General features: G+C 45.9%; 1 long non-coding RNA gene across 1 annotated transcript; it reads right to left on the bottom strand.

Annotated features, from left to right (window-relative positions):
• Positions 1-26095: 26095 nt before the first annotated feature.
• LOC147673424 (uncharacterized) lies at positions 26096-64743 on the bottom strand. The gene is made up of 3 exons (XR_015302614.1): positions 64609-64743; positions 64359-64429; positions 26096-28988 (listed from the first exon to the last, which is right to left on the bottom strand). It is a non-coding gene; the product is annotated as an uncharacterized LOC147673424 (long non-coding RNA).
• Between the last annotated feature and the right edge of the window lie 7346 nt (positions 64744-72089).

Raw genomic sequence — 72089 nt, 5'->3', positions numbered from 1 at the left:
TTGCTAAATTTAACCCTTTTCCAGCGTCGAACGTTCAGCGCCCAGTGCTGAACGTTCGGAGAACGAATGCTGACCCGACGGCCAACGGTCGTGCGCAGCACTGGGGAGGTAGCGTTCGTGACAACCGTTGGCCATCTGCAGCAATTAAAGGGTTAATGTTTGAGCCTGTTGTATAATAACAAAAATGATTTTCTCTTTTATTACGATTTTATGCATTTTACGGTTTATAATGACACTTTTAGTCTACCAAACTATATATTTAGGTAAGTTTGAAAAAAGCAGATGCACTTACTGAGACATGGGACATGAGACATGGGATAAAACAAATCTAATATTGAAAGTGGGCGTTTACATCTTTATTAACAGCATGCGTTATGTACAGTGCTTTGAAGCTGCAGCCGTCTAACCGCTATATAACTTCAAAAAATTTTCGAGTAATTTTCTGTGCATTTGAACCATTAGTAAAGCGTCCATGAGGTGCACCAAAGATTGGCACCTCGATTTAAGGCGTAAGCTGCAGAGCATTTAGGCAAAAGTTAACATCCCTCATTTTTTAAAAACTTTATCTTAAAACATTTATTGTTCCTTTTGAGGCAAGTCACTGGGCAAATGCAATATCCTCTTTCTGCTGCCGGGTCTCCTTGGGTGCCCACATATTGGCCTGTGCGGGGATGCAGTTTGTTTTCCCCCTGCCTTTTTCGCCTATTCGTGGTCTCCCCTCTCCCTCCACATTTGCCTTCTCTTCCATTTCCCTCCCCCACCCACCACCCAAGAAAACTTGGTAAACAAAAGGCGGCATTTTCACAGTAATTGGGACTAAATGCAATTATTAGGAAGGAGGTCGTGGGTCAGAGGGGATGGGGAAGGTGAGAAGGGAGTAAGGAAGGCATGGAAGAGGTGATGGGAGAGGAGAGGGGAAACCGGTTACTGCCTGCAAAAAAGTTCACAATGCGAGGCACTCTCTTCTGTGTTACTTTATTTACAGTAGCAGTAATCCAAGCATTTACATTGGCATTTCTGATTATGATAAAACATATGGGACTTTTTAATTCTGATTACAATGCGCGCTACCCAATGGATTATTATATATGTGATCAAAGAGCAGGCAGGAGCCATAACAAATGCTGTTTTAGGGGTTTTAGTCCATTAATGCTTTATGGACTCTAATGAAATTAGCAGACAGTGTAATATGTGAAAAGTGGTTGTTTTTTTCCTGAGGCCAGGAACTGTATCATGGTGGTTTAGAACATTTATATAAAAAGGAGGGGTCCGTTTTGATCGTGTTTTTTCATTTTTGGCTTAGTTTTTACCTCTCATGGGCGCTAACGAGGTTAGATGGGAAATATGTGAGTCATAATGCTGGGCTTGTCTGTTGGATGATCAGAGAATACAACCGCCACCACTCTCCCTTAATCCCGTTCACTATTTCCTACCTGTTATAAAAACAAGCATTGTAAATGCAATAGGTCTTGCCTTTAACTAAGTTAAAGCCATTTGATTTGCTAATTGTATTGTATAGCAAAGCAAATGGGTTTAACTTAATAAAAGGCGAGACCTATTGCATTTTTAATGCTTGTTCAATATGTGCTGAATCATCCTTTATTAGGAAGAACTTTGCCAACCTTTTGATGAAGATAACCGTTCTCGTCAGCGGATGGGATGGAGGATATTTCAGACAGCACAAGTGGTGGTGTCTTTACTGTTGAAAACACAAAGATTACTCATCCTCTAAGGGAACTGAGATTAGGGCCGAATGAACTTCTAATATGTTTGGCTGATTATCCTGTTACCACCCTCATCTGATTCCCTTTGTTTTCACAAAATATATTTAGTAGGCTCTGTTTTTATTCTTTTTAAACACCCACTAATCTCTCTCCATTAGGTGGTTCTCACATTTCCTAAAAGTATTTTGTAGTTCACCATTAAACGATAAGCTGAATCTTAGGACAGTGGACTGACAACATACTTTGTGAATTCTAATAGATCACAGATATCCGAATATAGAAATATCTCCCAGATTTATATCTCCATTACCTGCCATGGAAGACATTTTAGGTTTGGGCAGAGTACAACACATATAGGTCTCCTGTTATGGATTAAAATAACTCAGAGAGAGTGGGCTGGTTTTAATTTCTTCTCTCCATATGCTCTGATTGAGCTAATTGTTCTAGTAATAATTGTTCTATTCCTATGTAACCAATGTATGTATACATTTATTTCCTTTAAAGAAAGTGGTCTTGCACTCTAAAATCAACAAATGGGTGAATAGTAGCGGGTATTAGTGTCCAAAGTTCAAACACAAGCGTGGAATTAAATCTTCCCAAATGAAAGAAGAATTGTCGATGTGATTTAATTATAAACAATTCCTTTTATTCTTTTATTTCTTGACAAAGTTCCTAAAAGACTGAGAAAAATGGGGCGAAGCGACATCCCACTCCAGACGCACATCTTTCCACCGTGCATAACAAATATGCCACCATTGTTCCAGTTAAACCAAAGTTTTTATTTCAATATATCAACGCTTTGTTCAATGTTTTCCATAATCATCCTGTCACTTGAAAGACACTCTACGTTTCCATTAATTCCTTAATGCTGTAGACATGCCATTACGGCCTTATTCTATTTTATTCTTATTCTGTGCTGGTAAGGTCCTGGCAACTCTCTGCTGCCCTTACGTTATACATATAATGAGGAGATAAATGCAGAATATTTGCTTGCATGTTATGAATAAAACAGGAGTGAGGCATGCACAATTGGACTCTTAAAGCCATATCAGGTACCTTATGTCTCAAATCTCATGGGGCAAATCCGTTCAAAAACAGGACTTTTTTGTGTACATAAAAGAAGAAATTCCTGAGCATGTTTGAAAAAGTGCTATAGGGTTAACTTGTGTTTCTTATATTTAGGCATGTGATGTACATGTATGTTAATTTGTAGAGTCAGGCGCAGCAAAGGAATAGAGCTAATATAACCGGTGTAAACATACGGTCACCCATTGGTGATGGTGGTGAATCGTAAGAATCTCGTTTCATGGTGATGGAAACACATATGTAATTTAAAGCTTATCTTCAAGAGTAGAGACTCATGAACATGCTCTGTAGAATACAGGTTAATGATACAATGTTATGCATGTGAGTATTTACTTGTGGACCCAAGAGCAAAAGTCGTTGTTGTCAGCATATGGTCATACTTTACCGGTAGTTGACGCTGTAGGGATGAGATCTCCAAACTCACAGATTGTCACTAGTCTTGATGACTCGTACTTGCATTAGTAATATTATTATTTCTGACCAAACGCTAACTAGGGGACATTGTCAATTAAACCTATATCAAAGGTTCTAAGACTGTAGACCCATCTTCATTCTTTTTGAAAGAGAATGCTTTCGGCCTCTCCGCCGGTCTCATCCAGTGTTTCCAAAATCACCCTTTCAGGTTAGTTGGCTGTATGCTGAGAACTAAGAAAGTGGATACTTATCCGCGTATTGGCCTTCTTGCATCTGATATTGCTACAGTGTTCTAATTTATGCAGAGTAGATTTTTTTATTCTATAGTTGATTTTATTTGGCTGCTATAGCCTGAACATATTTACAACAAGGGGTGGTGAGGGACAGAGTCTCTGAATTAAACAGAATACTCTCACCCAGTCAAGAGATCAGGGCTAGATCCAACACCGTTTTTTAGCTCACTGCACCATCCCAGTTTCAGAACCTGGCTGTATGCAAATTAGTCTGTTCCTGTCCCAGTGCATGATGGGAACAGGGCAAACCAAACTACAAAAGCCAATTCTTACACTGGGAAGGAAACAAGCTCCCGGGGACCGGTTTCTGGCATTACAGCCGTCTTCGGCCCGGTTTGCTTGAATCCTGATGGTGCAATGAGCAAGGGACTCACATCTGAGTATACCCTTCCACGCTTAGGGTGGAAAAAAATATTTACAACAAGGGGTGGTGAGGGACAGAGTCTCTGAATTAAACAGAATACTCTCACCCAGTCAAGAGATCAGGGCTAGATCCAACACTGTTTTTAGCTCACTGCACCATCCCAGTTTCAGAACCTGGCTGTATGCAAATTAGTCTGTTCCTGTCCCAGTGCATGATGGGAACAGGGCAAACCAAACTACAAAAGCCAATTCTTACACTGGGAAGGAAACAAGCTACCGGGGACCGGTTTCTGGCATTTCAGCCGTCTTCGGCCCGGCTTGCTTGAATCCTGATGGTGCAATGAGCAAGGGACTCACATCTGAGTATACCCTTCCACGCTTAGGGTGGACAAAAATATTTACAACAAGGGGTGGTGAGGGACAGAGTCTCTGAATTAAACAGAATACTCTCACCCAGTCAAGAGATCAGGGCTAGATCCAACACCGTTTTTTAGCTCACTGCACCATCCCAGTTTCAGAACCTGGCTGTATGCAAATTAGTCTGTTCCTGTCCCAGTGCATGATGGGAACAGGGCAAACCAAACTACAAAAGCCAATTCTTACACTGGGAAGGAAACAAGCTACCGGGGACCGGTTTCTGGCATTTCAGCCGTCTTCGGCCCGGCTTGCTTGAATCCTGATGGTGCAATGAGCAAGGGACTCACATCTGAGTATACCCTTCCACGCTTAGGGTGGACAGAAATATTTACAACAAGGGGTGGTGAGGGACAGAGTCTCTGAATTAAACAGAATACTCTCACCCAGTCAAGAGATCAGGGCTAGATCCAATACCGTTTTTTAGCTCACTGCACCATCCCAGTTTCAGAACCTGGCTGTATGCAAATTAGTCTGTTCCTGTCCCAGAAACCGGTCCCCGGTAGCTTGTTTCCTTTCTGGTGAAGAATTGGCTTGGTAGTTTAGTCTGCCCTGTTCCAATGATGCACTGGGCCAGGGACAGACTGATTTGCATATAGCCAGGTTCTGAGCTGGGATGGGGCAGTGAGATAAATAACGGTGATGGATCAAGCCCTGATCTTTGGACTGGGTAAGAGTGGTCTGCTTAACTCAGACACTCTGTTCATCACCACCCCCTTTTCTAAATCGTTTTTGGCCACTATAGGTGTGGCAGGGTATACTCAGACATGAGTCCCTTTCTCACTGCTCCATCAGGATTCAAGCAAGCCGGGCCGAAGACGGCTGAAATGCCAGAAACCGGTCCCCGGTAGCTTGTTTCCTTTCTGGTGAAGAATTGGCTTGGTAGTTTAGTCTGCCCTGTTCCCATGATGCACTGGGCCAGGGACAGACTGATTTGCATATAGCCAGGTTCTGAGCTGGGATGGGGCAGTGAGTTAATAACGGTGATGGATCAAGCCCTGATCTTTGGACTGGGTAAGAGTGGTCTGCTTAACTCAGACACTCTGTTCATCACCACCCCCTTTTCTAAATCGTTTTTGGCCACTATAGGTGTGGCAGGGTATACTCAGACATGAGTCCCTTTCTCACTGCTCCATCAGGATTCAAGCAAGCCGGGCCGAAGAAGGCTGAAATGCCAGAAACCGGTCCCCGGTAGCTTGTTTCCTTTCTGGTGAAGAATTGGCTTGGTAGTTTAGTCTGCCCTGTTCCCATGATGCACTGGGCCAGGGACAGACTGATTTGCATATAGCCAGGTTCTGAGCTGGGATGGGGCAGTGAGATAAATAACGGTGATGGATCAAGCCCTGATCTTTGGACTGGGTAAGAGTGGTCTGCTTAACTCAGACACTCTGTTCATCACCACCCCCTTTTCTAAATCATAGCCTGAACATAAGCATGGACCTGATTTTGTATGGATTCAAAGTATCATTTGGCAATTTAATTTCTAGCTACCTACAATTTGTTTTGAAATACCCCACGGTGTGCTGCTTATGCATACTGTCTGTTTATTTGAAGGTGCTAAGAATTATAAAGCATCAGAGAGAGTGGATAGAAAGAACAAACTGTACTATCTAAACTTCGTCTACCCAGATGATGTTTAGCGTGGGACAATAATACTCTTCCCACACCTTTTTCTGTTATTAGTTTGGCATTACATGGACGACAATGGGCGTTGAGATGGTAAAGGTGGACAACTTCTCACACAGTGTGTATCCTTTGAAATAACAAGCGGAGTTTATAATCTTGATTTTGAATAGCTATTAATAAGCTGATGATAGCCTTGAAGATTTTTGACTGAAGAGAGTCGGCTGCTAGACAAAACTCATGGATTAATGCATAGTAAAATTCCAGGAAGCCATGGCATACTGAACAAAGAGATTAGGGGCCGTTATCTAGCGGTCCAATCAAATAAAGCTAGGGGATCTGAAAGGTACCACCTTAGTAATGGCAACCAAGGGACGATTTATCAACAAAGCAGTTCCAGTGTTGGCATGAAATACATAGAGATAATGTTTCTCACGTTATCCTTATCCATACTCTTAATGGCATAGTGTTCCAAGATAAATATATGCAATAACTAATTACAATCATGATTCAACAATGAATAATTAATTAAGTTTTAGTTGAACATTGAAATCATGAATCTGCTGGCATCTGAACTGACAGCCAATATAGTTATGCGCCAGTCGGAACTAAATAAATGTTTTACATTTAGGGGTAATCGCAGTTCAGTTCCTATATTGATAGTATTTAATCAATAATAGAGTATGCTTTATTCAAGTTTAGGGTTATTTTTCTGGTATAATCAACCCTTTAGATAAAGTCAGTTTGAGGCAGATCCATACTCCCAGATGTACTTTACAAAAAGCTGACAGTCAAGTAATAAACAAATAGCCAAAAGTGAGTTGAGCGCCAGTTCCGATGGTAGTCACATTCTAAGGAAGACAAGGTCAGAGGAACACATTTCTACTTTCATGCTACTTTCAGTGTGAGATTTGCATGCAAGGAGAGTAGTGGAGATGTGGTCTGGAGGAATATATCAAATACAATGGAATAAAACATCATGAACACTGTAAAGTATAACATCACCACATTCTTTTCTGGAAAGTTATGGTGTGAGAAATTCAAGTGATCTCTGCAACTATTCTAGTTTCAGTAATTATTGGCACACACATAGCTACCTCCATCATACAATTAGGTGTGTGAAGTTGTAAGCATGTTTCCATGAAGTATTCTAATACAAACACATCAAAACTCAAAGATAGAGTACACAAACGTTTGCTAATGATAATGCTTTAACATCTTAGACATGCATTTACAACCTAATCGGCACGTGCATCTTTAGCCTTTACCATCCCCCCCAGCACACTTATCGAGCATTCTTTTGGAACAAGCAACTTTAAGTGCTTGTAACGAAGTAGCATAGCCTGTAAATCACGTATTTCAGAGTGGCAGATACTCCCCTGGCACCTTCTTAGTTTATTAAAAATAATGTGCGATATCAATGTATTAGCCTGGAGAGTTAACAAGTAAAACAGAAAATCTCTTAGTGCTTATCCACCTGATTATTTTGAGAGGAGAGCTGTATTACGAATTGCTAAATCCAGGAAGTGTTGGCTGGTACCGCTATGTAAAAATTTAGGTTTTAAAAATTGTCTGTATGCTTTTAGAATTTTAAAAACCGACACATCAAGCATAATTGTATTTGCACTTTCTAAGTATTTGTTAGCTATGTGGTCCAAGCGGCGCCAATTAACTGATATTGAATGCTAAAGTTTTAAATACTTGGATGTTCATTTTTATTTGCAAATTACGCTTATTTTGTGCATAATGAATTCTATGGTGTCCTTTTATGATTATACAATGTATCTCCTTTTTACTATGCATTATTCTGTACTCTTTTATGGCCTGAAATGGCCGAAATAAAGAATTTTTGATTGATTGAATTCCTAAATCTCCTAAAATATATTTACATGTATTGTGTTATAAAACACCATTCATTACTGAGTACTTAACGTTTTCTGAACTGACTCGAGACACTTTCATTGAGCAACATTACTACACATTTTTATTGCAACACTTACTATTTTAATCATATTAGTCGTGATCACTCTTTAAGTAGACAAAGGAAATGTATCTTAAAGAAGATAAACATTGTAATCCTTACAAAAACCTCGAGCTGCAAGGCTCCACTGTGCATGTGCATTTAGAAAAATAAATCACCTTCTGTTGATTTTCCATTTTTTTCTCATACTTTCCTATTTATACAGACATTACATTTCTTAATTGATGTGTAGCCACATTTTGACAATTTCACCAAATGTTAATGGAGGGAGTTTTAGTAAGGTATTGCTTCTAGTTAAAGAGGCAGCTTCTTGGTAAACAAAAACTTCTTACTTCAACGGTTATATGTAAAATATGATTTTTGTTATTGTGGTTGGCGATATTTGTAAATCATAGAGAAGTTTACTACATCTCTGTCCTCCATATGTAACATCAAATCCTTTATCTCAGCCCAGTAAATCACCTGTTGTTTCCATTTTGCTATGTTGGGCTAAACCAATAAAAAGTCAAATAAATTACTGTCCACTCCCTTGTTTTAGGTCTGTTTACAAGGCACTAAGGACATCCTTCAGGTCCTTGGCTGTCATATCTACACTCATGTCCACCATCCTTTGCATCAGCCAGTGGTTGTTTCAGGTTGTTAAGGGGATTCCTGTATGTGTGTGCCCCATGTTCTTACTTGTACTCAGCAGCAAAGTATAAAACAGCATTATTATGCATCCCGCTAGGGAAAGCATAGAAAATATTCCGTACATGTCCCTGTCCCCAGTATGGCATGTCTAAGTAGTTGCCCCCATGAACTATTCCTGCGAGACAGTACCCTCCCCTGAGTTGCCAGCATCTGCAAACTCACCCCTTGTTTCAGCCCATAACTCAAAATATTCCATTACCTTTCCAGATAATTCTATGTCTATTTATTGTCCACTCTGGCAAATCTTTGACCCATAGTGATTTACTAAGGCCTCTTGGTCCAGTCCATCCTATTTCTATGCATCTCTGTGCAACACCAACTTCAACCGCAGGATTTATGTTGCATTAATTTCCCCTGGCTTACGCAATCATACACAGCCGGTATAGTTTTGGAGTAAGTTCCAAAGGCATCCACATGACCACAGGCGGTTTTTCAATTATCTCCACCCAAAAGACAGCTATCAGGGACCATTTCCGGAGCATGTCCATGTCAAGTGCAGAAAATAGGTCCTGTCTATTCCACACTGTGGGCACGGGGCTGACATACCAGGATATATTTTTCGCAGTGTGACAAGTATCAGGTAAGTAACGTACAGAAAGCTAAATTGGAACAATCTGAATTTTTAATTCCAGAGAACTTCTTCACCTGAGCCCATGCTACCTCTGATTCCCTGTTAACAATCTGCTCCCCCCAACGTCAGTGCCCAGGCTAGTTTTACCTTGGCTTCTGGAATGAACTTTTTTTTTTTTTTGAGGAACAGTGCATCATTACGATGCTGGTCGGACTCTCGTCCGACTGGCACCTTGGTGGAAAAGGAGCTGCCCGACAAGGAGACGGCGGTCCCCTTGCCCTTATTACAATGCGACCGTCTTCACAGCAGTCGCAAAGTGTATATTTTCTGTTGTGGCTTGTGCTGCAGGCACATACACTTTAAAAACATGCCTGCACCGTGTGGTGCAGGGATGTTTAGAAGGGCACCACAGGTGCCACCCCCCACCACCCTCCAGGCCCCATAGCAGAGGGGAAGGGGGCCCGCTAGGTGCCCTCAAAGTCCCTTTCTGCCTTTTCATGGGGGACAAATTGCCATGACAGGTAAGAGACATTGTAATCCCTACGTTGGTGCCTGAGAAGGCACCACCCCTTTTGTAGGGATTACTGACTCTCCGACCGTCCCAAGGAGCGTATTGGAAAGTGTCGGGCTCTCCAACCAAACGCATTGTCATGCGTCGGTCCGACTGCAGCAGCAATATGGTGGTCGGACCTCATCCAATGAGCCATCGGATGTGGTCCGACCACCATCGGAATAAGCCCCTGTATTCTTTGGAATGCAGTGTTATATATTTGGTGTCCACTGATGGGACCTCTATTATCCTTCTGATCACCAACTAACTTCAGCTACACATTGTAACTCAAAATCTGGAACATCCGTTCTTCCCCACTGGGGAAAAGAGGTTTATGCAGGGTCCCCCCTGTGACGCCTCCAGTTCAGTCCAGTTCTATTTCAGATCAATAAGGAACAAGTTCATGTTTAAAAAAAAAATAAAGATGGTAAAGGATATGGAGATATTAGTAAAGTAATTTAGTATGCAAGTTATGATTATCATTTTACTAAGAGCGATCCTTCCCAGAATTCAAGAGGCAGGGACTTCCAGAAAGGCATACATCGATTCAGCTTTACAATACCCTGCATTATATGCCTTTAATCATGTCAGGCTTTGCAGAATAAATCTGTTCTCTAAGATAGTAGGACTTTAAAGGGTTCCCTTCAAATATTCCTAGCATTTTCACTCTAATGCACTGCTTCGATTTTAATGGAGTGGATGCATGACTTTAGCGAATTGGTGCACTACCTAGAGATTTTCCCCAATTCTTCCAGTCAGTCAGTGGTCTGCTTTAAACCCTGGTGTACATCACTAATAATCAAAATATAGTAGGTAAACAAAGATATTACATGGTTCACGCTGACTAACTGCAAACCATCTTGTCCACAACGAGCCATTGCATAGTAGCCGCATGGGGCACCATCAAATTAATCAGGGAATTGTAATCGTGCTACTCACCCGTGAGGGTCTCAGGGTGCAGGGGGGGAGGTCCGTAGATCTGTCTAGCCGAAGAGCCAGGACTGGAGGGTCTTCAGGGAGGGGGCTTGTCTGATGGTAACTAGTTCCAGGTTTTGGCTGCAATGTGGGAGAAGGATCTTCCGCCTGCTCTGGCTCTGTGGATGCGTGGGGTTTTCTCCAGTGCAAGGTTGTAAGATCAGAGGTTTCTTTCAAGTTGATTCTGTCATTAACCCCTACCCTGCTGGTGACGGAACCGCTCCGTCATCAGCCGCGGTCGCGCTGTGCTGATGACGGAGCGGTTCCGTCACGGCCCGCTCGGCACGCCTGCGCGGATTCCGCGCCTGCGCTGAGCGTTCCATTGAGCGAGCGGGCCGTGACGGAACCGCTCCGTTATGAACACAGCAAGACCGCGGCTGGTGACGGAGCGGTTTTGTCACCAGCATGGGCGCGCCGCGCGCCCCCCGCCCCCTTAGCGCTGCGGCGGAATAGACGCCGCAGCGAAGGGGTTAAGGTATTTGGGTCCGTTGTTGTGCAGGCACTTGTAGGTGTGGATGAGGAATTTGAAGGTGACTCTTTTTCTACACAGGGAGCAAGTGGAGTCTTCATAGGTGATGGGTGATGTGTTCTTGCCGGGGGATGTCGAGGACGAGTCTGGCGGCATTGTTAATTATCTGGAGTTTGCTGAGTAGGGACTGGTTGATGCTGGCGTAGAGTGCGTTTCCGTAGTCCAGTCTGCTGGTGATGAGTGCGTGGGTGACTGTCTTCCTTGATTCAGCAGGGATCCACTTGAAGGTCTTGCGGAGGGTGTTGAAGCAGCTGGAGGTGACGGCCTTGACCTGGCGGTTCAAGGTGAGTGATGATTCGAGTACGATGCCGAGGTTCTTGGCGTGGTCTGAGGGGTTTGGCGGGCTTAAGAGGGCAGTCGGCCACCATGTGCTGTCCCATGCTGAGGGAGTGATGCAGAGGACGAGGACTTCGGTTTTCTTGGCGTCGAGCTTTAGGTAGCTGTTGGTCATCCAGACTGCGACGTCTTTCATTTCTTTCTGGAAGTTGAGTTTGGTGGTGGTGGTTTCTTTGGTGAGGTAGAGGATGAGTTGGGTGTCGTCAGCGTAGGACATGATGTTGAGGCCTTGTTGTCGGACGATGGCTGCGAGGCGTGGCCATGTAGATGTTGAAGAGAGTCGGGCTCAGTGATGACCCCTGTGGGACTCAGCAGGTGATGTTTGCCAGGTCGGAGAGGAAGGGCAGCAGTCTGATCCTTTGGCTTCTTTCGGTGAAGAAAGATCACGATCTAGTCCAGGACAGTTCCTTGTATGTCTGCTTTGTGTAGTCTGGTGGTTAGTGTGCGGTGGGAGACTGTCGAAAGCGGCTGATAGGTAGGATGAGGGCTGTGGAGTGGCCTTGGTCCAGGAGGGTGCGGATGTCGTCTGTGGGGCCCAGTAGGGCGGTCTCTGTGCTATTGTTGGTTCGGGATCCGGATTGAGACAGGTCGATGACGACGTTCTCTTCAATGAATCGTGTCAGTTCCTTATTGACTGTTTTCTGTGCGACTTTGGCGGCGATGGGGAGGTGCGAGATGGGCCGATAGTTCTTGAGGTCAGTGGGGGTCAGCTGTGGGCTTCTTGAGTAGGGGTCTAACTCCTGCACGCTTCCAGTCGTCTGGGAAAGTGCCTGTTTTGAAGGTGGTGTTGATGGTGCGCTGTAGTTCAGGTGCGATGGCGGCCGTTGTTCTGTGGTAGATGTGAGGGGGCAGGGGTCAGTGCGGGTCTCCCTGAGTGGATGCATTTCATGATAGAGGCAGTGTCTTCGGCCGAGATCGGTATCCAGTTGGATATGGTGGGCTGGCTGGTGTCTCTGGGGGGCGGGGCCATCTGTGGCGCCAGGTGGAGGGTAGACAAAGTTGTCGTAGAGGTTTTTGAGGTGGAAGTAGGTTCAGAGCTTGTCGCAGAGGTCTGGGGATGGGGTGATGTCTGTGGCTTCGCTGCATGGGTTGGTGAATTCTTCAATGAAAAAAGTTATTTGATGAAGATGGACATGGCGAGGATTTTGTTGTGGATGAAGTTCCTTTTGGTGGCTCTGATTTGGTTGTGGTAGTCAGTCATGGCGACTTTGTGGATGGTGTGGTTTTCGGTTGTCTTGGTGTTTCTCCAGTTCTTCTCCAGGCGTCTGGCTTCTTGGAGAACGGTGGTGAACCAGGTGGCTTTCCTGGGGTGTTGTATGTCGGGGTTGCGTAGTGGGGCGAGCTTGTCTGCGCAGTTGGCTGTCCAGGTGTGGAGTTCTTTGGCTGCCTTGTTTGCGTCGGATGCCCAGGTGAAGTTGTCTTAAGTGAGGGTGGAGTTGAGTTGCTCGTTGGTAACCTTGCTACAGTTCCTTCGTGGTGGGTGTGGGGCTGGTTTGGGTGCCTTGGGTTTGTTGACGGTGAAGTGTACGCATTGGTGGTAACCGTCCGGGATGGCGGGATTGGAGGATGCGCTGATCCAGGTGTCTGTGAAGAAGGCGATGTCAGGCGAGAGGGAATCAAGTAGGTTCCAGATTTCCATGGTGTGCTTGCGAACGGAGCATACGTTGATAAGGATGCATTTCCGGGTGTTGCCTGTGTTGGTGGGTCTCTTGGCAGTGGAGGCAGAAGAACTGGTTGTGGGTCGTGTTCGGTGAGGTCTGTTGCCATTCCCTAAGTCAGAGTTCTTCAATCTGTGGGGCGCGCCCCCCTGGGGGGGCCCGACACCATCCCAGGGGGGGCGCGCACTCCACTCCAATCTTACCTTTGTTTGTAGAACTCTGGTATGGCTGGAGGGGGGTGCGAGGGGAGATCGATGGGGCAGGAGGTGCCCGTTCTTTTGTCCTGTTAACTCTCCCAGGAGGGGGTTAATTCGCGGAGCTGATAGCTTCAGCTGCAGTGCAGGCAAGGAGTCTCCTCTGCTAAAAACGAAAGCAAACAAACAGACACGCTTTCTGTTTTAGCAGAGACCCCTTGCCTCCCACTGCCATAGCTGCCAAGGTTACAGATTGCTATGTGTGACATTTTTATAATTTCAAAGTAATAATGAGTGACATTTTAAAAACGATGAGTAACACTTTTTACATATCAGAAATCACACCCATTTAGCATCGAGAGACTTTAAGAAGACCTTAAAACAGCTGTAATGCACCAAAAATGTAAGGGTACACACATAGCCCAGGGGTCACAACCCGGCCACAGACTAATATATTTAAAAAACAGCAGTTTAATAAAAAATTAATTAGCTGATTACAGAAGGGCGCGCAGCGCCGCCGATAATTTATTATTAACCTGAGGCAGAGAATAAGTTACGTGGGTATTCTAGGCCATTAACATACGACAGAATGAGGCATCTGGGGACAGGGGGCCAGGGGTAGTTCACAGTCTGGCAGTATTATCTCAAAAAGATTGTGAGCCGTAATAATTCATAAGTAGCTGAGCGGCCTCCCTGTCTGGGGTCCGGTACTTGCAGTACTTGCACCAGTGTGTGTCATGTGCAGGCTGTAAAAGTAGTCTAAAATCACATATAGCATAGAAGTGTTTACTAATACCTTTAAAACATACCGTTAGTGTTTCAGGTGTTTACTTAATAATGATGACTAATTACTTCTTGTGGCAGCTGAGCGCGGTGCTGTGAAGTCAGATGCCAGTACTGCAGCTCTGCTCCTATAGTGCTGCACAGGTTCGCCGCGGTGACTCAGAAGGCCTGAGGTCATGAGGCCTGAGGTCATGGGACGAGTACCGTCCCGCTGGCGGCGGTAATGTATATTGATAAACTATTGCCTCCTGTGCAGGCAGCAGGCAGCGTGCACTCTGACTCTCAGACTCACTGAGAGGGACCTACTGTTAAGCACAATACTCCTCGATGCAATGATAGAAACAGCAAAATGCCAGTCGCTGCACATTATGCTCAGTACATATTTTTAGCTTCAGTGTTTTAAGATACTCCCTTAATGACATCAGACAGGCCCCTTGGAGAGACCCCCAGTTTTTTCATCCCACTTAAAGCCTTGGAAACAACACCTTGTCACGGTCACCTGAGGTCCTGGCTCTGTGCATCATGCATGTCTCATGATTTCCAAGTTTTCAGATTCCCTATGTACAGGGGCATAGTGAACCCTCCCCACCCCTTGCTTTAGGAACTACAGTGCGGTGAAGGTCTTGATGGGCCTCTTCTCTCTGCAACTCTGCAGACAAAGGCTCAGCTCATAATTAATGTGAAAAGGGGGTGAGTGAATAAGTGAAGGAATGGGTGAATGGCTGGATGGATTAGTGAAAGTATGAATGGATGAGTGAAGGGGTGAATGGAAGGTTGAGAGAAAGGATAAATAGATGAGTGAATGAGTGGAAGGATGGATGAGAGAAAGGGTAAATAAATAGATGTATGGGTGGATGGATGAGTGAAAGGATGGATAGATGAGTGAAAGGGTGGGTGGATAATGAGAGAATGGATGGATGCACAAGTGGAAGGATGAGTGACTGGGTGGATAAATGAGTAAGTGAAAGGATGGCTGGATGGGTGAAAGGGTAAATGGTTGGATGGATGAGTGAATGGATGGATGAGTGGATGGGTGGAAGAGTGGATGGATGAGTTAAAGGATAGCTTGGTTGAAAGGGTAAATGGTTGGATGGATGAGTGAATGGATGGATGGACGAGTGGATGGATTAGTGAAAGGATGGATTGGGTGAAAGGATGGATGGATGATGGATGGATGAGTAAAAGGGTGGATAGAGGGATGGATGAGTGAAATGATGGATGGAAGGATAGATGATGGATCCACCCACAGATTGATAGTCTAAATGTGGCTAAACACCGGCACACCCGTCACATTCATGTTGGTGGTGTTATTATTAATCTTTGTCCTGTGTAAAACAAAGCATCCTAGTAAAAAGAATTTGCGCACATTTTATCTTGGAAAATTATGTTTTGAGCTGTGTAATACGCCTCACACACCCGCTCACAAACCTGCAGTTTACTAAACACTCTTATTGTGTTGAACATTATTTGCCGGATATGGCCCGTAATATGCGCGTGGCAGTCGATCATGTAGTGTACCAGATTCCAGAAATTTCTGTCAGGTGGTGGGGGGGCCCAACATCTAAAAAAATTCAGCAGGGGGGGCTCAACCTAAAAAAGTTTGAAGACCTCTGCCCTAAGTCTTTTGGGGTTGAATGCGAGGAAGGTGGTAGTGTTGTAGCTGTGGATGGTCTGATGTCCAGGGTCCCTGGCACTGGTCGCAGCCGTGCACAAATGGGCTTGACTTTGGCGCCCCTTCGGTGCTCCAGCGGCGCGTCCGCACATCGGCCGGCATTTAAATAGGGGAGGTGGGAGGGAGGCACAGCTGGAAGGTGGGAAAACAGCAGAGGGGAAGGGCTGCAGAGAAGGGTGGGGGAGCGGGAAAAATGGGCAGGGTGGCACAAAACAAATTACAATAACAAGCAGGGCACAATAAGGCAAAAACAGTGCAAGAAGGCAGAAAACAAGGCAAAAACAGGGCACAACAAGGTACAATAATGGGGAGAGAGAAGCACAACAGGAGAGGCAACAGAGCGTGCAACCTGGGAAAGAGCCAAGGCTCAAACCCCTACCTGCACTGGGTCCTGCCTGGGCAGAGGCGAAGCACGGCAGCCGGAGGTACGGGGGAGAGAGCAGGTCCCTGACGGAGGTCAGAGGTCATGCTCACCACGCAGCTGCCGGTATTTAAATAGGGGAGGTGGGAGGGAGGCACAGCTGAGAGGCAGGTGCGGGCAAACGGCGGAGGTGAGGGGCTGCAGGGGCAGCCGCGGTAGCGGCGGGTTGGGGTGCGGCAACCGGGAAAAACAGGCGTACCGGCATAAAACCAATCACAATAACAAGCAGGGCACAATAAGGCAAAAACAGGGCAAGAAGGCAGAACACAAGGCAAAATCAGGGCACAATAATGGGAGAGAGAGAAGCAGAACAGGAGAGGCAATGGGGCAACAGAGTGCGCAACCTGGGAAGAAGCAGAGGCTCGAACCCCTACGTCAACTGGGTCCTGCCTGGGCAGAGGCGCAGCACTGCAGTCGGAGCTACGAGGGAGAGAGCAGGTCCCTGGCCGAGGTCAAATTGAGTCTCCTTTGCATCCTATGGCTCAAACACTGCCTCTCAATCAAAGCTGGATGTCCAGCGCATACCTGAAGCTTAACCCAAACAAGATAGAATTCCTGTTTGCTGAGGACAACAAAAAAAGTAACAGTACATACCTGGTTCAATGAAATAAAGCTGGACAGCTTTGAACCCAAATATTTTCACTTAGTGTCAAGTCACTTGGATTCACCATAGACACCAACCCTCTCCCTCAAGTAACACCTCCCCAAAAAACAAAGACAACCGGGTACCAGCTCCCTCCCCTTTCTAAAGAAAATGAAACGTTCTTCCAGAAAGCAACTTAACTGCTGGTCAAACCTTTTGACTAGTGTTGTGCTATAGAAATACTGCGTACCTATGGACATGGTAAAAATCAGCCGGTATGAGGAGCACCCTTCTCATACCCCTACTGTATGACACATCTCTGAGATCAGTCTGCTTGTATGCACCCTAACGCACAAGTTACTACTTGTGTAAGGATATATCTGTAAGAGACATTAGTTAGTGATAGATTCCTTACCTTAGAATATCCCCAGGCGTCAGACTGGATCCGGAAACTTTTACGTAGCAGTACCCTTGCGCGTCGGTAGGCGTCGTCTGCGGCTCCGCGTCCGTCGTCGGCGTCGCGGGCACCGTGATGACGTCGGAGTACTTAGACGCCGCCTCCGCGTGCTGACGTCAGTTCTTAGCCACAGCTTTTCCGCGCCAGAAGCGCAGAGCCATGACAAAAACCAACACTGGTGCCATGAAACTAGGGCCTTGAAAGGGGATGACCTTAACCCTAGATATCGGTTCGCAGAAAGGGGAGGATGGATGGGTCGGTAAGGAATCTATCACTAACTAATGTCTCTTACAGATATATCATTACACAAGTAGTAACTTGTGCATCTGAAAGAGACACGTTGGTGATAGATTCCTTACCTTAGAATAGATACCCCAGCAATACCATCCCCGTGGTGGTGGGTCTGCGAACCAATATTCACACCAGAAAGTCCTGGAGGACAGAACGGCCAAAGTAGCCGTCCCTCCGGACTTGACGGTCCAGGCAATAGTGTCTTGCAAATGTGTGCAGCGAGGCCCACGTAGCTGCCTGGCAAATGTCCTGCAAGGGCACACCTCGGCCCAAGGCAGTTGTAGTGGCCGTGGCTCGAGTGGAATGAGCCCTCAGCCCAACAGGGGGTTCCTTCTTAGCCAAGGAGTAACACGCCTGGATGCACAAGATAATCCACCGGGAGATGGTCCGCTTGTGCACCGCTTTCCCTTTCTTAGCGCCCGCGTATCCCACAAAGAGTTGATCATCCACCCGGAACTGTTGTGTGCGATTCAGATAAAATGAGAGCGCACGTTTTGGGTCCAGGCGGTGGAGCCTCTCCTCCTCTCTCGAGGGGTGCGGAGGCGGAAAGAAGGTGGGCAAAGTGATGGATTGCCCAATGTGGAAGGCCGTGACTACCTTGGGCAGGAAGGAGGGCCTTGTCCGTAACACAACCTTGTCCGGATGGACTGAAAGGAAAGGAGGCTTACAAGATAGAGCCTGGAGCTCACTCACTCTCCTGGCAGAGGTGATGGCTACCAGGAAGGCAGTCTTCAAAGGAAGAGGACAGTTGTGAAGTGGCTCAAAGGGAGCGCATATCAGAAACGTAAGAACCAGGTTCAAGTCCCACTGAGGCATCACGAAGGGAACAGGAGGAAAGGTATGAGTGATGCCCTTCAGGAATTGATTAACGATAGGGGACTTGAACAAAGAAGGTTGGTCAGGCAGCCTCAGAAAGGCTGAAAGAGCTGAAAGATAGCCCTTGACAGTGCCCAGAGCAGAGCCCTGCTGGGCAAGAGAGAAGAAAGAGGAGAACCTCAGAAAGAGGGGCATTGATGTGATCCACAGCCTTTGCTGTGCACCATGCCACAAATTTGTTCCACCTGCAGGCGTATACCGACTTTGTGGAGGGACGCCTGGCTGCCAGAATGATGTTACAGACTTCAGGAGGCAAGTCAAATGGCCTCAACTGTCGCCGCTCAATCTCCAAGCATGGAGGCGGAGACTGGACAGGTTCGGGTGGAGGACCGTCCCCTGCTGCTGCGACAGAAGGTCCTCCTGAAGAGGCAGACGAACCGGGGGATCGACTGACATACTGAGTAGCTCGGGATACCAGTACCTTTGTGCCCAGTCCGGTGCCACAAGGATGACTTGTGCCCGGTCGCGCTTGATCTTCTTCAGCACTCTGGGCAGAAGTGGTATAGGCGGAAAGGCGTACAACAGACCGCAGCTCCACTCGCGACCAAAAGAGTCTCCGAGCGAGTGCCGCTGAGGTAATAGAAATTTTCAGGTAGCTAATGTGTCCCCCACTCGCACCCTATCCATGCACTCATGTTCCTTGTATGTCGTGTAACTTCCTTCCCGTACATGCTAGAAAGACGCATATGCATTTGCGTCCAACCTCAACATGTCAGCTTTCCAGTCCTACATGAAAACCACGTTAATTAGGCTTCTAAGCCTATGGTGCCAACGTCCTTACATGGTACACTTTTGAATCTCGCACACGTTTTCTCCATGTTTCCTGGCTCTGTCGAGCTAGGCCCTTAATTGAGGCTCCGAGTCTCTTCTCTATCTGAAAGCTGTGTGCATCCCTGACCTCTGCCCTACTTCCTGCCCAGCGAAGCAGTGCCCGGCCTGGCCTGCCTGCCTGCCAAAGACAGTATTTTGCCTATAAGTTATCTGCTCAGCCTCCTCGAAAACACATTCCAGTCTAGTGAAATAGGTAAACATATTTCCGGCTGCAGAGCAAAGGGCCCGGCCTTCCTGTCCTCCTTGCAGTGATTTACAGAACCCGTTACCATGGTAGGCCCATGGCCCCGCGCATTGCACCAAGACACGTATGCACGCACTAGCATCCAGTATTGAACGGCCTCTGCCCGAGAGACCTTTTACTTCAGACACTACATCCTCCAAACATGAGATACTAGATATGCTATAGGTACAGGTCGTTCTGACATCTCAGACACCAGTCTCCTCTACTAGTGCTAAAGTCAAAGCCCCCAGCTCTCCCCAGTTACACGTCATGCTCAGTTGCGCACGCACTCGTGCCAAAGGTTTCTGCTGATCCTGCAAACTTTCTCTAAGCATCCTCCCACTTGTGACGTTTCTTGTGACGTTCCTCTGACATGTCAAGTTCACGCCCACATGTACGCCTTCTTACACGCCTCCTGTTACGCACATGTGTTCTTATCTCTCTCGTTCCACTTGTTACGCCTACTGTATTCATTTCAATTATACTGTTTTACTATATATAACGTGTGATGTTAATAAAACGTTGAATATCCCTTCCTGAACCTTAGTGGTGATGGAACATGATGTCCTGTTCCTCGAGGAGCATGATTAAAGCCCGTATGACTCAGATACCACGGACTCTGCCTCTCATTTGATTGAGCTATCCTTATTGATATTTAATGTATAGAAAAATAGTCCGGTAATTTTATTTACCACACCGCCTTGGAAATGCCAACGCGCAGAACTGATGACATTGCGCGTTCTCTTCGGTGGCGAATAGATCTAACCAAGGCTCTCCCCACTGCTGAAAGAGGCCTTGCGCCACGTCCAAATTCAGACGCCATTCGTGATCCATCGAGCACCGTCGGCTGAGTTCGTCCGCCCTGGCGTTCAGAGAACCTGCCAGGTGGTTGAACCATCAGCGTCACGCCCTGATGTTCCAGCCATTGCCAGAGGCGCAGAGCCTCCTGGCAGAGGGTCCACGACCCCACTCCGTCCTGTTTGTTGCAGTACCACATGGCGGTGGTGTTGTCGGTGAACACTTGCACTACACTCCCTCGGACAGACGGGAGGAATGCCTTCAGTGCCAGACGAATCGCCCGCAGCTCCAAAAGGTTGATATGGAGCCGGGACTCCGCCGGAGACCAGAGTCCTCTGATCTCCGCCTCTCCCAAGTGGCCTTCCCAGCCCTGGAGGGACGCGTCCGTCACAACTACGTGCTCCGGTTGGGGAAGGGAGAGGGATCTGCCGTGGACCCAATCGCGGTCCGTGAGCCACCACTGCAGCTGTCTCGCAGTGCCCTCCGAGATCAGGACATGGTCGGACAGGTTGCCCTGATGCTGGGCCCACTGAAACTTCAGGTCCCACTGCAGAGCCCGCATCCGCCACCTGGCGTGATGCACCAGAAGGATGCAGGAGGCCATCAGCCCGAGAAGCCGCAGCGTTAACCTGACCGAAACTCGGGATAAAGGCTGGAAGATGGGAATCAGAGCCTGTATATCCCGAACCCGCTGTTCGGGCGGGTAAACCCGAAACTGCGCCGAGTCGAGAACCGCTCCGATGAAAAGGAGCTTCTGAGAGGGGCACAGGTGTGACTTCGGCACATTGATGGAAAATCCCAGGTGGTGCAGGACATCCGCCGTAGTCTGGAGGTGGCAGACTACTGTCTGGGGCGAGCCCGCCTTCAACAACCAGTCGTCGAGGTAGGGGAAGACTGACACCCCTAACCTGCGCAGGTGAGCTGCGACCACCGCCATCACCTTCGTGAATACCCGTGGGGCGCTGGTAAGGCCGAAGGGAAGCACGGTAAACTGAAAGTGCTCGTGGCCTACCGTGAACCGCAGGTAACGCCAGCAGGACGGGGATATGGAAATACGCGTCCTGCAAGTCCAACGCTACCATCCAGTCTCCTGGGTCTAGGGCAACTAAGACCTGAGCCAGAGTCAGCATTTTGAACTTCTCCTTCCGGAGGAAGCCGTTGACGTTCCTCAGATCCAAGATAGGGCGTAGGCCCCCTTTGCCCTTCTTGGGTACCAGAAAGTAGTGGGAGTAGCAACCACGTCCTACTTCTGACCCAGGAACGCGCTTGATGGCCCCCTTGGCCAAGAGGGCCGACACTTCCTCCTGCAGGAGCCGCAAGTGATCCCCCGATACGCGGTGGTGTTGCGGTGGCATGGCTTGAGGAATCGTCTCTAAGGGGAGGGAGTAGCCCCTCCGGACGATCTGCAGCACCCACCTGTCCGAAGTGACAGTGCGCCAGTGAGAGTGGTGATGGCGAACCCTGCCTCCCACTGGCGTCACATGGGCCGAAAAGCACGGACTAGGGGGGTTTAGAGGTGGATGCAGCGGGGGCAGGTGTGGACTGACTTCGCCTGGTTCCCCGACCGCCTCCACGGCGGTTTCCACGGCCACCGCCGCGGTGGACCACAGTTTGCGGCGAGTGGCTGGCGGCACGTGTGGGGATGCCCCTTCCTTGGCCACGAAAGGAGCGAAAGGCACCCATTTGCTGGCGCGGGCCGAGAGGCCCAAGGACTTGGCCGTAGCCCTGGAGTCCTTAAAGCACTCAAGCGCGTGGTCTGCCTTGTCGCCAAAGAGGCGACGGCCATCGAACAGCATGTCCATCAGAGTGTTTGGACATCTGCCGAGAAATTGGCGGATCTCAGTCAGGCGTGGCGCCTGACCGCCACTGTCGTTGCCATCGCTCTGCCCAGCGAGTCAGTAGTATCCAGCCCACACCTGATGGAATACTTGGCTGCGTCCCGGCCCTCCACAAGGGCTTGGCCGAGTTTGGCCCGTACCTCCAACGGGCACTCTGGCAGCACTTCCGCCACCGTCTCCCACAGAGAGTGGGTGTAGCGGCCCAAGAGGCATGCGGTGTTGGAAGACTGCAGTCCCTAACTAAGGGATGAGAATATCTTCTTCCCATAATTCTCGTACCTCTTGGATTCCCTGTCAGGCGGGGCCGTCGGTAATGCGTTCTGGGAATTAGAGGACTGGATGACCAGACTCTCGGGGGTGGGGTGGGAGGACAGGAAACATGGGTTGCCCGGAGCCGGGCGGTGGCGTCTGGCCACGTTCCTATCTACGGGCGAACCCGTAGCGGGCCTGGAACAAGTGCCCAAAAGAACGTCGGTCAAGGCCTCATTAAACGGCAGCAGAGGCTCCATTGAGCAGGACTGCGGCTTAAGGACCTCTGTGAGGAGGTTATTCCTCACGGCCGCGACGGGGAGCTCAAGGCCCAAGGCCTTGGCAGCCCTCGTCAACACCACACCATAAGTAGCTCCCTCCTCCGAAGCCACGGTAGGAGGAGAGACAAATCCAGTGTCTGGAGAGGTGTCCAGGCCACTGGCCTCCCCAAAGTCTCCTGCCCAGTCCATATTAGACTGACATTCCTTGGCCAGAGGGTCCTCAGACCCCTCCCAATTCTCCTCATCACCCATCTCCTGAGATTCAGGGTTGTAATTGTATGAGATCGGTTCATAGAAGTAAAAATCTCCAAACGGCGCCGATAGGCGCCGTCCCGACACCGGAACCGAAACAAAGGAGGTATCGGGTACGGCGACGGGGGGTCGTAAGGTCCACCGGTGACGATCCAGAGCCCAGAAAAGGCCCAGCGGCGTCCTGCGGCGCCGGGCCCGAAGGCGCCGTTACCTGCGGCGCCGGGCCCAAGGGCACCGGCAGTGCCGGGATCGTGGGGCCCTGCGGCGCCGGGCCCGAAGGCCCCGGCGGCGTCGGGTCCAAAGCACCCAACAGCATCGGGGTCGGAGCCCCCGACCCACTAGGGCCCCCAGACGGGTTCGCTGGGCCCGGAGGCGCCGCGGAACCTGTCGGAGGAGAAAGGGACCTCATGGCCATGAGGAAACGCTCAATCTCCTCCGGCGTCGCGTTCAGCCCCGGGAACGGAGGGTATGGGGCCGGACGCGACGCCCGCGACTCCCGAGGAGCCGCGTGGGCGGTGTCTCCCGAACCCCCGGCCGCATCGCGCGAGCGTCGGGGGGGGGAGTCAGAAGAGCGATTATGTCTCTTTGACTGCTTGTGTTACTTACCGGACGACTTGGACCCGGAGGAGTGGTGCGGACTCCCGGAGCTGTGACGGCTCCGTCCCCGCGACCTGTCCCTCTACCTCCCATGGGACCGGGACCTCGCGCGGCGCGGGCTGACTGCCGGACTTCGAGCCGCCTGCGGGACCGCTCCCGCCTGGCCTTCCTTGAAAGGGCCCGACAGTCAGGGCAGGCCTCGTCGTCATGGTCGACGCCCAAACACGTCAGGCACTGGCGGTGGGAATCCGTGACCGACATGGTGCGGTCGCAATCTTCACATTGCTTGAAGCCGGGCATCCCTACGGCACCGTCGGAGTCGTGAGACTTCGAAAGGATCAAAAAGATCACCAAAAGTTAGTCAAAAATTGACCAGGGTAACTGCTCTTTTCCAGATCTGCGCTGGCTGGCGCGGAAAAAGAAGAACTGACGTCAGCACGCGGAGGCGGCGTCTAAGTACTCCGACGACGACATCACGGCGCCCATGACACCGACGGACGCGGAGCCGCAGATGACGCCTACCGACGCGCAAGGGTACTGCTACGCAAAAGTTTCCGGATACAGTCTGACGCCTGGGGATATTCTAAGGTAAGGAATCTATCACTAACGTGTCTCTTTCAGATTATCGAGGCAGCATTTAACCATTGCCATTGTCTAATATTGTCTTCTGATGCATAAAGCACTCAGTACTGCAAAAGTGTACTACCACCTAAGGCTGCTAAAGGTCTTTTCAAATGCAGATTGCTTCAAAATTAGATTTTAGAACCACCATCACTCTCCTTTCTTACAGAATGACTTGATCTGTATAAATGATTCCTCAACGGCACATTGGTTAAAGAAAAGGACGAACAGCATTGCTCTACTAAATGTGTAACCAATTAAATTTTTAAAAAAAATGAAAACTACAAGTGTGGTTTATTTCTGCCTTCGCAACCCTAGACTTAACGTTTGCCCACATCAACGGTGTCAAACATATCAATGGTACCTGGATATTCACCTAAGATACATGTACATATAATAAAGCTAGATTAAACTAATCTGTAGTCCGTGATTAACCTATTAATGGATCTAGCCCTCCTAAACAGAGGTTGATTAACCTGACCTACATAGATAAAGGTTGAAGGAATTTCAAGAGCCTGTGAATTCCACACGGCATACAATACACTTTGACTGCACCAAACGTGCCAAGCATGCATCATTGTGCCAGATGGAGTATTGGGAATAATGCATATTAGCATGATGAACTAATGAATTTGATTATCTGGGTGTAAGACTTTACAACCTGTACACTTGTATAGCTTAAAGTGGGAGTCTCCTAAAACATAGCGCCCGCAATATTTAAATTTGGTAATCCCTCTACTATTCACCCCTTACCCTGTGCATTATAAGTATACGGGGGAAAGTAATCATTGAAGCCCTACTTGGGTCTGCACTTTAAGGTTACCACAAGACAAATTCGCTATAAAAGATTGAAAATAAATGTATCAAATGATTATTCTAGGTCCCACTGAGTCCTGCACCACTCCCCTAATGCTCAACTCTTCTGCAAGACTTCTTGATTAAATAGCCAACCTGAAACTACCCCTATATTAGGTATGAATCTAGTAGTTAATGAGCTGAGTCCTTATAGAGAACCACTGCACAATGTTATGACCAGATCAACAGCATTAAAGATAGCCTCGGTCGCCAATGTAGTCTTCCTGAACTTTGGAATAGGGTGCAAATTGGGAGGATCCAACCTCGATTTTATGTTCTTGTCCCAAACCTTTAAAAATAAGACAGTGGGAATTAGCCATATGAAAGTAGTTAGCATCCCCTTAGCCTGGCAGGGTCAGATCCCTTTATCTTTCAACAGTGACTAATTATACAAAGAATATTTGGACTACATTATTCCTCCAGAACCTGGAGCATTATTAATTGAATGTAGGGTTGGGCTTCTCCCTGTGGCTTCTTTTACCTCAAACTGTTCTCCTGCAAACACCCCATTTTTCTGGCTTGTAATCACATGGAAGAGAGCAAGGAACATTTCTTGTTCTTTTGCGGGATATACCACCAACTTAGATGTAACTGGATTGTTCTCTTATGTCAGCGTTATGACATTTTTCAGTTGAAGGTGGCTTTATGGATTTGTGAAACTTGTTTTTTTCAATCTGCATAATACACAAGAAAGAAAAGCTACTATATTGCATTGTCTGCAAATGTACATTCATTTTTATATTTTTCTTATCTGGTATTTGATGTACCTATTTTAACTTTGTTTTGTTATTTTGTACAGTCTTCCTGGGATGTAACTGATCTAGCCAAATAAATATTGCATAAAACAATTACACCGGCCACTTAAGCATAGTGAGATACATGGAGAAGGGAAAAATTATCGAAGTGTTTAACATATTGGGTACAACGAAGACAGTGTGCTACTTTACTATTTAATTTTATAACCTGTGCACCTCTGGAACAAAACCAACATCACAATGCTCACCTGGACCAGCAGTTCCATTATAATTTATACAGCAGAACATTATGCAAATCAAGGTAAAAGGGCTATGCCGTTGATAACATTTATTAGACAATTCAGAAGAGATGTAATAATCCGGACTGATAATTTTCAAATATTCACAGAATGAATCCGAGCATTTTTAATGAATAATAACTTAAACACATAAGCTTGAACGATTAATCCATCTCTCATGTAGGGAAAATAATATGAAAGTGACCATTGGGGAACATTACAAAGGAATTCATAATACACAGTTACCAATTAATGACAAACTGGTTGGCTCATAATGTAAATGATTCCGATCACATGTACATAAAAAGGAAATTTCCAAGAAAACCCGAGTGAATAGAGAGATGTGCAAGAGTTCGTAGGTAAGAGACGTTTATCTGTATATATCAAATGCGAGTACACTTCCTATATTCATGAGCCAGTAATGCAACGGTCTACTTAAATGTGTCTGGGGAGATGAGAAGGCAAAGTATAAGTTTGGATTGCTCCAATATTGCAATTCAATTATTTTGAAGCAAGTACATGATTCCATAACAGCAAGATAAAGTAGGATTAAGAATAATCTGATCTTCATTTTTTGGTACTACAGAATAAAACAAGATTTTTCCATTGCTAGCAGTTATGCTTTTCATTATTGCACTTTTGTCTGTTAGTTTGTTCTTACTGTCTCCAGCTCAGATTATTTAATGTTGCACTCTTTACATAGGTAGATGAGTGGACTTTTTTCAACGTTATCCTTGATACTGTACACATCAAGTAACATATTTTAAAGGCTGGATCTTTTCTAATAGGTGAGGAATTGCAAAAACCTTGTACTATAAGCCGTTTAAAACACCCAAATAATATCAATACATTTTTTCAACATCTGGATGACGTTGGAAACATTTCAAGTTTCTTTGCACACAGTGGTTAGGCCTATGTTTATGGGCCTGAAAAACTGTAAAAGTGGCAGTCTTATGGTGGAGATCCTCAAATTTCTCTAAAATGCATATTAACATTCCATTGCGGTCCCCATTTGCCCGAATAATTAGTATAAATCATATCCCTGTTTGCTTTGTGATGAGTGTCTCCAAGATAGAGGGCTGTATAGAGGGTGTAACAGGAAAACGACTCATTCTCCTGGCACTAGAGAGTTCTCACAAATTAATGGCAAGTCCTCATATGTCTTACTGTGATTGTGTCAAGAATAAATTAATCTCTAATTTTCACATGGCCACTACATACTGCAGTTATTAATATTATTTCTATTCAAACTTGTTAAAAATTAACCAGTATTGCCACTGCAAAGGATTTCTTGGACATCATAGTTATAGCTATCTTTTTCTGTTTTGTGAACAAACAGTTCACTGGTGATTGTATAATAATTATCAGTTGTTATCAAGATTCCAGGCATGGTCACAAGCTCACTTTTTCATGTGATACTGTTTCAATCATTTCCTCTGTGTATTTTATTGTGTGTGTATATTACAGAACTTTCAGTTCCAATGGATCAGTTGAGGTACTTTGTATTCTTCATGTGTGCATTCTACCACATCTGTATCGTCCGATCAACCTGCGTGCAATTATCATAGCTCGACAGTTTCTATCTGCATTACATACACCATGTCTAAAACAGGAATTAAACTTCTTGAGTTTGGTCAGGTTATATTAGTGCTCCCGATTAAAAGTGCAATGGAGAAGAAAGTGAATATTTTTTAACACCCAGGAAAATCAGTAATTGCTTGGATCAGACTCTGTTGGGTGTGATAAAGAGTTTGTGTTACTACTTTTGCCCGAAACATGAACACTTCATGCACATTTAGGTTCTTTCTCTACCAAAATGTGCATCTGATGGTATTTACCCTCACTGAATGTTGGTATGTTTGACCTGCAAAGTTTACCACAGAAAAATGATGGGTGTTAGGTGCTGCACACATCCAAATTAACCGAGCCACCCATAATCGGGTAAATTTTTCTGAACACTCAAAAATAAAATTGTAGATTTTGGTGGACTTCGGACACCTTTCTTGGAAAGATACTGGTAATTAATCAATAGTTATACATTCCTGAGACTGTCTCTCTTGGAGTTTAAACAATTTTTGCCTCTCCATATGTTGAATGTAGTAGTCATTGGGAATTGATACTTCTATGAGTTTCACCATTGTTTTGTGTGGCTTTTTAAGCTTCTCACTAGTGTGCATGTTCTTGTGTGTAATCAGGTTCCCAGATTGACTAAAACACTTTTCACACTCATCACATTTATACTGTTTCTCTCCGGTGTGCGTTTTCTTGTGGGTCATTAAGTGCGATGACTGACTGAAACACTTTCCACATTGATCACAAATGAATGGTTTTTCTCCTGTGTGTGTTCTTTTGTGAACTATAAGACTAGATGAGTGCCTGAAAGCCTTTTCGCATATAGTGCATGTGTATGGCTTTTCTCCAGTATGCTTTCTTTGGTGAATGATGAGGCTCGATGTTTGCCGGAATATCTTTCCACATTCAGTGCATTGGTATGGTTTTTCTCCAGTATGTGTTCTCTGATGAAGAAGCAAGCTTGATGCCCAGCAATAACTCTTTCCACATTCACTACACTTGTAAGGTGTTTCGCCTGTGTGTCTTCTCTGATGAAGCATCAAGCTTGCTGACCGACTGAAACTCTTGCTACATTTAGCACATGTCCAGGTTTTCAATTCTTTCGCTTTTTTCTTTCTTGCAATAGTTCTAGGTGAATGAACAATTGTTTTAAATTCAGGGCGGAGAGTTGTTATGAGTACTGCACAGCTCATTGACATCTTTTGTGAAAAGAGCTTTGCTTGGCTTGCTTCTTTCTCTTTTAGGCATTGTATGACCTTCTCCTTCATGTTTCTTGACAATATCTCACGTGTCTCCATTTTACAAGTTCTGCTATTCCAGTATTTATTCTTTATCTTGTCCCTAAATCCATTCACTGAAAGATAAAAAAAAAATCTACATATTAATTTCAACAGACTCATCACTTAACTTCCTCATATATTACTATCTTAACATTTGGTTTAATAAATTAACTAAAACCCCAACAAAGGATTAATCTGTGAAGGAAAAAAGATTGTGTGATTCTATCACACTGAGCAGCTCTTATTCTAAACACATTCTCAACCACTAGAATAATGAACCCCACTTATAAGACAAGCATCTAAATAACTATGGGTCTGATTTAGAGTTTGGCGGATGGTTTACTCCATCACAAACGTGATGCCCTATAACAAGTACACTGTACTCTATATCCTATGGTACTTGTAAATATGATGTCGGGATATCCATCACATTTGTGAATGAGTAACCCTTCCACCAAACTCCAAATCAGACCATTAATCTTTAAAATCAGAAGATTATTCTTCTCTCCACCACAGAGGCCTTTCTTGTACTTAACAATAAGTGAAAATGAATGGAAAAGGTAGATTCCATTGGCAGCAAGGGGGATAAAATAAGATCGTCTTTACCCACTTTTTTCTCTTCTTTGTGAAACTTCCTATCTGTAAGACTACACTGAAAGCTCTGAACGCGCATAAAAAGAGATAGCAAACATACAATAAAATACTTGAACACCAATGGTTTATGGTTGAAGCTTGGGTTAAAACATTTGGACCTAGACACAACACTAAAACATATGGGAAACAATGAAACATGTCTCTATACACAGTGACCAGCCCCATAACTGCACATACAGAATGTTAAGAAATAAAGATGAAAAGAGATGGTGTGTACAGTCACCCACTAGGGGACAGTTGTTCATTAGGAGACCAGTGCCTGCCTCTAGGGATGTTCATATCAAACTATAAAGAAGCCATGGAGCAAACTCACAGAGTCTATAAAGAAGCCATTAAGCAAACTTTGCTAAGGCTACTGGGACCCGAAAATTTCCATCTGCAACAAACTAGATCAATAGGGTAGAAATAGCTAGATGTAATTGATACCAGTCTGGCAGAAACCTGAGATCTGGGAACATGGTATGTTTCAAAAGCGAAGAAATAAGTGCCCATTGCACGCATCACAGGTAAAGGTTGAAAATTTGCATCCCCGAATCTGCGGTTCAGGCCCTAAAGACAAAAAAAAGGGGAAGAGCTAAAAACGGTTTACCCTGGCTTCCCTGCTTAGAGGTAGCCCCCTGGTATGCTTAGCTCCAGTTAAACGAAGTGCAGAGAGTACCCAGTCCATCGGTCCTGGGGGCAATTTAAATGTAACACCAGCTAAAGCCCCATTGCAACAATACCCTATTTTTTTAAATGCAACATAAATACATCTAGTATCACAGGTTTCTCGGTTAATCCCCATTTTATTGAAAAGTCCACTGTTTCTTTAGTCGCTGCACCCCTTGGGAAGGTTCCCCCCTCGAGAGAAAGCAACGGCCTACAAGTTCGGAGTGGGAAGAAGAAAAACAGGATTGGACATATCCCTAAATGGAAACAGAAAAAACTGTGGTTCCCCACTGTACTTGAAGAGTCAGATAGCACAAACCCGCCATTAAGTAGAAAAGTCCCTGGGCCCTCGGGGCCACCAGTATTGTCTGATGGCCATAACTTAGGGCCTGTTAATGAAAATCAGCTAACCCTTTTAGACCCCTCCCAGAACAAGTTAGGGAAGCAAGAAGGTCAGGGAGATAGAGGGACTATTGGTGGCACAGAGAATCTGAGCTACTCCTTCAATCAGCTTACCAAGGAACCAGTAGAGACCCTGCACCAAGAAATGTATTAACACATACTTATGCTACTGTGTTAGAACAGGGCTCGGCTAGCGGATGTGCCCCTCTTTCCCCTTCCGGGTGGGATACTCTCCCAGTACGGTTTGACCCCGGCCAGGGGAAGGTTAGGGAGGGGGGTTCTATCACACCTACTAGTAGTAATAGGTTTAGGTCGGTGAGGGGATGTGACTATAGGTCAACTGATAAAAGGTACACTGGGCCGAGTACCGGGCAAGTGACTAGTATTTTGACTTCTGTCTCCCTGTTTGATACTGATTCGGCCCTACTTAATAGAAGTGCCCTTTTGCAGTTGTTATTAGAAATAGAGGACTTGCAACTGGTAACAAGCAAAGATATGGAGTTGGTTTATCTAGACCAGGGGTCTCCAACCTTTTGTGTAGTCCGAGCTACTTCTGGCCAGTGAAAATCATCATGAGCTACTGAACCCGAAGCAACTCGCGCATTTTTCCGAGAGACCCCCCAAGCCTAGTTTCATGGACTTTAAGCCTAATTTCATCAGAGGTGGTTACTGTGGTTTGAACAAAATACCCAAGACAGGCTTGACTTAAGAGTTACCTAGAACACCAAAAGGAATGACTTAGGATTTGTGACGCTTCTAGACATTTCAATTAATAGGTCCAAAATTAAGGTCCAAAATTAAGACCTCGTTTTTTGTGCCTTTCTGCCCTCTGTTCCACTAGTTTTTCCCTCGTTTTTGTGCCTTTCTGCCCTCTGTTCCACTCGTTTTTGCTTCGTTTTATGATCCCTTTTGCCCTCTGTTCCACTCGTTTTCCCCATGTTTTTGTGCCCTTCTGCCCTCTGTTCCACTCGTTTTTTGTGCCCTTCTGCCCTCTGTTCCACTCGTTTTTTGTGTCTTTCTGCCTCTGTTCCACTCGTTTTTGCTTAGTTTTTTGTGCCTTTCTGCCCTCTGTTCCACTCGTTTTTTGTGCCTTTCTGCCCTATGTTCCACTAGTTTTTTCCTTGTTTTTGTGCCTTTTTGCCCTCTGTTCCACTTGTTTTTGCTACGTTTTTTGGCCCTTCTGCCCTCTGTTCCACCAGCGCTCTCTGATGCCTTGTCAGCCATCCCTCCCACGGGATGCCTAATTCCACCATTGAGCTTACCTGCGGTGGAAGGCACGTCTCCTGGCGTTGGAAGGCACGTCTCCTGGCTGCTTCTGGCGGTGGAAGTCACGTCTCCTACTGCTCCCAGCCGGCACCTGTCGCACAATGGCAGACAGTGCAATGCCAGCGCGTTTTCAGTACACGATGATGTCACAAGAGTCAGACTCTCACGAGAGGAGTCTGCAGCTCCAGGAGAGGAGCGTCATCCTCTTTGCCCGCCCCTACCCCAGCTTAGCTCCAATCCGAGCGGCTGGTTTGGGTGAGGGCAGGCAAATGGAGCCAGAAAGGCTAATAGCCCAAATTACCACCAAATACTACTGAAGGGCTCCGCGAGCTACTCCCGGGGTCTCCGCGAGCTACCGGTAGCTCGCGATCGACTGGTTGGAGACCCCGGATCTAGGCCTTAGGAGTGTCACCCCAAACACAAGAGTCACATTTACGTCAGGGGTAGTTGCAATGGTAGTCCTGGCCAATGTAGACTCTTTTAGGAAAAGAGGGCCTGATGCGTTTCCATTTGAGAATCCCCAGATAGTACCGTTAGAATCCCCTGGAAAAATCCATTAGGAACCAGGTAGTAGGTTCCCTATTCCCATGGGCGTCATAAATCCTAAAGAAACTAAAATATCAGTAGGGAGTAGTTTAGGAAAAAGAGATCAATAATATAGGCCCCCAGGTTCAAGGCCTAGTAGTCCCGTAGTGGAAGATGAGATGGCCCAGTGGAGTTGGGTAGCTGGCTCCCTGAACGGCTCAAAAGAAATTACAAAATTGCCCTTGCTGCAGAGGTAGCCAATTGGGAAGAATTTTATCCTGGAACCTAGTGGGGGTAGGAAAAACCAATTGTAAGCTTCACTCGTTATTAGAACACAACCCTAAAATAATTTGTCTACAGGAAAAATGGAACTGTGGGGATTTTCATTTTGAGAATTTCTTTGTATATTGTTGTGCAGCAAAGCCCTCGTTAGTTAATTTACTTACTTGTACCATAAAATGGAATCCTGCGATTTAAATTCATCCCTCTAAGTGCTGTAAGGGAGTGAAGTTGAGGATAGGTAAAGATAAACTAGGGCCGACGGTTTCCCCCTTTTCTGGTAAACGTGTGTATTCCCCCAGGGAGAGCATCCAATTCACTGGTTGATTCCATTTGTTGCTATGTGCAAAGGATAAGTAGCACTGAAGAGTGCTCCTGAATTATGATGGTGGGCGATTTCAATGCTGAATGTTTTTATGGTTCTGTCACGTCTTTCTCAAATCCTGAGTTAGAGGAACTATGGTCGATTCCAGAATCTTTCCTTCCCGACCATTTAAGATCGGAAAAACAAGGCTTGTCACTCTTGCATAATCTGAGAATGTTTGACCTTGTGATGTAGAATGGCAGATTCCCAGAGGATTCCCCTGCCCCTTATTTTTATTGGGTCCACATGGACACTCACTAATTCATTATATGGAGGTGTCATACCAATTTTTTGGTGTATGCTCGTAATTCAAGATACTGCCAACAGGTGTGAGTGATCATGCAGTTTTGGCTGTGGATGTTAATCTGAATTTGAGCAGCCCAAACTTAGAAATCAAAGGAATGAAAGCATTGTATATAATTGTAGTAATGGGCGTACTTTTTGGTCAAATAATACGCTCCCAAGCTTTAGGAGAGTTTTTAAAAATGTGGTCTCTAATCACATACAGGAATCCCCCATTGCCAGGTTCCAGAGAATTCTGGCTGTAATCAGAACGTGGAGAAGTAAAAAACAAGTTTTCAGTTCTGCATCTCCAGTGGTTAAACAATGGGAGATTAAAAAACTAAATCAGGAAATTAACGCCTTAATCAGGGAACAATTTAGGCAGTCCTCAATACCCAGACAAAGGGAAATTACTAGATTAAAACAGGTAAGGAAAAAGAAAGTGGTATCAGAACATGGAAGGCACAAACTGTCTCAAACTATGAGAGGTCGTCCAGTCCGGTGACACCAGGAAATATTGGGCGTTAATAGCCAAATTTTGTGATGGGAGAGATTAGGCAAAGCCCATTCTGGTATCAGTTGAAGAATGGTCTACATAGATTTCCGAGCTCTAGGCTCTAAATTCCTAAGTCGGATGGAATCTTGATGTTGTCTCTGATTTATCCGTGGGGAGTGAATATGGAGCCCACTTGTGCAATGAAATAGAGGGTTGTATCAAAGGGACAAGATACTCAGGTGCGAGGGGCACGGATGATGTACCAATAGCCATAATTTAACAGGATGGCGAAGCATGGGCAGAATTCTTACATCCACTATATGTGCACTGTTACACTCATGGGGACATTCCACTATCCTGGAAGGGAAGTATAGTTGTTCCATTATACAACAAGCATTTGCAATGCAATAGGTCTTGCATTTACGAGAGTTTAAGCTATTGGCACTGTAAATGACAATGCCTTTTATTTTTGTATTTTAAAACATAAAAGGCATTGTCATTTACAATGCAAATGGCTTAAACTTGCGTAAATGCGAGACCTATTGCATTGCAAATGTTTGTTTCTCCTCATCTCCTTTTCACCGCCTCATATACCATGGAATACCAAGACTGAGCCAACAGAGTCCTGTGTTCTCGGGTGGTATCGTGAGATCTCCGGCAGAGTGTCCTTTGACTAGGTCCCACCTGGAATGTTTTCATGGAAGGCCTGAGCCTCCTCCTGCCTCAATCATTCGGGGTCAGAGGGGGGGCCAAGCCCTTCACCAACTGAATGTACTCCGGATAAGATATTGCCTCCACCCCAGCTTGTACCGGGGGCTGCGTAGAGTACGGCAGGCAGAGGAAGAATGGGTGCCATTGTGTCACCCTGTGCGCCCATGTCGAAAGAGCATACACACAGCTGCTTGTCTTGTAAATGTTTGTGCAGGAGGGGTGATGGGGCTTGGAGGGGTGATGAAGTTTGCAGTAAAAACACTACCTCACATGCTCTCCTTCCGCCCCGCTCACCTGCAGCGCTGCATTCCTTTCATCCGGGAGCTTTATTCTGCTGCAGGCAAAGGACAGGCATTTGCAATGCAATAGGTCTCGCATTAGGAAAGTTTGAGCTATTGGTATTGTAAATGACATTTTTTTAATTTAAGTGTTGGTTTTGAAAATAGCGAAATTAATTGCTTTGTCAGTTACAATGCCAATATTTTTAACTTTCGCAAATGTGACCCCTATAGCATTTGTAATGCAATGTGTGTTGTATTTACGTGACTTAGATGTATTGATATTACAAATAACAATGGCTTTTAATTTTTTTAATAATTAATACTTATTGTAATTTAGAATGGCAATAGCTTAAACGTTTGTAAATAACTTTTGTGAAGATTATGTTCAGTGTATTTTATTGTGACGAAAATCCAAGAACATTGCATTTGCACCCACACACACACACACACACGCACACATAGAAAGAGACACTCACACAGAGAGAGAGACATACACACACACACACACACACACACACGCACACATATAGATGTGGTGGTGGTGGACCTGGTGGTGGTGGATGTGGTGGTGGTGGTGGTGGATGTGGTGGTGGTTGCGGTGGTGGATGTGGTGGTGAATATGGTGGATGTGGTGGTGGATGTGTCAGAACCCAATTGTCTTCGCAGGAGCAAATGGCCGCTGATCCCAACGCCTGCCCGCCTGTGACGCTGCGCTTCTGACAGAGAAACGTCACCAACAGGGGGGAAAGGGGAATTGGAAGAGAAAAGAAGAGACACTCCTCAATTGCTGGCTCCCACTGCTGCTTATGAAACTCTTTACAATGTAACGTTTTCTTCAGCCACGAAGGGGAAGCCTAATGCACACAGGGAGAAAACCTTAAACCCACAACATTGCAATGCAGCTAACTTTGAATACTCTAAATTGAATTCTTCTTATCAGACTCTTGTTGGAGTGTTGCCCCTCTTCAGAATACTGAATATCTCTCTGCAGTGTATAGTAGTATTTATCACTATCTGCAATAGAGAGAGAAAAACTTTAACAATGTATACTTTAAGTCTATTCTCTGCCACAGAAGACCTCCTCTCAATTGTACCTTTTAACACAGAAGAGATTCTTTGGGTAGTTATCCTTCAATACTGTAGTAAGTCTAGGTGAAAGGCTTTACATTAAATGTTCAGTGAAAGCTGCAGTCTTAGTCTATTAATCTTCCTTTCTTTGCTGTTGCGCAAAAGGGAACAAGGGAGGTATGAGGGGAAAGGAAAGGTAAAGTGCAAAGGAAGGACAGAGCTTGAATTAACGGACAATTCGCTGCGTAGCTTCCATGGAGGAATGTTACTTGAGAAAAGTTGTCCAGAATCCGGTTCCGCCACCTCATGAATTCTAGCTTGACCGAACTTGTGGTTTCCACTTCCAAGAATGATATTTTCAGTCTACGGCAACTATTAAAGTTCGGTTGTCTTCTCTGCCAACGTTGAACTTCTCAAAATCTTTGATTAGATACTTTGAAGAGTCAGGAGGTTTACTGACTGAAGGTTCTTACTCTGAACTAAATTAGGACGATACTCTCACTAGAGAAGCAGAATGTCACCAAACCGCTAACTGAGAATTCCAAGATAACCGTCTTCTCACACACTTCACTTTTGCAGAGAAACGGCTCGAACATGCACTCACGAACAAGGCTAAATTGAAGTGTGCAGTTGAATCTGCGCGCGATGCTCTTAAAGACTAGACCGCACAAGAAACACTAGGAAGGCTAGAGCTCTCGGCCACTGCGGCGGCCATCTTAGTACAATTGATTAACGTTAAATGTCGTACCAGGCGTTGACCAGACTTGGTTTTACAATGACTCTGGTTCTTTTCTTGTGAATCAAAGGTGGAGACTTATTCCATATTGTGGCCACGGTGCGATTCCCGACAGGATGTGGTGGTGGTGGTGGTGGAGGATGCGGTGGATGTGGTGGACATGATGGAGGATGTGGTGGTGGTGGGTGTGGTGGTTGTGGATGTGGTGGTGGATGCAGTGGTGGATGATGTGGTGGATGTGGTGGGGTAGTTTGTTGCACAAAGTTGACCGCAAGATAGTTCCATTGTATTTTGTCGAAGAATTAGCGTGGGGCTCGGAGACAGCATATCCACTCCCTAACCAGGAGCTTCTTTACACCAGTTTTATAACCAATCATGACCTCCATGCTTCATTTCCTCCAGCTGCCACACGTACATCCTTAACCAAAATGATGCCTCCCCTCCACACAAAGCCAACATAAAACTGAAGGTATGGGGCAACCAGGAGATGAGGCGGGAGAATCATCAGCGCAGAATCATACATGGCTCAGTGCAGAAAGGGAGTAAAAGCTTACTCACACCGCTGCATCAGTGTTCAGCAGTTACTATCGCAAAATGGTTATGTCCACACTGGCACTATAAATGTCCTAAAGCACGAAGAGCAAACCTGTTGGTGATTAGTGAAAGCTGACCACGAACGTACGACACGAGCCTAAAGTCACTAGACCCAATTGTCACCTGAAAATCCACTCCTCGGCCACCGCAGTGCAAAGTATGGGAAGCCCAAACAGAGTACAGACCTGGTGTGGACACTGCAACCCACGCCGAAACAACACAACTGCTTAGGTGCAGTTCAGCTGCCACAACCATACTTCAACCCCCGCTCCAGAGCCGATACATTGAGCACCGCAGTCGATCGTCTGTCACAAAACACGTGGAATGCGGCACTGCAAAAATGGGTCACTCAAAAAACACACACAGCAATAGTTCTCTGCAGGGGCGGGACGGCGATCAGCCTTTACTCACGGAAAGGAAACTAAACGAGTGCTGTAGTGAGCCCACGGTGCAAACACAGGACAGAAAATACCTACGTTATGCATTTCCTAAAGACCCTGAGCACGCCCTTACCTCATCTATCTATTACCAGCGACTCTGAGGGGCAACTCGGAAACGCACGAGATGCAGAGGGTGCATTATGGACGAGCGACTCACCATGGCACCATCTTTAACAACCGTCTCAAGCATTTTTGGAGAATAAGGGAATTTCATACGAAATTTCAATAAGCTGCTTGAGAAATAAAATATGGATTTTATATAGTTCTCGGCTAGGTTTCTTACCGTTTCGTCTCCTTATTTGATTTGCATTAAACATGTGGAGAACAAAAGCAGATGCTCACCCTCAATTAACAAGAGCAGTTAAGGTATCACCGCCGCCGGCTCGAAAACCGGAAGTTCGGGAGCATCAAGCCTGTCGTCGGGCAGGACTCCGTGGAAGCGGGCTTCCCACAGCAGGCAGGAGTGCGTGGCCAAGAGGAGCAAGTGGCGGCTGAGTCCGCCGATGCAAGTGCGGGGCTCGCATGAGTGAAGGAAGCCCCGCTGTGCCAGGTGATGCGGCAGAGATGACACCAGGGGAGTCGTGAGCGTGACAGAGCCTGTAGCAGCGCAGCGACAAAAGAGCCGGGTGAGAGGGGTTAGTTCTAAAGGGTGTGTGTGTGTGTGCACGCGCTCTCTATTGCTAATAGCGTTGCTTCTGGGCGATTTGAACCATTGGACAGACAAACAGTAGGTGAAACAGGACATAAAAGGAACTTTCAAAAGATGGGACCTGATTTACAAAATCTTGTTTGACTTTAAATATATGTTGAGAATGGGACAGGATTTAGGTTAACTATATATCCACAATAACAAGCAAAGCCAGAGCCAATGCACTCCTGCTCAATTGCTTGTCACAACTGTATACAGTTACAGAAGAGTACATTATAAACCAGTAGAGGAGAGCAGGCAGATCAAGGAGTAGTTTACCTTCAGTTTGTGAACTCTTACAATTGTGAGAGCTTATGAGAGTGAACAGACTCAAGTTCAAGTTCGGGCATTTATATAGCGCACTACTCACCCAGAGGCTCTCAAGGCGCTTGGGGAAGGGGTTCATTATTTGTCGAATAGCCAGGTTTTAAGTTCTTTTCTGAAGGAGATGTGATTTTGAGTAAGGCGGAGGTGAGTGGGGAGTGAGTTCCAGGTCTTGGCAGCCAGGAAGGAGAAGGATCTGCCACCCATGGTGGCTTTTCGGATGCGCGGGACTGCGGCGAGGGCTTGATTGGACGATCTTAGTTGGCGGGTGGGTTTGTAGAAGGACAGTCGAGTGTTAAGGCATTCGGGTCCTAGATTGTAGAGGGCCTTGTGTGCGTGGGTGAGAAGACTGAAGGTAATTCTTTTGTTGACTGGAAGCCAGTGGAGGTCTTTTAGGTGTCCGGTGATGTGATCTTGGCGAGGGATGTCCAATATGAGTCTCGCTGATGCGTTTTGGATGCGTTGGAGTTTTTTCTGTAATTTTGCTGTGATTCTGGCGTATAGTGTGTTACCATAATCCAGTCGACTCGTGACCAGTGCGTGGGTGACAGTCTTTCTTGTCTCGAGGGGGATCCAGCGGAAGATCTTTTTGAGAATGCGAAGTACGTTGAAGCAGGAGGATGAGACTGCGTTGACTTGTCTGGACATCGAGAGAGAGGAGTCTAGGATGAAGCCACGGTTACGTGCGTGGTCTGTGGGTGTGGGTGCTGTGCCCAGAGCGGAAGGCCACCAAGTGTCGTCCCAGGCAGAGGGGGAAGATCCTAGGATGAGCACCTCCGTTTTGTCTGAGTTGAGTTTTAGGCGGCTATGTTTCATCCATTCGGCTACTTCTTTCATGCCTTTGTGAAGATTGGTTTTGGCGGTGTTAGGGTCTTTGGTGAGGGAAAGGATTAATTGGGTGTCGTCGGCGTAAGAGATGATGTTGAGGTTGTGTTGGCGCGCGATGGATGCGAGTGGGCTCATGTAAACGTTGAAGAGGGTGGGACTGAGTGATGATCCTTGTGGTACTCCACAGATGACTTCAGTGGCCTCTGAGTTGAATGGGGGAAGTCGGACTCTTTGTGTTCTCCAGGCGAGGAACGAGATGATCCAGTCCAAGGCTTTTCCTCGTATGCCGATGTTGCTGAGGCGTTGTATAAGGGTGCTGTGGCAGACTGTGTCGAAAGCGGCGGAGAGGTCGAGTAGAATGAGGGCCGCTGTTTCTCCGTTATCCAGTAGTGTTCGGATGTCGTCTGTCGCTGCAATGAGGGCGGTTTCGGTGCTGTGTTTGGCTCAAAATCCGGATTGAGATGGATCGAGGGAGTTGTTGGATTCAAGGAAGGCGGCGAGCTGGCTGTTGACGGCTTTCTCAATGACTTTGGCGGGGAAAGGGAGGAGGGATATTGGTCGGTAGTTTTTAAGTTCAGAGGGGTCTGCTGTGGGTTTCTTCAAGAGGGCGCTGAGTTCGGCGTGTTTCCAGCTTTCTGGGAAGGTGGCAGAGTTGAACGAGCAGTTGATGACATCACGGAGATGGGGTGCGATGATGGAGTCAGCTTTGTTGAAGATGTGGTGGGGGCAGGGGTCGGTTGGCGAGCCAGAGTGGATTGAGTTCATTAGGCGGATGGTGTCTTCAGTGGTGATTGGGTTCCAGGCGCTAAGGTTGTTAGTTGGCGGAGTAGGATCTGAGGGGGTTGGGGAGGGTTGATCGTTGGGAGTGTTCTCGAAGATGTTGTGGATGTCGGCAACTTTGATGTAGAAGAAGGAGGATAACGCATCGCAGAGGTCTTGGGAGGGAGTGATGTCGTTAGATGCTGCGGTGGGGTTGGTGAATTCTTTGACGATGTTGAAAAGTTCCTTGCTGTTGTGGGTTTTGTTGTCGAGACGATCCTTGAATGCTGATTTCTTGGCGGATCGAATCAGTTGGTGGTGTTTGCGGGTGGCTGCCTTGAGGGTGGACATGTTGTCGGTGGTTGGGTTTTTTCTCCATGTTTTCTCCAGGGTGCAGCATAGCTTCTTGGATTTTTTAAGGTCATCATTGAACCAGGGAGCCTTTTTGCTGGCTGATTTGATCTGGTGCTTTTTCAGGGGTGCTAATTCGTCAGCACTGTGGGTGATCCATTGCTTGAGATTGGTGGCCGCTTGGTTTGGGTCCAATGAGAGGGTTTTGGTTGAGTGATGTGAGGAGTTGGTCGGAGGTGATTTTGTTCCAGTTTCTCCGAGGAATAGGTTGTGGGCGGTTGTGGGTCAGGGTGGTTTTGTAGCTGAAGTGAACACAGCTGTGGTCCGTCCAATGGAGAGCTGTGGTGCGATCGAAGGAAATGAGCTTGCTGGAGGTGAAGATAGGGTCGAGCGTGTGTCCGGCTACATGGGTGGGGGTATCAACAAGTTGTTTGAGTCCGAGATTGGCCAGGTTGTCCAGAAGGGTGGAGGTGTTGCTGTCGTGTTTGTTTTCAAGGTGGTAGTTGAGGTCTCCTAAAAGAATGTAGTTCTCGGAGGCGAGGGCATGTGGGCTGACGAAGTCAGTGATGTCATCACTGAATTGAGTGCGGGTTCCTGGAGGCCTGTAGATGAGGGTGCCTCCAAGTGTGGTCCTAGGGTCGGTGTGGATCTGAAAGTGGAGATGTTTGGCGGTTGCAAGATTATCGTCGGAGATGGTCGTGATTTTGATGGTGTTCCTATGGATGATGGCGATGCCTCCTCCTGTTTGATTGGTGCGGTCTTTTCGGATAATCTTGTAAGCGTCCGGTATGGCTATGGCGATGTCGGGTGCTGATGATGTGTTCATCAATGTTTCTGTAAGGAAGGCGATGTCCGGTGACGCAGTGTCGAGTAGGTCCCAGAGTTCAGTTGCGTGTCTGTGGACCGAGCGGGTGTTAAGCAGGATGCACTTCAGGTGGTTAGAGTCGGAGCTGTGTATGGAGGAAGTGGATTTGGCGAGGGTCCTGAAGCAGTTGAACTTGCAGGAGAGGCAGGCGAATGGGCCGTGGGTACGTCCTGGGGTGGCTTCGCAGCATTGTGGTGTGCGCCCGGCGTTGAGGGCGAGGAGAGTTGCTGGTGGAAAGTTAAACATTTCTACTCGAAGCGCCCTGCAAGCTGACACCACAATGGAGCTTAGTGCAATATGTCTTAAAAAATGCAAACGCGCTCTTGCAATTCATGAGCGGATTCACTCCGATTCTGCCGGCATTTCGCCATTACAAGCCAAACACCATGCTCAACCCATTTGACCCTTGCAACACTGAGGTTTGTTCCTGCAAAGGGCTTAATTAAGTAACTTACAAAATGCAAAGGGGAACGAAACCCCTTCAGACTTAATGGAGAAACAGGAGGAAATAGTTTTTCCATCCGAAAGAAAAAAAATGCAAATGAATGTAGGGACTAATTCCCCCCTATGTGCACTTAAACTGTACATTCTGTTCCGCATTGTGGGAATACTAGTAAGTAGGAAAGGAATATGACATTCAGAGTAGTATCTCTGGAAGCCTGCAACTGGTGCAGCTTTCCAGGCGTACTACAGGAAATTATTGTGATTTGCAGAAAGTATTGCATCTTCACATATTTGTACAAGCACATACTTACTACTTATCTTGTGAATGTGAGCCCTAAAGTCTCTATGTGTCCACCTAGTAATTTCAGCCATACACATTTGGCAGACCATACACTGGACGTCATCATCACCTGTGCTAGAATCAACTCAGAATCAAATGTCAAGCACAAATCTTGGATGGCTACACACTGATCACAGTGCTATTTGTCTCCGAAGGTAACAACTTGAAAACAATAACCTCCTCACCTGAATAATCAAATAAATGTGGCTCTGAAGGAAAGTCCCATTGACTCAATTTCGTGAAGTATTCACTATTGTGAAAGCCTACACCACACATTAACCACTAAACGACAGTGGGGTACATCACAAAATCTCAAGAACATGGGATGTGTTGGTCTCTTCCCAAAATTAACAAAAAAGCAGTCAAAAAGCAGTCAAAAAATGGTTCAACCCAGAACCGGCAAACACGAAGAGATTGCCATAAAATGGAGTGATGGTGAAGGATATCCCGGTGCGAAAACCGGATGTTTGGGATCAGGAAGCCGGTCGTGGGGCGGGACTTCCGCCTTCTGCAGGAAGCCCGCGCCCACGGCGTGCCTGGCAGAGAGCAGCAGTGGTGACGCTCCCAAGCCTGAGGGAGAGCCCCGCGGTGGCTGCACACGTCAGGTTGAGCAGAAGTGGCGGCTGAGGCCGCCGATGCAAGTGCGGGGCTCCCATGAGGGAGGGAAACCCCGCGTGTGCCAGGTGATGCGGCAGGATTAACACCGGGGGAGTCGCAAAAAAAGAGCCAGGTGAGTGGGGCTTAGAGAGAGAGGGGGGCGGGGTGTGTGTGCGTGCGTGCGTGCATGTGTGGCTCTGTGTGCGCGCGATTGCGAGAGGCTGACTTCCCTCGGAAGCTGGACAGGAGATGTGCACAGCGCATGGGTGTACGTGCGCGTACACCTGCTCAAATTGCAATGCTCGTGCCCATCTCCTATCCCACTTCCAAAGCAGGTCCCTAACAATAGAGCTCGCTGGAGACAGCAGCGTTTCGCGCTGCTTACGCCACCCGACCTAAAATAAAACAGACATTGTAATGGGGCAAAATATAAAACGTGTTCTCAGAGCCGCTGGGCCCTTCAGATAAAGGGGACCTCTCAGGAGGCGGTAAGTATAGTACGGTCTGGGGAAGCAAAATTCCCCCTCAGGTAACTGTAGAGCAAGCACAGCAAGCAATGAGAACAGGGGGAGCACAAGCTTCTCTTACACGGAGCAGGTAAAGCAGCGGCAACACCTTGCCTCACACATTCATACTACAGGTACAAATAGCTTCAGGGTGTCAGCAACAGTGCACACTTCTCTCACACATAACAAGTAAAGCATAGGTGACAGCTGCAGTGCAAGCTTCCCTCACACATAATTATAGCATATGTGGAAACAGCAGTGCAAGCTCCATTTGCACTCATCACAGATGTACATAGGTGGAACCAGTGCAAGCTTCTCTCACACATAAGTATAACATAGGTGACAGCAGCAGTGCAAGCTCCATTCGAACTTATCAGACGATAGCTTAGGTGCAAGCTTCCCTCACACATACTACAGGTACACAGGCACCAATGGTGTCAGCAGCGATGCAAATTCCCTCACACAAGTATAGCATAGGTGACAACAGCAGTGCACTCTCCATTCACACTGATCACACGTATAGCATAGGTGGAACCAGAGCAAGCTTCCCTCACACATAACAAGTATAGCATAAGTGACAGCAGCAGTCAAGCTTCCTTCTCACATAATTATAGCACAGGTGACAACAGCAGTGCATGCCCCATGTACATGCCCCAGTTGCACTTATCACAAGTATAGCATAGGTGGAACCAATGCAAGTTTCCCTCAAACATGACAAGTATATAGCATAGGTGACAACAGCAGTGCATGTTCCATTCACACTTATCACAGCTATAACATAGGTGGAACCAGCCCAAGCTTCCCTCACACATACTACAGGTATATAGGCATCAAGGGCGTAAGCAAGGGTGTAAGCAACAGTGCAAGCGTCCCTAACACATAGCAAGTATAGCATAGGAGACAGGAGTGCAAGCACCATTGGTATAGCATAGGTGGAACCAGCCCAAGCTTACCTCACACATAACAAGTATATTATAGGTGACAACAGCAGTGCGAGCGCCATTCATACTTAAGACAGGTATAGCATAGGTGCAAGCTTCCCTCACACATACTACAGGTACATAGGCATCAACTGTGTCAGCAGCATTGCAAGCTTCCTCACACAACAAGCATAGCATATGCAACAACAGCAGTGCACGCTACCTTCACACTTATCACAGGTATAGCATAGGTGGAACCAGTGCAAGCTTCCCTCACACACATAAAAACAAACACGTACAGCACCGCACACACTCATGCATGATTGTGATGGGCTTGTGGTCGCTGCCCACATGCAGAGACCTGTTGTAGTCTCACACTATGCGACAAGAATTCATAACAGGACGCTGTGCCGCAGACACGGTGTCCTTGTACTGTTGGCAGCGCAGCCATGATTCATTCTGAGCTCTGAACAAGCATTCTTCCCGCGGCTACTGTTTTGGCAGTCGCCCGCGCCAAGGCCACTCGCGATCCGTTAATTTAATGATATTTCACTGCTCTGAAGGACAGGCGGTTCCATTACTCGTCTGGGGACGAGGAAGCAGCGTCCGACCAGCATTAAAGGAAGCGAGTGTGTGACGTGCGTCCGGCGGGGAGTGAAAGTGAGAACTAGCATCACACTGAAGGTTTATCTCTGGCACCACACCTGGCAGCTACCATTGGCATCATACCAGAAAGTTACTTCTGGTACCACACGGGAACTGGAGCAACACGAGAACTGGCATCACATGGGAAGTTATCTCTGGCACCACACGGGGAGCAACCACCTGACCCACATGTAGACGGATACCACTAGGGGGAAGTAGGGTGGTTTAAGGTAGGAGGGGGGATGGGTGAGCAGAAGAGGACCAACAAAGAGGGCAAGAGGGTGGTGAAAGGACGAGAAGAGCATGCTTTGATTTTACAGATCCTTTCATCAGGTGTGTTAGTCCACAGGGTTCACAGGAATGTAAGAACAAGTGAGGCCATACCCAGCACCGCCTGCAAAGACAGACACAACACGGACGGGAGGGCGGGAGAGACAAGTGAGACCGCAGTATCAGCACTGGTCGCACGGCTGCTTTCACAACAAGCCGTGTGTGGTGCGCGAGAGCGCGCGCGCTCTTGTGTGAGGGAGCAGGCCATCTGTTTTGCATTATGGCGCACGAGTCTGGGCACATGCAAAACAGATGTTGGCCGTGCTGGTTACCACCACCAATAGGCCATGGGCGGAGCAAAGGCGGGACATGCACCCGCCTTTGCCCAATTGCGTGCTGTCTTTCTTAGAAATTGCAACAACCACAGTTGATGGACAGAATGCAGAACAATGTCATACATTCACCCCAGTACAGAGATCTGGGGCTAAATCCATCGTTTTTTTTTGCACTCCACACCACCCCAGTTCAGACATGGCCATATGCAAATCAGTCTGCCCCTGTGCCTCATGGGAACAGTCCAGCCCGAACTGCCAAGCCATGTCTTCCCTTGACCGGAAACAAGCTTCCGAGGACCGGTTTCTGGCATTTCAGCCGTCTTCAGCCCGGCTTACTTGAATCCAGTGGGGTGGAGAGCATGGGACTCACGTCTGAGCATACCCATCCCACTCGGGGTGACAATTGCAAAAACCACAGTTGATAGAAAGACGCACGCAAAGCAAAATAGCCTGTAAATAAAACTTTAGCAGCGCATGTGCGCTGCTACAGGTTCGACCTAAAAGGGTCTAAAAAAATTCCCCGGCCAGTTTTAGAAAGATCTCTCTGCTGGATATGACTGGCAAATTGTTTGTTATAGCATTCTCACCCTTCTCCCAAGATTGGGCCTTTGAAAATGGTTTTATTCCGGTAGAGCAAACAGGCTTCCGCAAAAATAGTGGTACCCTCGATAACATCACTGCCCTGCAAACCTTGTTTGAAAAATATCCAATGAGCCAGGGAATGCCATTATATGCAGCTTTTATAGACTTCTCTGCGGTCTTTCATCGGGGGACCTTGTGGAGAAAATTGGTCACCATGGGGATACCAGTGAACTTACTAAAACTGATTATGGCACTGCATTCCTCCACTTGGACACAGGACCTATTGAAGCAAGGGTGCCGTCTCGTCCCTCTCCTTTTTACCCTTTACGTCAATGATTTACCAAGAGCCTTGCTAGTTTTTTTAGATAACAACCAACACACACTGGGGTCGATTGTGGAAATATGATATTGTGTACAAAAAAGGAGAATTGCTCCTTTTTTAGGTGTCCCCTCACTCACCAGGGTTGCCCCACGGTGACATGCTTCATCATTGGGGCCATCCCAGTCCTCTACGGGCTGGGGCGTGCTGCGACTTGCGACAGTTACGTAGGAGCACTTTTTTAGACTATTTGTGGTGTATGTGTATTTGAGGAGTGGACTATGTGATGTGTATTAAAAATACCTGCCCAGTAGGTTTACAATAAACTTTATTCTTGCCTCTAGGTGGTAATATTAAAAACGGGGTGGAAGGATAGGCTGCCCTAAACCTAATGTGTCCAGATGTACCCATCAACTCCTATCGTCGACATGTTTCGTGCATACCCCAAGCACTTCTTCGGGACTACACAGGGACCACCCTGTGTTCGCCACTCCTCAGCTCTTCAATGAGTTATTGATAAATAAGATTAAATTTTAAAGTTAGACTCCGGACCGGAGGGACACAAGTAGGTGCCTATAAGTAGGAGGTATCCGGTGCACAAAGTTGCTAGGATACCGAACCCCTCCGAATCCATGGGGCCCAGTTAGGTCTCATGAAATGAACCACGTGTTTTTGGAACAAATACATAGGTATTATTTGCATGCACTTAATAGAGTTTGCTGCAGTCTAACTTTAAAATGTAATCTTATTTATCAATAACTCATTGAAGAGCTAAGGAGTGGCGAACACAGGGCTGGTCCCTGTGTAGTCCCGAAGAAGTGCTTGGGGTATGCACGAAACATGTCGACGATAGGAGTTGATAGGTACATCTGGACACATTAGGTTTAGGGCAGCCTATCCTTCCACCCCGTTTTTAATATTACCACCTAGAGGCAAGAATAAAGTTTATTGTAAACCTACTGGGCAGGTATTTTTAATACACATCACATAGTCCACTCCTCAAATACACATGCACCACACATAGTCTAAAAAAGTGCTCCTACGTAACTGTCGCAAGTCGCAGCACGCCCCAGCCCGTAGAGGACTGGGATGGCCCCAATGATGAAGCATGTCACCGTGGGGCAACCCTGGTGAGTGAGGGGACACCTAAAAAAGGAGCAATTCTCCTTTTTTGTACACAATATCATATTTCCACAATCGACCCCAGTGTGTGTTGGTTGTTATCTAAAAAAACTAGCAAGGCTCTTAGGAATCTGGAAACAGAGACCATTTGTTTAACTTAGTACTTGGAGGGCGAGCCTAGCTACAGTTCCTCTAACTCCCTTTCTTTTTGTTGAATGATTTACCAAGCACAGTGGGGTTCAGCAAACGGGATGCCCCAAAAATTAGGAAATTTAAAGTTCAGCTGCCTGCTATACGGGGAATACGCCATATTAATGGATTTAACCCCAATTGTACTTCAAAGACGACTTGTTGAGTTAACTAGGTACACAAAAGAATACTACTTAAAAATAAATATTTTGAAGAGCAAAGTTATGATTTTTAGATATCGGGGATGTAGAGTCAGAAAGAACATGCATTGGGTCTTGGGGAACGAGAAATTGGATGTAGTTAAGTTTTACCCATATTTAGGAAAAAAAAACGAACAGGTGTTCCAGCAGCAATCATATGGATGGATGCAGCGGCAAGGCAATATCTCGTGCCTCTGCACTCAACTGATTCTATACACAATGCGGGAAAAGACATTTTGAACATATTTTATCCATACTAATATAATAAAGAAGAGCCCAAACTTTTGAGGTGGTTAATCTCAGGAACCACAGCATCAATCACAACACCCAATACAGCGTTGGAAAGGGCAGTTGCAGCAGAAGGACATAGGCTATGCAGACGCCCACCATATACATTTAAAAGTTAAAAGAACCGTGCCAGCAAAGTTGTCCCTTGTGGGCGTGTCTGCGTTGTGCTGCGGGTGTGTGCTGGGGGCATGACAAACGTTGGGGGCGTGTGGTACGTTCCGCCCTTTATGCCATGTCTCCTATCGTGTGCTAATCCCACCCTGCTCCCTTTAAATACCCCAGCACCCCATAATCATAACCCACCCATACTCCTTAAAATACCCCAACACCCTTAAACACTAACCCATCTTAACCCTACAAATATACCCTGTACCCCAAAACTCAAACCTATCCCTAAACCCTAAAAATATCCCTTTACCCCAAAATCCAAACCTAGCCCTGAACCCTATATATACCCCTGTACCTCAAAACCCAAACCTACCCCTGAACCCTAAAAGTACCCCTGTACCCCAAAACCCAAACGCAAACCTACCCCTGAACCCTAATACCCATGTACCCCAAAACCCAAACCTAGCCCTGAACCCTTAAAATACCCCTGTACCCCAAAACCCAAACCTATCCCTGAACCCTTAAAATACCCCTGTACCCCAAAACTACCCCTGAACCCTAAAAATACCCCTGTACCCCCAAACCTAGCCCTGAACCCTAAAAATACCCCTGTATCCCCAAACCCATACCTATCCATATACCCATTAAACTACCCCTGTACCCCATAACCCAAAACTATATCTGAACCCTTAAAATACCCAAACACCCCAAAACATATACCTCAGTACCCCAAAACATATACCCCTATACCCATACTTACCATATCCAAACATTAAAAAAACATGCTTTTACCATTCATGCATTTACAATGAATTTCGTTGTAAATGTATGCTTGGAAAAAGCATATAAAATGTAATGCCATGCGTTATAATGTCATTGTGGAGTCATGGTACTTTCGTAATGAAAGTATGCGGAATGATGGTATGCGGAAAGAAAGTTGCGGAATAATGGGTGTTTACCCTCCCCCCGATAAGTACATTGGTGGCACGGCGGCCCACATCTTCAGCAACATACTCATATTTTTTCACCACCCATTTGAAAAATGCATAGGTCTCCCTCATTGATGGCCAGCACCGACATACACTTTTAGACACACCTCCCACCACAAGTTCTAGAATTGCAAACTTTAGAGCTGGGGAGCTACGCATCGAATCTCGGCATCAGCTCAACATCCTGTGATTCCAGGCAAATCGCTTTGTCTCCCCTTGCCTACCACAAATGAATGTGTTCTTCTGTAATGTAAATTGTGCTCATGCCATGTTGTCGAGTTCGCGCTATATAATATTGCAAGGAAAAATAAAGTAGGGAAACTAGAGTTCACACACTACTGAACGCGCACTCTTAAGTGCATCAGCAGTGCACTGTGAATCGGAGCGTTTCACAGGCCTGTCACAGATAAGAAATGCTATCAAAACGAAATCCTACAAAACAATATACTACTGGCCGGCAGCAATTCATACCCGGACAACGTCGGGACGGGCTGCTAGTCAGTTTATAAAATAAAGATACCGCCAGCACTGAGCTATGCCTGCGAAACAGTAGATGCACAAGAATGGGATAAATTTGAGAAAGTAGAGGGACGGATTTGGCGCCAAATTTGTAATCTGAATCACGCTGCCACTATAGCAGCGATTCGGCTAGAATTCGGTTTACTCCCCACGTACGTGCTCTCTATGGCTGCGTGTTTAAGATGGAGTAACGCACTAGGGAATAGCTCTGAGAACGCCTTATAGGTAGCATTGTGCGAGGAAATTTTTGTCACCATAAAGGGAAAAGGTGCTCTTTTTAGAAATTATCAAACAGCCAAAAAACTGTTCGGTTTTGAGATGGACAGTATGGTGGGGCTTCCCACACAAGTTCTGAAAACCAGAATTAAAAAAAAAAATCTACGGTGTAAGAGACATTTTTTTGTGCACAGAGAATAGTAATAATGACTGTATAGCAGGGAGTAGTATCTATAAAAAACCTCAACCTTATGTTTTATGGAATCTCCAACATGGAGTATGTAGAGCTATTTTGCTACTTAGGTTGAATGTACTCCCTTTAAGTATTGTAACAGGAGCTTGGGAGGGCCTTACTACATATGAAAGACTCTGCGTTTATGTAATTCCTGTGTACAAGACTTAAATCATGTTCTATTTGTTTGTCCCATATTACAACCTTTACGCCGTAGATACTTAAGAATTTTTTTCCTGAAGGACATTGCAACAGCAGAAGAAGCCCATAACTATCTGCTGCCCCCCCCCCTTCTGAACTAGTTGGTTTTAAAATGTTTAGCTTTTTTAAACAATTCTTAAATCTATTCTAGAACAGTATTGGTTTATTAAGAATGTATCCGAGCACTTGCACTAATTTGCTACTCTCTATGCAGCGGTTATCGAGTACTGTATTCTGAATCATAGAACCTTGCTTTTATTACGAGTCTTAATTCCCACGCACTTTTACTATGCTGCTAGCTATTGTGTACTGTTTCCAGAGTCGTAAAGCCCTGTTTTTATTATGACTTTTTAAATTCCCATGCACTCGTATTACGCTGCTGGCTATTGTGTATTGTACCTTGAATCGTAAAGACCGCGTTTTAACTATAAGTATGTAATCCTTAACACCTTAGCAGCTATGGAACGTCCAGCTCCAGTGCTGGACGTTCCATTTCGCAGGTGCAATTCGAACGTTCAATGGCCGACGGCAGCACTCCCGAGGTAGTGGTGCCGTCGGCGCCGACGTGCGCAGCACCGAAGGTGTTAAGCTCTTATTGCAGTATTGTGTATATATATATATATATATATATATATATATATATATATATATATATATATATATATATATATATATATATATTTCTGTAATTACCGCAAAAAGTTTAACCCTTTAGGTGCTGCGCACGTTCACCGGCCGACGGCACCACTAACTCGGGAGTGCTGCCGTCGGCCGTTGAACGTTCGAATTGCACCTGCGCAATGGAACGTCCAGCACTGGAGATGGACGTTCCATAGCAGCTATGAGGTTAACCAAAGTTCTCTAAGAATCCCATGATGGTAATCTGATTTGTTACAGCTCTGTATACTTGGCACTGGAAAGGTCTTTGGAACGGATTCTGTACATATGCTCTTCCTCTGTTTTTATACAGAATGATGAATTTTATATGGTAAAAATTAAGGACATTCTTCTTTTATGGATGGGTTGTGATGACTTTGGAAGTATATCTACTATTTTATGTGGAACTCTTCGGAGACCCAAATCATAAAAAAATTAACGTGAAAATGTTCGCCCACAATGACTGAACAAACCACGGACCATTTCAAACAAGCATTTGCAATGCAACAGGTCTCGCATTAACGAGAGTTTGAGCTATTGGCAGTGCAATAGCTTAAACTCTTGCAAATGAGATACCTATTGCATTGGAAATAATTTTTAATTTACTTGCGCCCATGAAGCACTTTCACATTTATGGAGGAAAAATGGAGACTCTATATGTATGCACCGGAGGTCATGGCAGAAGAAACTTGAAACCCAGAATGTGTGCGCATTGGACAGAACACACTTGAGTCTCTAAAGCGGTTTGCACTGGAGGTATGTACGTATAGGGTATTTCTATCAAGCAAGCCTAGCCAAAGGGCAGCAGAGCACTTTATGTGGTCAAAGACAACCATCGTAGCAGCAGAAGAAACTTGAGACTTTAAACGTGTATGCACTGGAGGTCATAGTTGAAGGACATTGAAATATGCGCTTGTGCTGTGTGTTTAGAGATGTGTGCACTTGTGAGCAGTAGACCCAAATGTGTGGCAGTTCTGGGCCGTGTGTGAGGTGTTTTCGTGCAATGTACCCTGGTGTGAGCTTGGCAATGTTGTGCACATTGCTCTGCTAAATAGACAGTAAAGAGAGGAACCAATGAAGGCAGTGATTGAGGAGGGGCTCACAGACCAGTGGCAGCAAAAGAGAGGCAATCAAGAAGAAAGCTCACATCGTTATGGGAAGATGGAAGATAAAGTGGGAAGACCATCGACAGCTGGAAAATGGGGAAGAGACTGGACTTCTGTACCATAAGCACATTCTGGGTATCCCTTCAGCAGGTGAAACCTACAGGACTGTGGGGGAAGGCACCGATCCATAGTCACATAAAATGCATAATCTGGGCCCCCTAGCAGGATATGACAGGATATGACAGCAGATTTTTCTTTCGGCAATGACAGTAAGAATAACACATCTTCTATAAAGCACTTTAATCGAAGTAAGATGTTCCCATTGCCTATCTCAGCTGTAACATAGTTTGATGTCTGAAAGGCTTTGTTAAACCCATCAACAGTCAACCCAGCAATCTGCAGGTTTTTTATAGGTAGAATCCTGCAGCAAGCACATTATGTGGTCTTAACAAAACAGAGTGAACTGACCTTTTTTTAAACTTAAAAATATTACAATAAACACATTTTTAAATACACAGGAGAGGCAGAAAATGACGATGTTTACTCTTAGGGCATTGCCCACTGCGTATGAATGAGTAAATCTTTAAACTAAAGAGTGTAGAACAACGTTTTTTGGGACACGCTAGTCAGCCCATACTTCAACTCTGCTCCTGCCGACCCATCCCCTCCCCACTTACTTTCATTCCTCCCTTCTTCAGTGAAAATATATTTTTTTACATATCACTTAAACACACTTTTTAACAGTTTCTTTTGCGCTGTGCATCATTTAGTGTTTTGGCTTACAGCTGAACAATGCGCCAGGACCCGGAACTCTCCCAAGGGAACTCCACGGGCACCTAAATATGCCATCCCTCTCCCCATGGAGTGCGCGCAGCATTTAGGTGTGCAGGGGCAGACAGCCTGGCTCCAGGGTGTAGTATATACCTATTCTCCTCGTGCTGTACTCAGCACGAGGGAATACTTCATGTCTTCTGTTATGTTGCTGTTCTATGGCTCCGTTCGATTCTAGCACCCTGGGCAACGATAGTCAGTTGCCTGGAGTCGAGCGGCAGCACTTCCCTGTGGGTGTTTCTTCATCTACAATAAAGAAATCTTCAAACAACAACTCCGACCATCGGATCTTCATTTACCACAATTGGCGAAGAGCGGGTCCTGAACCACACTCTAACACCCACCAGGAGATACTCGGCCGACCTCATCCAGCTCGCCCTCTCAACTCTCCTCAGGCGCTTCACCATTTTTAACCCCGTTGATCTACCTTCACCTCAAGTCTTCGGTGGTCTACTTCATGCCTGTTTGTTGGGGATTTCCTCGCAACTCGACATTTCCTTGACGCTGGCAGTGACGGTTCGTCTCGAGCTCCAGCTCGAGCTTCAGCCCGTGAGTACGCTGCATTCCTTTTGCGTCAGCATTCCTTGCACGTCATCGTCCTCACTAACGTGCATTCGCCGCTCCTGAACTTGACTTCACCACGTCACCACGTCCCTTTGTCAACACGCACGCGGAGCAGCCATCTTAACTGGTTGCCTAGTTACAGCTACGTGCTCTGCGCTACACGCTCACACGGATTCAACTCTTCAAATTAACGCTGAAATCCGATCTCCGCTTTGTTTTGCTGACATTTCTTCGTCATTTCGAAAACCAAGTACTGGTATTTTCATGGTTTCATCTACATTTATTTATTTAACAATTTTTTTTTTCTTCAGTTTAAAGTGTGTTTATTTCGGTGACAGGCACACCACTGCCTGCATTTCAAGTTGGTTCTCAAATTTTAATTTATTACGTGCATTTCTTGAGCACATGTCATCGTTTTAATTATAATTTATTCAATTTTATTGTAACTGTGAAACAACTCATTTCAAATGGCTTCTTCTCAACAATTTGCTCAACCCCCACCTTTTCTTCAACTTCCTGGGAAACCTACTATTCTTTGGCGTCAGTGGGTTAGAGCTTTTGCCAACCGTATTGTTGCTATTGATGCAGTCAAGTTCACTCCTGAGAGAAAGGTCGCTATTTTATATGGTTGTTTAGGTGTTGCTGCACAGAATGTCTTTGAAAATCTTCCTAGATCTCCTCCTCCCTCTGGCGAAGCAGGTGACCACTGGGATGAATATAAGGAAGCTTTGTCTCGCTTAGCTCGGCATTATGATGAAGAACCAAATGAAATGCTTGAAAGACATAACTTCTTTAAAAAAAGACAACGTGAGGATGAGTCCATTGAAGAATACATTGCCCAGTTAAGAATTTTAGCTTCCACTTGTGAATTTGAATCCAATCCTGACATATACATCCGGGATCAATTCGTTTTCGCTTGCTATTCTAAAAAGATCCAACAACGCCTATTGAGTTGTAAGAAGCCTACACTACAAGAGACCATTGACATTGCTAAAAGCATTGAAAGGTCCATTACTACATCCAATGCTCTTCAGAAAGATCAACCTCATACTTCTGTTGATTCTTCTTCATTTGATAATTCTAATTCTGTTAATTTAGTTAATACGAATAGGTCTTTTAGACAATTGCAAAAAGAACCTAACCCTAACCCTTATTGTTACAGGTGCGGATCTAAGTCTCATATTGGCAATAATCCTTCTTGTCCTGCTATGGGAAAAAGGTGTGTTTTATGTAAAAAATTAGGACATTTCCAGGGTCTATGCAGATCTGTCAAAAAGTCCACCAGACCTTCAGTTAATAATATTGTATGTCCTGATTTGGATGATTGTATTGATGAATTTCAAGATATGGTTGTGTCTATCCATTGCAATTTCATTGATGCTTCTAAATTAGTCAAAGGTCCATTCTGCTCTGCACTGTTTGGGGACATTGAAATTTTAGTAATGGCAGATTCTGGATCTCCAATAAGCATTTTAAATGATGTATTCTTTCATGAAAAATGGAACAACTCCATTTCTTTGTTCGGATCTGACCTCAGTCCAAAAGCATTTGGTGAATCTGATATTATTATGCTTGGCTATTTTAACTATAGACTAGAGTGCTTTGGCAGATCCATCATTACAAAGATTTATGTTGCGATTAAGGGTCGCAATATTGTGGGCTGGCAAGACCTTGCCAAAATGGGTCTTTTCTTAGTTCCTGGTTCGGATGATCCCATTAGAGTGGGTGACACTCCTGAGGGTTATTCCCCTGTTCCACCTTTTGTTTCTGATTGTCCCCTCATTAATGATCATGAGTCTGACATTAAACAAATCTTGGACAAATTCCCTAAAGTTTTTTCCAACCAACCAGGTACTGTCAAAGGCTTTCGACATGAAATTAAGCTGAAAGCTTCTGCTCAACCCATTGTTCATAAAGTTCGCCCTGTCCCTATTAGTGCCAGGGATGAGCTTAAATCTGTACTCACCTCTCTTAAAAATGATGGTATCATTGCACCTTCAGATTCTTCTGAATGGGTTTCGCCCATTGTTATCGTACGCAAAAAGAATGGTGAGGTTAGGCTATGTGCCGATTTACGCACATTAAATAAAAATATTTTGGTTGATTGCCATCCCCTCCCCAAAATTCACGATCTCCTGGCCAATCTAGGTGGTGCAAAATATTTTTCTTTAATTGATTTGCGTTCAGCATACCATCAGGTTCCCCTCACTGAGCCTTCACAAGATCTCACCACATTTGTGACCCCATTTGGTGTTTTCAAATATTTGAAACTTCCGTTTGGACTTGCTAGTGCAGCTAGTGTTTTCCAAAAAATAATGGATCATCTTTTTGAGTCTATCCCCGGGGTGCAGGCCTATCAGGATGACATTTTGGTTTTTTCTCCTGATTGGAATTCCCATTTGTCTCATCTCTCTTCTGTTTTGAGCAAGCTCAATGAAGCTGGCATGACTGTCAGAGCAGACAAATGCAAATTTGGCTCTCAATCTTTGGAATACTTCGGTCATACCTTAACTCCTGAAGGTATAAAACCCAAGTCCTCGCTCATTGAGGCTATCACTCATGCTACCCCTCCCAAGGACAAGGATGCCCTCTGCTCCTTTCTGGGTTTAGCAGAGTGTTATGCCCGCTTTGTAAAAGGCTATGCACAAATTGTTGAACCTCTTCGTTCTTTGCTTCGCAAAGGCTCAAAATTCTCTTGGTCTGAAGAAATTGATGCCTCTTTTACCCACATTAAGAACATGATTGTTGGTGCTCCTGCGTTACATCCCTTTCAAGATTCTGCCAAATGTTTCATTATGGTTGACGCCAGTTTGACTGGTTTAGGTGCTGTATTAGGTCAGTGGGTCTCAGGTAGAGAACACACTATTGCCTTTTCTTCTAGGAGACTTAAGGATTCTGAAACCCACTATAGCACCATTGAACGAGAGTCCTTGGCTTGCGTTTGGGCCATTGAAAAATTCAAAAATTACATATGGGGACGAGAATTTGATTTATTTACTGATCACAAGCCACTTACTCAACTTCTCAATGGAGATGGCCTAGGGAAAGCCTCCTCAAGACTTGTCAGACTCTTGTCCAAGTTACATGAGTTTCACTTCAATATTAAGCACATATCTGGTGGTAAAAATTTTCGTGCTGACTGCTTATCTCGCATGTCTCTCAATGACTCATCTGATTTGCAAGAGATTGGTGATATTGAGTGTATAGTCGCCACTCTTGATGCCACCAAATTATGCCCTTGCATTACGGAAGAATCCTGGTCCAGAGCATTTGAGAATGATCACAATTTAAAAATGCTTGCACAATACATTTCTAAAGGCTGGCCGGAGAGTAGGAAACTGTCTAATGAGCTGAAAGCCTTTTCCATGATTTCTTCTGAACTCTCCCTTGTCAACAATTTAATAATGAGGCATGACCTTTTTGTTCCACCTTCAGATATAAGACCTGATATCATTAAATTTGCACATCAAGGCCATCTTGGCATCACTAAAACATCCCAACTTATCAAGTCCCATTATTGGTGGCCTTCTATTGAGTCTCAGGTAAAAATTTTACATTGATTCTTGTAATGAATGCTTACTCTCGGATAAGAAATGGAAACTCATTAGTACACCACTTCATCCAGTTCCTTTTCCGGATAAACCTTGGGAAAAGGTTGGTTTGGACTTTTCTGGGCCATTTGATGTTCTCCCTCATGACATGAAATATGTCATCCTTCTAATTGATTACCATTCAAAATGGTTGTATCACATGTTTTGTGATTCTCCCTCCTCTGTCAACGCCATCAAATTCCTGCGGAAACTGTTCATTATTGAAGGCAGTCCCTCTGTTGTAGTTACTGATAATGGTTCCCATTTCATATCCGAAAAATTTACTTCATTTTTATTGGAACATGATGTGGGTCATTTTAAAGTTGCACTTTACTCACCCACTTCAAACGGTTTGGTTGAACGGGCCAATAGACTTCTCAAAGATGCCGTTCAAACTGCTACTTCTTCCCACAATGATGTAAGGAATTTTGTTGAAGAGAAGTTTTGGTCGTATAACATTTCTCCCCATTGTACAACTGGCATGTCTCCTTTTTCTTTATTAAGAAATAGGAATGTTCACACTAAGTTGTGTCCTAAATGGTTATCTGAGAAGAATGTCAAGACCTATGAACATTCTGATGTTACTTTATCTGAAAAAGTTTTACATAAACAGTCTGTCATGAAGAGCAAACACGATTCAGGTAAACTTTTCAGTTCTATGGACTTGAAAATTGGTGATTGGGTTCTCATCAAAAACCCAAGAAAAGTTGCTAAAGGTCTCTCAAATTTCTCTACACCAGTTCAGGTAACTTCTGTCAGTAAAGCTTCTGCTTTACTTGGCAGCAGAGGATGGTGGAACAAGAGAGCTCTAGTTCACTTGACCAATTCACAAGCACGCTCTTTATTGAATTTGAGTAAAGAACAATTTGATCAGTGTGACTGGTCTTTTTGGTTAGATGTTCCCATTTCTACTGATACCTCCTCATCGAGTTCTTTGTCAGATGCTTCTGCATCACTAACATGTTCCTCTCCCTCTTCCATTGATTCTGATGTTGATGGGAAGGCTTTACATCAAGTTTCTGATTCATCTGTTCGATGTAGGAAGTTACCTGTCAGGTTTAATGATTACGTTTTAAGTTGAAATTAATGTTCATGTTTCACTTTGAATTACTTTTGATGTTTCACTTTTAGATGCTTTTGCTTTCTTTTCTTTTCCTTTTTCTCTTCTTTTCTCTTTTGATATGTTATGAAGAGGGAGAAGTTGTAGTATATACCTATTCTCCTCGTGCTGTACTCAGCACGAGGAAATACTTCATGTCTTCTGTTATGTTGCTGTTCTATGGCTCCGTTCGATTCTAGCACCCTGGGCAACAATAGTCAGTTGCCTGGAGTCCTGGAGTCGAGTGGCAGCACTTCCCTGTGGGTGTTTCTTCATCTACAATAAAGAAATCTTCAAACAACAACTCCGACCATCGGATCTTCATTTACCACACAGGGCCAGCGTTCACTGCTCGGACTTTGCAACGTAGTAATTATGATGTGAAACGGTTGGCAGTAAGAGAGATGGAAAGTTTGGGAAATACAAGATATCCCACCTCACCCGCCCTAGAGTGTTCTCGACTGCCCACAGAAGATTTGCAACAAGAGGGAAGTATAGATGCTTAAAAAATATTTACAATGCCATAAGTCTCGCATTTAAATGCGAGACCTATGAGACTGCAAACAAGCGGCTGCCATTGTCCCGGCTGCATAGAAAGTGAAAGTGCGCATGGTACACTGAATGTAAGCAAAGCACGTTGTTGTGCCTGAGGTAGGAGAAACTCAATGAAGAAAATAGTGCTTACAAGACTAAATAACACGTACTGTGTAACAACCAAAGTAAATGGGCCAGTCGCCCTGGGAGACAAGGCTGTACTAAAGAGGGACTGACAAGCCTATTAAGAAATCAGAAGCCAGCATTTATGAAAGTCAGTGACACAAGCCAATAACAAATACGGGCGGAGTGTGGGCAGGGCTTCTATTCCATACTCCAGTACAGCAAGTCTCGCAGAGCTACACGTGCGCGCTGACTTTAGGCCCAACCTAAAAACACTTTAGTGACAATAGATAAGATGTCGACAATACACAACCAACCAATGCTTTTAAATGCTAATGGTTGGATGCGGATTGACAAAAGTGGCAGGATAGGCATTATTAACCAGGCACAAATTCTGAAAGTGAGATTCAATACAGATCTGTATTTGTACTAGTTTGTTAGTTTATGCAAATGTTGGAGATCACTTTCTGCAATTTACTGAGAACTGCAGGTATCCGAATATCTATGGCACTTGAAATCATTGTTTCTTTCTGCAGAAACTAGTTATCTTATTCCAGCACTTGCACATAGAATATCCCAGCCTCACCTAAACTGTGAACAAGGGATGCCACAACTATAGAAGCAGACACATGCTTGTGTTTTGGGAAGGACAAGCAAAACACAGCAACATGCAGGTCCAAGCCAGAGGCTGAAAAGGCAGCCAAAATTAAAATGAAGAGTGTTGTTCTTTGGCTCGATAACTGAGAAAAACTGGTACAGATAACTAAGACAGTCACCCAAGTACTGAAGGTCCCTGTTACATTGGGCCCGTTACGCCACAGTGAGCTGTCGGATGGCCTTCTGCCCAACAGCGGAGGCATCAGTCTGACTGCAGTATTAGGATTCAGGCGGTCTGCCTCAAGGAGCCTGCTGGGACAGAGGGAAGATCGTACCCCCCCTAAAATGGAGGCATGCCTGCTCAGGTACCGCTGTGGGCATTACGATGCACGTTTCCTACAGCCTTTCTATGGTGGTTCGACCTCCATAGAAAGGCTTCAAAAATTAACTTTGGGGCCCCTTGGCAGGGCCCTTTCCCCCACAGCCTCCGCTATGAGTCCTGGGGGGCACATGTGGTGCCCATCCCGAAACATCCATGCATCGCGTGGCAGGGACCGCATGGTGCCTGCCCCGCAATGCACTGATGTTTAAAAAGTGTGATTTACCTATTGCGGCTTGTGCTGCAGCCCACAGCGCAATCCCCAATAGGAAATTCGCACTTTCCAACCACCATGAAGGTGGTTGTATTCCAATTAGGGAAGCAGGACTGCCGACCCCTTGTCGAGCGGTCCATTTTCCGACAGAATGCTATCGTAATGGCGCCCATTGTTTTTTTAATGAGGGCTATTGGAGAACATGAAAGAAGAAAGATTTCTGATATATGCTTGAATGCGGATAGGATTAGGTCTCCTATTAGCAAAACACGATAGCGTCAAACGTTGGGCTCCTGTGCAGCCCCAAAGATGTGGGAATAGCTACAGGGTATGGCTAGGTGTGCTGTGGGGCAGCCCACACAAGCACTGAAACATTTGGGAAGCATGTATCTCTCGGATAGACGTCAGTGAATAATGTTATGGTGGATACTTTTGATGTGACCAATAAGTTCCTTAATAAACCCTAGTGTTGATTGGATTTCTTATTTTATGTAGTTTGGAATGTCCTAATGTACAGGGTGTCATTGTTGTCTGCAATGTTTATGAAAAACCCAATAAAAAGAACTTTAAAAAATAATTTAATTAAAAACAGGTAACAGTAATGTAGTGACCACAGAATAAATCCTCCTCCCTGTAACAATGCTTGCGGTCAGGGACCCTTCAGGCATCCATCCCTAATTCTAGTGAGTGGCACACCAGCTGGTAGGTCCCAGTCCAACCCTCAAAGGAGAGGTTTTTTATGAGGCTCACATGGCAGTTGTAAGTCGCGGAGCCTCTGGTGAAAACACACGTTTTACCACGTGGTTATCCAGCTGTTCAAATGTGGTTATTAGGCACTGTGTGGGGGCCTCAGAAGGGTGGTATCCATGTGGAGGTGTAGGAGTCTAAAACATTTCATTTAAAGTACATCAAACCTTGTGAGGATGCGCCTGCCGCGCAGGACATGAACCCCCAGGCGGACCAGTTCCCCCCCCTTACCTTTCCCAGTCTCCACTTCTCTATTTACAGAGCTTCCCTGAGTACTGTCCCTTTAACATCCCGGGACTACAAGGTCAGGTGACGGAGTCACGTGGGTCCGAGGAGGCCAAAAGCGAGGAAGTGGAAGAAGGACGGTGTTCAGTGGGACGAGAAGAGTGAACCAGCGCAGAAGAGGAGACCCGGGTTAGGACCTTGGAGTCAAGTGGGTCCGAGGAGGTCAAAAGCGAGGAAGTGGAAGAAGGATGGTGTTTAGCGGGACGAGGAGAGAGAACCAGCGCAGAAGAGGAGACCCGGGTTAGGACCTTCCTTGTGCTGCCAGGTGTCGTCGGAGGAATCGGAGCAGAAGTCAGCGAGGAGAGTAGCAGACAGCAGGAACACCTCAACGCGGGACGAGCTCCAGGAGGAACAGACGGACAGCCAGACCCTACCTGGCACCGCGAAGACGCCAGTCACGGCCACAGGAGGTCGTGGCTCACAAAGGTACGGGGACGTTGGGCGCTGCCGTGGGGCCGCACAAGCGAGAACAGCAGAGGGGGGAGGTGTGGGAGAAAGCACGAGCACGTAAGCGGACCTGACTACCGGCGTAAAATTACACAGGACACCCTGGTGACGGTTAAGGTGCACTGGCCACTCCCTCACTGTCCACACCCCCCTGGCTTCCTGCGATACACCCCCAGAATCTAGAACCCCATCCTTACAACTCGTTTTTCTTCTTTTGTTTTTCCCATACATGCATTGAGTCACTGGCAAGACTCTGGAGCGTGGCAGAAACATCCCAAAGAGACCCCAGCTGGAAGACTACAGGAGGAACAAGAGCACTACAGTTCCCACAATTCTTTGTTGTCAGCCTTTAAATAAACCCAATACTAGTGAACCCTTTAACCTTGTCCTAGTCTGCTTCTCCACCGCGCCACAAACCTACATCAACTGATCAGTGGTAAGCTTCGGCATTCGATCTGCTTTAGTGTGGGAATTCACATCTAGAATCAGAAAGTGATATGAAATAGTTTTGGTGAAGTCTGAGTCAGTTAGGTTGTGTTCTGTTTAACTTACAGTATTCTCTACTGCTGCCAGTTAGACACCAAGAGGTCCATTAGCCAGAGTTGTCCTACATATTATCACTAGAAAAGACAATGATTGTGTGTTTCTAATTGGCATTTCTTTTATATTTCTATTATTGGTGTCTGATGTTTTACTTTTATGTCTCTTGGTTTATCACCACAGACCTAGTCCTGGCAACTTTAAGGTATCATTTTTGCACCATTTTAACTGTGCACTTTTTTGATTATTCAAATGCAATGTATTGACTCATTTAAATCGCAAAACTGCTTGGGTGATTCAAGGTTACATGGTGGAATACTCTATATATGAAATCATTATTGTACTTGACATCTTAAGCACTTTCTACTTCATTGAATAGCTGGTGATTCAAGCAGGCACGGTTGACATTTCGATTCTATGTTGAGTGGAAGAACGGGTACTCAAGTGCAAGAGTTTGTACAAAAACCTTCAAATTATAGAGGATTATCTAAATTAGCTTCTTTAAGACACTTGTATGTTAAATTGTTTATCTCCTGAACAATTTTAGCGACCATGTTTCCCTGCTTTACAACTGTACTCCAAAATGCGTTGGTCCACCTCCACAGCGTGCTTTGACAAGGCGTACTTTTCCATTAGGCCCTTCCATTGCCTTAAAGACTATCAATGAATGCCACTTGATATGCTTTTGTCTAACAATTTTCTAGAAAAGATTCCAATTTGAACAGTTGATATCAGTAAAACCTACACTTTTTTGGATAATGTTTGGTTAGAACAATGAATTTAAAAACATTTGCAGATACATTTCTATCACTGATTTTCTTTTGGGTGGAAATTTTTATGTTGAAAATTGATGTTTTTTTCAAACCAAAATATATTTTTTTATATAATAGAAAAATATATATTTCCTCTCCCTGCCTTTACTTCACTCTCTAGCGGTTGCAGAGAGATCTTGCACCTCATTATCCAATAACGCCCATATTTCAATATCACTTCACAAAACAGTTCTGGACCTAGTATTATCGCACCCCAACAATAAGTCATTCACTGGATTCAACCTCCAAAAAACAAAGATAAAAACTAAAACTTTTGTTCAGAAATAGTAATTTAACTGCTCCAAAACGTTGCAGGAACAAAACAGAAAAAAAGTTAAAACGAATCCGAGACTGGCTGGCCTGACAGAAAATGCAATTCAGAAAAGGGGGTGGTGATGAACAGAGTGTCTGAATTAAGCAGACCACTCTTACCCAGTCCAAAGATCAGGGCTTGATCCATCACCATTATTTAGCTCACTGCACCATCCCAGCTCAGAACCTGGCTATATGCAAATCAGTCTGCCCCTGGCCCAGTGCATCATGGGAACGGGGCAGACTAAACTACCAAGCCAATTCCTCACCAGAAAGGAGACAAGATTCCGGGGACCGGTTTCTGGCATTTCAGCGGTCGTCGGCCCGGCTTGCTTGAATCCTGATGGTGCAGTGAGCAAGGGACTCATGTCTGAGTATGACAGAAAATGCAGACTCTTGTACATGTGAGTACCCCCAAATTCACAGCGGTTTCTTAAACCTAGAGAAATGTCGTAGAAGTTGTGCAACTTGACTACATTAACTAATAAACTTCACATTTATAGATTAATTTTTCCAAATGCATTCACTTCACTACGCACTCCTCTCTGTGTTTGTAAGTGCTACAACCCCCTTGCATAGATGGCATTCTAGTAAGTCGATTGGTTAAATTAAGTGTAACAACTAAATTAAAGCAGTACATTTTGGATAAATCTCTTATCATTCATTGGTGCCCCAAAATCAGTTTAACTATAGATCGTACAGGAGACGTCCTGACGGTCCTGTTTCCCCCTCAAAGATGGACAGTGATTGGCAGGGTATCTCTCACATTTAACGCATTTACTGGACATACTTCTGTGGCAACAGGCGCCCGAGATTTGGGAATTTCTTTTAAAGAATCGAATCAATTCAAGAGATTAAGTTCACTTAAGTTACACTGGAAAAAATATTTTTGTAAAAGGAAAGCCCAGGAGTGAAAAATGCAGTCCTTGCAGAAACGGGGCAACGGAAAATCTATTATCTAACATTTTAATGTTATGCAACTTCAACTATATATCAGAGCAGGCGCCCTTTGCAAATGCCTTACCTGAGCAGAGATCTGTTATTTGCGGTTTCTGCTAGGATGCATGCGGTTTTAGGATGTAAATTCGTTGATTTCTGGAATAAAACGGGATATAAAGACTTGTTGGGCAGTGTGGCAAATGAAGCCAGCGCGCTAGGCACACAAGGGAGCTGGGTGGGCTCATAAAATGGGGAATAACTACACAGGGCAAAAAAAAAGAACACACTGGGAGACGCGGGAACGGGTACAGCTGATCGATAAAATACTAAAATACCTTGTTACAATAGCAGGGCACACTCTGGCACCCTCGGAGCCCCCCCACATGCGAAGCAGTCGCCCAGAACGCGGACTGATCCTTGTACCAAGGGCAAAGGGGTGCCCGTTTCTAATCAGGAAGTGACAATGCAGTATTTCTTACTCTTCCGGGTCATTAGACTTGCAAACAGGAAACACTTCCGGTGCACCGCAGAGCTATGCGTACAGACGAGAAAGGCAGAAAAAGAGCTGCTGTTTCCGGTAAAGTCATTTTTGAAGTCCAACCTCTCCAGAATTTGTGTCATACATTCATTTGTTTGTTTTGTTTAAATCACTCGCCTTTAGAAGCCTACAAACAAAGGACGTTGGCTAGAGTTGCCACCTGAACTTTTTTTTTTACCGGCTTAACCGGTATATTAAGGCCCCCAGCTGATACAAAAAAAGAGGAACATGATAGACACGACTTTTTTTTACCACGTAAATGCTTTAAACTGTAAATATAAGGTGAAAGCACTTTAAATTGTACATTCTTGATCCTTAACTGGTAATTAAAAGTTAACAAAGACAGTACTAACAATGAATACAGACAAGTCTCAATGAAGTTGCATCACGCCACATCCTTTGCAAAATCTTTAAACGTAAACAAACGGGCAGTGTTTTTCTCTGGGAAAGGTGGTAACTAACTAAAGTCTAGGGCAGATTTATAAGCCCCTTGCGCCACTTTTCTGATGTTAACAAGCATTTGCAATGCAATAGGTTTCGCATTAGGAAAGTTTGAGCTATTGGTATTGTAAATGACAATTTTTTTATTTATGTTTTGTTTTTGAAAATAGCGAAATTAATAGCTTTGTCATTTACAATGCCAATAGTTATAACTTTCACAAATGTGACACCTATAGCATTTGTAATGCAATATGTGTTGTATTTACATGACTTACATGTATTGATATTACAAATAACAATGGCTTTTAATTTTTTTTCAATAATTAATATTTAAATAAAAGTTATTGTAATTTATAATGGCAATAGCTTAAAGTTTTGTAAATAACTTTTGTGAAGATTATGTTCAGTGTATTTTATTGTGACAAAAATCCAAGAACAGAAGTGAAATATTAACATCCTTTTGTTACATCTATACTAATATAATAAAGAGAAAGCCCAAACCTTTGAGGCGGGTAATTATCAGGAACCACAGCACGAATCACAACACCCAATACAGCATTGGAAAGGACAGTTGCAGCAGATGGACATAGGCTATACAGCTGCCCACCATATACATTAGAAACGTAAAAGAACATTACCGGCAAAGTAGTCCTTTGTGGGTGTGGGTGTGGGCATGGGCGTGGCGCGGCATGAAGACAAAAAACAAGCGTTCCTTAAACGTGTGCGTTTTGCTGGGGGCGGGAACAAGGCCAATGGGCGCGGCAATTGCAATTGCGCGGCATTAAGGGGTGTGGCCAATGGGCGAGACAAACAGCAACAATCGCGCGGCACCCCCCCCCCCCCCCAAACAAAACGTGCCTTGAGGGCATGTGGAAAACAAACGTGTGCGTTGGGCCGGGGGCGTGGCCAAGGCCAATGGGTGCGGCGATTGCACTGGTGCAAGGGGCGTGGCTAATGGGCGGGGCAATTGCCGGGGCTTAGGCGGGGGCAGACGCGACTGATCGGCAGGGACACCCGCTCCATTAAGAACAAGCCGTCTCTATTACAGAAGTTGGCTACCAAACCAACATACCTCGCCGAAAACACACTGTCTTAGATCGGACAAGTCAACCGCTCAATCGAGGCGCATCATTGTTCTTACCAGGCATAGCTTATTTGTACAGTCCTGATGATGATCCCATTGTATTCTTGAGCGCGGGATCGAAACGTCGACCTTTTAAGTAGCCATACAGTGAAACCAATTTGTATTAAGTGCTGTATAGACTACTCTGGTAAACACTTGCTAACACTGATCTAAAAAGTGTCCAGCTTGTTCACCTCTCCTCTGCCTGGAAATCCTCCTCCTCTTTTTCAAAAACGATCCCTTTTTTCTTTACTGTGTTTCTCTGTCCCGAGTCAAAACACAGGATTGTGCTCTTTATTTCTGAAATGTTGCTGATGCACTAAATTCTACTATTGTTATGATAATAAAGTCCTTGTCCGGCTGGACTTGGACAAATATAGAGCAGCCTATTATGGTTTGTTTCGCTATTATTGTGTATCCCTGAAACTGCTTTGGACCGTTGTTTTTCTTAAACTGACTTAAACCCTTGGTCCACGGCCACCGTTAGGGTCCCCCTTGTTTTTTCCTAAAAATGCGGGGACAATAACTGCACAGTATCCTGCGCGCTGTCAGCCTGTCAACTCTCTGCATAAAGGACCGTGCCTGCGGGGACACTAACTGCAGCGTCTCCTGCGCGCTGTCACACACTCAACTCTCTGCATAAACAAATTGACACCAGGCGCACAACATCAACCAGGGCTGGAGCTGGGCTCAAGCGGCGGATGACGCGACTAAGCGCGCCTGCTGGGACACTAACCTTTGAACTGACTGCACTTTCCCGTTAGTGCAGCATCTCCAGCGCGCGCTGTCACCCACTCAACTCTCTGCATCAACGACTTTACACCACAAGCACAACATCAAACAAAACTGGAGCCGGGCCTCAAGCGGGGGATGACGCGATTCAGCGTGCCTGCGGGGACACAAAATTTACAACTGAATGCACTTTCACACACGCTTACCTACGGAAGTGGAGTACATACTCACTAGAGACATCTGCTAATACTTCTTACTCTGAGGTACACACAGTATCTGCACACACATGCCTAACTATTGTGACACTTCATGCCAAAAATGTGTGCTACCGCGAAATTTTAAAATACATTTTCCTTGCCTATTACAGACATTGCACACATTCTATTTCATACCCGGACAACGTCGGAACGGGCTGCTAGTTTGTAATAAAGCTTGAGAGAACATATTTAAACCTGGTCTTGTTGAATGGTTGCACAGATTGATGCTGTGCTGTGGTGGCGCTGAGTGATGTTGTGATGGCGAACAAGTGATGCTGTAGCATTCAGTGATGCTTTGGCAGCACATAGTGATGTTGTGGTGCCCCTGAGTGATGCTGTGGTGGTGCGGAGTGATGCTGTATGCTATGCTATGTTTTGTTATCCTATGTTTTGTTTTGTCATCCTATGTTTTGTTTTGTCATCCTATGTTTTGTTTTGTTATACTATGCTATGTTTTGCTATCCTATGCTTTGATTTTTTATGTTATGCTATGCTGTGTTTTGTTAAGCTATGCTATGTTTTGTTTTGCTATGCTATGTTTTGCTATGCTATGTTTTGCTATGCTATGCTTTGTTATGCTATGTTTTGTTATGCTATGCTATGTTTTGTTGTGTTTTATTATGCTATGCTTTGTTTTGCTATGCTATGTTTTGTTATGCTATGTTATGTTTTGTTGTGTTTGGTATGCTATGTTTTGCTATGTTTTGCTATGCTATTATATGTTTTGTTTTGCTATGCTATGTTTTGTTGTGTTTTGTTAAGCTATGCTATGTTTTGTTGTGTTTTGCTATGTTATGTTTTGTTATGCTATGTTTTGTTATGCTATGCTATGTTTTGTTTTGCCATCCTATGCTTTGTTTTGTTATGCTATGCTATGTTTAGTTTTGCTACCCTATGCTTTTGTTTTGTTATGCTATGCTATGTTTTGTTGTGTTTTGTTATTCTATGCTATGTTTTGTTGTATTTTGCTATGCTATGGTTTGTTATGCTATGCTATGTTTTGTTGTGGTTTATTATGCTATGCTTTGTTTTGCTATGTCATGTTTTTTATGCTATGTTTTGTTATGCTATGCTATGCTTTGTTATGCTATGTTTTGTTATGCTATGCTAAGCTTTGTTTTGTTATGCTATGCTATGTTTTGTTGTGTTTTGTTATGCTATGCTGTTTTGCTATGCTTTGCAATGCTAAGTTTTGTTATGTATGCTATGTTTTGTTTTGTTATGCTATGTTTTGTTATGCTATGCTGTTTTGTTGTGTTTTGCTATGTTTTGTAATGCTATGTTTTGTTATGCTATGCTTTGTTTTATGTTATGTTTTGTTATGTTATGCTATGTTTTGTTCTGATATGTCCTGTTCTGCTATGTTTTGTTGTGTTTTATTATGCTATGCTATGTTTTGTTCTACTATGCTATGTTTTGTTTTGCCTTGTTATGTTATGCTTTGTTTTGTTATGCTATGTTTTGTTGTGTTTTGTTATGCTGTGCTATGCTTTGTTGTGTTTTGCTATGCTATGTTTTGTTTTGTTGTGCTATGTTTTATTTTGCTATCCTATGCTTTGTTTTGTTATGCTATGCTATGCTTTGTTATGCTATGCTGGTGAGGGTGTGGGTGAGGGTGAGGGGATGAGAGGGTGAGGGGTTGTGAGGGTGAGGGGATGTGAGTTTGAGGGTGTGTGAGGGGATGTGAGGGTGAGTGAGGGGGTGTGAGGGGGTGAGGGTGTGTGAGGGTGAGGGTGAGAGAGTGAGTGAGGGTGTGTGAGGGTGTGAGGGTGAGGGGGTGTGAGGGTGTGAGTGTGAGGGGGTGTGAGGGTGAGGGGGTGAGGGTGAGGGGGAGTGAGGTGGTGTGAGGGTGAGGGGGGTGTGAGGGTGAGAGTTGTGAGGGTGTGAGAGGGGATGAGGGAGGGTGACGGGGTGAGGGTGATGTGGTTAGGGTGAGGGTGGGTGAGGGGGTGTGAGTGTGAGGGGGAGAGGGTGTGTGAGAGGGTGTGAGGGTGAGAGGGTCTGCTAGGGTGAGAGGGTGTGTGAGAGTGAGGGTGTGAGTGGGGGTGTGAGGGGATGTGAGGGTGAGGGGGTGTGAGAGTGAGGGGGTGTGTGGGGGTGTATGATGGTGAGGGTGGGTGAGAGGGTGTGTGAGGGTGAAAGGGTGTCTGAGGGTGGGTGAGAGGGTGAGTGAGGGTGAGGGGGTGTGAGGGTGAGGGGGTGTGCGGGTGAGAGGGTGTGTGAGGGTGAGAGGGTGAGTGAGGGTGAGGGTGTGTGAGGGTGAGGATGAGGATGAGTGGGTGTGAGGATGAGAGGTGTGAGGGAGATGGGGTGTGAGAGTGAGGGGGTGTGAGGGTGAGGAGGTGTGTGAGGGTGAGGGGTGGTGAGGGTGTGTGAGGGTGAGGGGGTTTGAGGGGGTGAGGGTGTGTGAGGGTGGGTGAGGGTGTGTGAGGGTGAGTAGGGGTGAGGGGGTGAGGGGTGTGAGGGAGGGTGAGGGGATGTGAGGGTGAGGGAATGTGAGGATGAGGGGATGTGAGGGTGAGGGGTTGTGAGGGTGAGGTTGTGTGAGGGTGAGGTTGTGTGAGGGTGAGGAGCGGTGAGGGGGGTATTAGGGTGTGTGTGTGTGAGAGAGTGTGTGAGGGTGAGATAGTGAGTGAGGAGTTGTGAGTGAGGGGGATTGAGGGTGAGAGGGTGTGTGAGGGTGAGTGAGGGTGAGGGTGTGTGAGGGTGAGGGTGTGAGGGGGGTGAGGGGGTTTGAGGATGAGGGGATGTGAGGGTGAGGGGGGGTGAGAGTGAGGGGGTATGTGGGGAATGTGTGAGGGTGAGGGGTGTGGGGTGTGAGGGAGTGTGGGGGAGTAAGGGTGAGGGGGTGTGAGGGTGAGGGTGAGTGAGAGGGTGAGGGTGGGTGAGAGGGTGTGTGAGGGTGAGGATGAGAGGATGTGTAAGGGTGAAAGGGTGTGTGAGGGTGAGAGGGTGGCTGAGGGTGAGGGGGTGTGAGGGGGAGGTTGTGTGAGGGGGCGTGAGGGTGAGGGGGTGGGTGAGGGTGTGTGAGGGTGATGGGGTGTGAGGGTGAGGGTGGGTGAGAGGGTGTGGGTGGGTGAGAGGGTGTGTGAGGGTGAAAGGGTGTGTGAGGGTGAGAGGGTGGATGAGGGTGACAGGGTGGGTGAGAGTGTGAGTGAGGGTGAGGGGGTGTGAGGTTGAGGGTGTGTGTGAGGGTGAGAGGGTGAGTGAGGGTGTGTGATGGTGAGGGTGTGTGATGGTGAGGGTGTGTGAGTGTGAGAGTGATGGGGTGGGTGAGGTGTGAGGGTGTGTGGGGGGTGAGGGTGAGGAGGTGTGAGGGTGAGGGGGTGTGTGAGGGTGAGGCTGGGTGAGGGTAAGGGGTGTGAGGGTGGGTGCGGGTGTGTGAGGGTGAGGGGGTTTTAGGGTGAGGGTGGGTGAGAGATCTGGACACTTAGATAGTGAACCTACGTTGGAGCACCGAAATGCTCAGGTTACCTAGCCCAGGGGCCGCGGCTGCATACGGTTCAAAAGACGTCGGGAATCCTCGTTACAGTCTATGGAGCCTGAAAGAAGAAGTTGCTGGCAGGCGACCAGTGAAGAAGTTCGATGTGATCCAAGCCTGGATCGGTGATGGAGACGACCTGAAAGCAGAGGGGACTCGGTTCTTAATCACTAGCCAGTGATTAGGTGGGCACCAGGATGGCACCGGATGAAGTCACCTTGACCAGGTGAGTGGGCGACGCTGGGCTCTGCAGTCTCTCGGACCAGGAGGCGTTGTCGGCGACCAGGATGGAGGTGTGAGCTGTCCCACGAAGGTATCTGCTGTCGGCGATGCTGGACCCAGGATTGGGGCAACAAACCTTGGCAAAGGCAAGCCCACGCGTTGGACTCAAGATGGCGTCTGGAGTGGACCAGGAGGGTCCGGGGTGCTCCTCTCTTGGAAGGGAGCAAGGGCCAGTCTGGAGCAACCAGACCAGCGGTGTAATCGTTGTGGTTCGTCGTCAGGAGGGCCACTAGCCAGCAGGCAAGTGACCGGACAACGCGGTGAGCAGCAAAGAGCAGAAGGGCCCCACGCAGATCTCATGGATGCTGTGGGGCTGGACTTCGGTGCTGGATCTGCTCAGGGTTAGGGCTTCTCAAACCCCAAAGCACTCACTCGAGGATCCCGCGGCGGTCGTGCTGGATAAGCGTCGTGCAGTTTTGAAGATGGCCGGTCCCTTCAGGTCTCGTCACACCCAAGAATCTCAGCTGGGCTGATGATGTAGGTAGAGGTCAGAGATGCCAGGGAATCCGGGTCTCGTCGAGCTGGGCAGTCTTGATCCGGAGGATGGACTTGCAGCAAACCGCATGCGCTTAGATGGTGCCCGCTGGTGCAGGGTGGCTACTCCTTAGCCACAAGGGAGAGTCTTCAGAAATGTTCAAGAGTTCTTTCGTGGAAAGTAGTCAAGATTCAGAATTATCTAAATTGGGAAGGGGGTCCGCTCCTACCTTTTATACTAAAGAAAGGGGCTGGCACGCGACTAGGTCCTGCCCATGGGTGGGACCAGGAGTGGGGTGGTTACACCCCTCTCCCTTGTCCGGACTTTACCCAGCTCAGGGGCTGGTGTGCCCCTGGAACTGGTTCGAGACGGCATATGCACAGTGAGCACCGGGGTGCCACTTGCAGTCACCTTCATCTCAGCCCTGCCTACCTGGGATACACAAAACCCTGTCTGGGATGGTGCTAGCACCGCCCCTGACAGGAAA

This window comes from Lissotriton vulgaris, chromosome 12, assembly GCF_964263255.1.
Source record: "Lissotriton vulgaris chromosome 12, aLisVul1.2, whole genome shotgun sequence".
Classification (NCBI taxonomy): Eukaryota; Metazoa; Chordata; class Amphibia; order Caudata; family Salamandridae; genus Lissotriton; species Lissotriton vulgaris.
This window is presented reverse-complemented; position numbering and strand designations above follow the sequence as displayed.